General features: G+C 30.8%; 1 protein-coding gene across 2 annotated transcripts; it reads left to right on the forward strand.

Annotated features, from left to right (window-relative positions):
- The first annotated feature begins 23208 nt into the window (after positions 1-23208).
- On the forward strand, positions 23209-41249 carry LOC142318157 (cathepsin L-like peptidase). 2 transcript variants are annotated; one of them, XM_075354701.1, is made up of 7 exons: positions 23209-23291; positions 24788-24906; positions 27296-27448; positions 27994-28176; positions 30253-30438; positions 33496-33658; positions 40753-41249. In XM_075354701.1, the coding sequence occupies exons 2-7, from the start codon at positions 24814-24816 to the stop codon at positions 40845-40847; spliced, it is 873 nt and encodes a 290-aa protein (XP_075210816.1). In that variant the 5' UTR covers positions 23209-23291; positions 24788-24813; the 3' UTR covers positions 40848-41249. The 2 variants fall into 2 exon arrangements, with proteins under 2 accessions (XP_075210816.1, XP_075210815.1); XM_075354700.1 differs by lacking the exon at positions 40753-41249 and adding an exon at positions 34560-34914.
- Positions 41250-70008: the final 28759 nt, after the last annotated feature.

Below are 70008 nucleotides of genomic sequence, written 5' to 3' on the forward strand. Positions count from 1 at the left end.
GGATGTAGTTTATGGTACGGGCAGGTTACGATGTAATTCGAATTCGGCTTTGGTGCGTCCTCTTGTATCACTCGAACATCGTTATGATATTCGACGCAAAAATTCAGATTTCTCCAACCGCATTGTGTATATTGTAGAGAACTGAACAAAGTTTCTTCATAACATCCACGCTGTATACATCATCACCGTACTCCCAATCTATTTTGTGAAAGTTTCTTTCTAACCAAGCGGCCATCCGCCTGTATTTCGATTTCAATTAAGCGCGCGGGTACGGTGAACGAAAATATATGATCATGTAACATCCGCTGACACTGACAACAGCGAGTTCTTTAACTATAAGCTCACCTCGGTAGCCGAGGAAGCCGTGATATTCGATAACTCCTTCCATGACCGTTGCTCAACTGCGAATGCGAGGTCAAAGATAACTTTCTTAGTCTAGTCCCCTTTATTATATCACCGTAGACGTGGTGGGGATAACCCCCTCCACTTTTCTTCTACAAATTCATCATCATAATGTAAATGTAACGTTATGTTAACGTAGTAACATCATCATCATTGTGTACATGTAACGTTAACGTTATGTTAACGTAGTGACATCATCATCATCATTATGACAGCGCCATATTGGAATCCAAGATGGCGGACTGTTCGCCATCAGGAATAAAATATACAGTAAATAAAGGGGCGCGTATAAAATCCATTCAACCATAAGAATTAAAAGATCATCATTATTCATAATTATGAGCTCGCATTACATTAATACCTTCCAGCAATCCGACGGACAGGTCCGAAAAAAATTGAATTGATTCTATTTTTTCCAGATAAATATACGTTAAAATGATCACTTTGCACAGAAAACGATACAACCAAACCAATTACAAACTCTTTTACGATCTTATTTTTTAATTTTCGGTATCATTATAAACGTCTTCTTATCTAAAGTAAGTCGAATAATAATAATGTTCTCTTATAATAAGAACATTGTATCTACTTTTTTATAATCTGTAGTTATGAAATAAGATGTACAGACAATAACAAAACCTAAAAAGTTCAGCCAAATATTATGATTTTAAAATAATATTATTTACCATAAAAAAAATAGATAACCCATTTAGTAAATCGTTAGACGAGATCAAAAGCTCAAATTCTTTAATCTAGCCTTCTCTCCTTTATTAATGCAAACATTTTTTTTTTCAAAAATAAACCCCCACCTCTTAAAATTGAAATGTATGTTTTTTGTTCTTTTGATCTGTATTCCTTCAGTTAAACAATTTTTCAAAAACTTTTTAAAGTTGAATTTTTTTTAAATTATAGATCCCAGGGACTTAAAATCCAGAAAGGTTTGTTGAAAATTTTATTTTTCTTATTTTAGTATATATCGAAGGGGTGTTAGATTTAATTGGTTTACTTGGCATTTCTCCCGCCGCCACCCTATTCGGTCGCCCTAAAGCATAAGACCGAATTTTTGTGACACAAACGGCTACTGATCCACGAAACAGTTTAGCGACCAGTGTCCTAACTATCTCCTAGAGCTAATCTAAAAGCGTGGTACCATACACCACTCGCTTGTGTGTCTCACCGTCCACTTGTCATATATCACTAAAATGGGTAGGCGCACTCCGTCAACTACTAAAACATATATGACTATCAATAATTAATTTATCTTAACAAAAACAGAAATTCGCTGCCACGCCTAGGTCGCTGAATGCCAGTAAGTACCTGTCCACCATATTAAAGCGCTTGGAGTCGTAATTGGCTGGTGGTCACCCACATATATATATCTAGGTTAGCTTCCCACAGCAGTGCGGTAGGAGTCTTTTCTCCTTAGGTAAACTACTGATGTCGGTTGAACAAAGGAACCGCATCAAGGAACTCCCATACGGTCCGACAATGCGGTTCTCGCCACATTGACTCGCCGCTTGTGAGTGGCTAATTTTCCCCTTGATACCAAATCCGAGATGGCTGATATCATATACGCGGTAGTTGGTTAGTGCGCCAATGAGGTTATGTTGCTGCAACACTAGCGCTGTAGTGGGTTAGAGTAGAACTAAAGTAAATACTCATCATTATTTGAACAAAGTGAACATTAGCGCTGGTTGTTGAGATATGAATTAGATTAAGACATTAGCGCAGTAGTTGATTAGAGCCGGTGGTTTAACCCACCAGGTTGGTCTAGTGGTGAACTCATCGCAAATTAGCTGATTTCGAAGTCAAAAGTTCTAAGGTTCAAATCCTGGTAAAGGCAGTTACTTTTATACGGATTTGTATACTAGATCATGGATATCAGTATTCTTTGATGGTTGGGTTTCAATTAACTACACACTTCAAGAATGGTCGATCTGAGACTGTACAAGACTACTCTTCATTTACATTCTTACATACGATCATCCTCTGAAGCAATACCTTACGTTGGTTGCGAAGGCGAAACAGTAAAAGAAAGAAAACTTCGTTAGAGCGCCAATGAGGTTATGTTGCCGCAACAATAGCGCCATGATGAGGGTTATACCATAAACAGATGTTGCCGCCGGGCGATGCTAGAGATAGGGTGTCAGGTAGCTGAGCGTGTACGGGAGAGGCCTCGCGAGATAGGGTACGAGGACGGGTATCTGGCATCATCGCAGGTTGAGTTGCGCAACATTAGCTTGTTACCGATCGTCAGTGGATATCAACTTGTAACCGGCCGCCAATGGGTAACCACCGTTTTTACAAAATCAATACCGTTTATGCGACGGCATCAGTAGCAAGCACTAGTAGGATAACAGTCAGACATAATAACGATGGCGACAGATAAAAATATAAGTCAACCAACTATTTAACATTAAAACACAACAGTCTGTGAATCTGACACTAAAACTTAGTAAAATTGAACTGAACAAGCAATAAACCGTGTTGAACTTTCGAAAAGTTAACTCTAAAAACGGCTCGGCGATCGTAGCAAGCTTATCGATAATCAAAAGAAATTCGACTATTTCATACCGACAAAATACACGACTTTATTTACCGATTCTCAAGTGGAAACAAATTAAAACTAAAACTGGTATACAAAGAATGCTACTTGAAAGACATATTACGGAATTGTATGTAATGTATGTACAGTAATTGTTTGAAGGTTAGTAAATAAACGTTTGTAACTAAAATATGCATCTAACTTATTTATTTAAGCTTACCTATTCCAAAACAATTAGAAATGTCTCAGAGCGTTCAACAGGTGTGCATTGTAGAAAGGGTAGCTGCCATTATGTTATGGTAAGTAAAAATCTGGTAAAATATATATGTGAAGTCTGCAGAGAGAGTAAAACTACTTATATCAAAATCCTTAAATAAGTTTGTGAAATAGAAAATCAAAATAAAATGATAGTAGATGACGACAGATCAATATGTGACAGGCAGTATTAGCTTGATTCTGGCTGGCGAGGTGTACCAAGCTAACACAATACCCCGTGCTAGTTCACAATGTGGTAACCTGCCGAAACACTTGTTTATGATTTGGGTGATATTGCATAACTTGAAAGAAGACCTTTAAGTTTAATTGTTAGAGAATTACTGCAGCACGTTTACCCGAACTTATGGATGTTTAGTTCCTTAGTTGCTGTCACTTGTTTGGTGAACTGACTGGAAGCGTGATAGTAACCATCTTTGAGAAAATACAGCAGTCTGTCCACATATCGAAACCTTATTACTTTTCATACCTTTAACATATCATTTTTATTTAAATTTCAGCCTTCTGTGTTACAACTTAGAACGTTAGATTCATATATTTTTTTGACCTGCTCTAGAACATTTCCCAACTTCAAAATTTTCATTGTTTCCAATGATGTCTTTTTGATGCTCAAAGTCAAAAATAGATACACTTTAAATTTAAAGGATGTATCAACTGTCAATCTGTTGTTCCTCACAATTACTTAAAGGGCTGCTGCCCTCTTTCAAGAACTATTTTCTTGTCTGGCTTCTCAGCACAAACCTCTACCTACCTTTTATGGTAGCTGGTATGTAAAGCTAAGGCTTCTTAAATAAGATATATGTAGGCTTATTTACTCCTAGGAATAAAATTAAATCATACCTGGAGAACTGAAGAGGATCTATTTAACATGTCTTTTGAATTAAGGGTCTGAATGTTTCCATATTTTAAATTTCTGATTAGGAGGGTCTGGACTACATAAAAGTACTTAAATCTCTACTTTATGGAGTTTATTATTTTACTACTCCTGACTAAAATATGACAACATTTAAACTTGCTAATTGAGGGGGATGGAGTGGTGATAGGCAAGGGGTGTTCAATCTTGTTGATACCACGTTACATTTATTTAACATTTATTAAATCCATATCTTATATTTCTAATCATTGAAAAATTGATGTTATTCCAATATTTAAATCATGGCTTCCCTTTACTACTGAGCTTCTATATCTCATTATCATAATTATAGATACAACTATTTTTAAATAATATATGTCATCATCAATCAAACTTGGGAATGCTTATCTATTTCAAGCTTGGAAAAGAATTAAATAGTAGAGAATTAAATTATCCATGACCTAATGTTATAAATAGAGCATATCATCATGTATATTGAAGTAAAGTAATAACTTTAGTAAATAATTTATCACAACCCCACCTGTCTGAATATTTCTTTTGTAATCATACATAACTGAGCAAGATTTGAGATTAGTCTTCAAAGTAAACAATCTTGGTAGTTTGACATATGTGAGACTACAAAGATGAAATATTAACAGAAAGAAGGGGTGGACAACTGGTTGTTGAGAATTTTGAAAATGAATAAGTGGTTCAAGAAAAAACATGTCTATTGATAGTAACTTAAAAAAAAACTTGTATAACTGAAAATCTTTATTTATTGTTGACAATTTTTGCAAAAAAATCCATCAAAAGTTATTTTTATTGTTCAAAATTTTATTTGGGAAAAAATAGTTTTTAAGTATCATAATACATATTAACTGGCAAAAATAAATATTGTTAAAAATACTGCTCTTTGATTTAAAAATTTTATATGGTATTCTTTTAATTTCTGCTCACTGTTATTCACTGAGAATTTTCTCCTTCTAGGTTTTAATAGCAGACATCACTTTTTATGACCTGTTCTTCAACCATTCAATGATATTAATAAAACCTGACAGTTTGATGACAGCACAAGGTGTGTTATTGCAAAGGAGAACCACGATGGTTAATTCATATATATCATCATTTTCTTGAAGATATTAATAAGCTCAGCAATAGCAAATATTGTCTCTTTTATAATTTTCTTTTGCAAATATGGTCTGTATTCTTTTGAAGTAGATGATAAGTTAGAAAATACTTGGATACTTTAATGGATGGATTCTTCTGATGAAACTCAAAAATTTCAGCTAGCTAGAAGATCATTTTCAATAACGAGGTCTAGTTCATAATCTTCAAATATCGTTTTTTAATCTATAATAATCCTCATTTTTTTTTTCTGCAAAGAAACAGTTGTGATGATCACAACAGTTTCCATTATTTAATTACTGTGGAAAGAGATAGACTTCCCTGGAATTGAAAATAAATGTGAAGATTGCATATACATCACAAGATCTGTTCTGAAATACTGAGGCTTGTGGTCTGTAGAATTAGCTCAGGCTAATAGACGAGACAGAACTAACTTTTTTTCTTTTTTTTTGTCTTCAGTCATTTGACTGGTTTGATGCAGCTCTCCAAGATTCCCTATCTAGTGCTAGTCGTTTCATTTCAGTATACCCTCTACATCCTACATCCCCAACAATTTGTTTTACATACTCCAAACGTGGCCTGCCTACACAATTTTTCTCTTCTACCTGTCCTTCCAATATTAAAGCGACTATTCCAGGATGCCTTAGTATGTGGCCTATAAGTCTGTCTCTTCTTTTAACTATATTTTTCCAAATGCTTCTTTCTTCGTCTATTTGCCGCAATACCTCTTCATTTGTCACTTTATCCACCCATCTGATTTTTAACATTCTCCTATAGCACCACATTTCAAAAGCTTCTAATCTTTTCTTCTCAGATACTCCGATTGTCCAAGTTTCACTTCCATATAAAGCGACACTCCAAACATACACTTTCAAAAATCTTTTCCTGACATTTAAATTAATTTTTGATGTAAACAAATTATATTTCTTACTGAAGGCTCGTTTAGCTTGTGCTATTCGGCATTTTATATCGCTCCTGCTTCGTCCATCTTTAGTAATTTTACTTCCCAAATAACAAAATTCTTCTACCTCCATAATCTTTTCTCCTCCTATTTTCACATTCAGCGGTCCATCTTTGTTATTTCTACTACATTTCATTACTTTTGTTTTGTTCTTGTTTATTTTCATGCGATAGTTCTTGCGTAGGACTTCATCTATGCCGTTCATTGTTTCTTCTAAATCCTTTTTACTCTCGGCTAGAATTACTATATCATCAGCAAATCGTAGCATCTTTATCTTTTCACCTTGTACTGTTACAGAACTAACAAGTAGCTGGAATACAGAGCTACATAAACACATTACATAATTTGGAGCTTATAGATTAATGATAAATAAAACAAATGTAACATTAAAAATGAATATGATAATATTTTAATAGATGTATATTAGATTATAAGAACATCCAAAAAAATTACAATGAAATTCTAAACCGTACAGTAAGAGTTGTAAATTGAGTCTTGCAAATATCATTTTTTCCACTTAAAAAACAAAAATTTGAAATAATATAAATCAAACTGTTTTTAACAAAATGATGCTGATACCAAAAAAGTTAAGATATTGCATTTCTATTATCAAAATCTGTTATTAATTTAGAAATTTCTTTAAAAAAATACATGTTAAATAAATGTAATAGACAATAGACATACAATAACATTGTATGTTTAAGTGTTTCATATAATAAGCAAAAATAAATAAAAATTTGTTACAAAACTTACCGGCACAATTTAATTTATTAAACAACAAATAATCATAACAATTGTATTATTTCTGTAAATGTTATATGTATTACATATATAAATGAAATCAGGCCAGTAAGAGTTTTGTAACAATTTTTTTCTTTATTTCTACTGAACAAATACTGCAACTGAGAGAACAACACCAGTGTTACCAGATGTCTGTCAGGGAATTATGGATCAGTATTGCCAAACTTATCAATTTTTCCTTGAAATTATGATACAATTTTTATTTTTTAAAAATAAAAATGCATGTTCGTTACTAAAACTGTAATCAAACAAAAATACTATTGTTATTATTTACTTTCAGTGTATATTTTTATGTTTTCTTTAAGTGTTAATTTTATTTTTATGTTTTATAATTTATTTTTATACAATATACTTTATTTTCGGAACTCAAGTGGGTCACTTGAAATTATTAAATGGGTCACCCGGTGACCCGCGGATCATAGGTTGCCGAGGCCTGTAATAAACCAATATATTTTTTCCAAAAAATAATGTGTCTAGTATGTATCAAAATAATAATTTTTTATTAAAATTATGCAAAATCATTAAAAATTATATATAAATAATTAATACAAACATATAACTGTGTGGATTATACATTAAATAATATCATTTGATACCTTTAACTGATTATTATGTAAAAAAATATATTTCAGCCTGTATCACACTTTCATATTTCTTTATGATAGGTGTATGTTTATGATCACAATTGTTAGTAACATGTCTTAACCTTGACCTTTGGGTTTTCTTAAAAAAAGAAAACAATTATTTTATTGATATTCATAAGATTTACTAATAAAAATATATGTTCAAACAATCTGTAAAAAAGAAGAAAGTGAAGATACTGGATGAAGAACATGAGAATGAATGAAAATGTATGTGAATATCAGAGGATTTATAATGTATGTTACAAGAATGCTAGAAATGTAGAGAAATAAGTTAGTCAAACCAAGAAAAGCAAAAGAAGTTTTGTTTTTATTCACTTATAAAGAAAATGATGTGAAGAGATAAATAGTTTTGGTCTAAAAAAAAGTGGCTTAAATGCAGTTGTATAAGCTACCTTGGATAGAGACAAAGAGAGACTGGTTGCATTTTAAACGCAGATGTGAAAGTATAAATTGAAGATTAAATGAATTTTGATTTGTAGAATAATCAAGTTTGATAAATGATGCAGAAGAAAAACTGGATAAGTAATACACAACATCATTTGAAAAGAAATGCTTATAAGAAAAAAAACACAAGCACTACCTGAAGAACATACCAGGCACTCACTACTAGTACATACATAATATATAACGTAGTTCATTACAATTTCTTACATTATTCTATTGTTTCGATTTCTGTATAAACTGTGTCATAAATGGATTGAATAATAATAGCGATTAATTTGGAAAAATCTACAAGTAATAAACAGCAGACAAGATGAGTATGGAAATAATTATATAAATAATCCAATAGAAAGAGCTTTTTATTCCAAACTCATTCCAAGTCTGGGGATATTCCTATTTCAAATTAACAATTAATTCATTCAATAATATACTTCTAAATACTGACATACAATTTACAGCAAAACTGAAGTTATTTAATGGTGTTTCGAGATCAGGATTAAGTTATATACATCAAGTCTGGGGATGCAAACAATAAGAGAATTTAGAGAAGCTTCTGAGTTTTTTTTTTTATTAAAATAATTTTCAATTTGCTCAGAAATTCTCTGAAATATTTCCCTCAACTGGAAACTGGAATTTTTCCTTTCTTCTTGCATATATTGCTATTACATTGAAAATATTTTTAACAAATTATGATATTAGCTACCACCAGTTATTTGAATTTTTTTTTAAAGTAGTTAATAACAAAAAAAAATATATATAATAGTTCGGTTAAGGTGAATGAATGTTACCGGATAGAAATGGCAAAATTTCCAACAATGAATTTTAGTGTCATCAATACGATAAATAAAACAAAGAAGATTGTTTTCTGTGAGTGTAAATGACTGTTCAAAATAATCACCAGCAGTTATTGTATGAAAGGCCCAGTATTGACTGGATAAGGTAAATAATAATTTTGATGGTTGGTGGATAAACTGGTTATTTAAAACTAAAACAGAAGTATTTACTTAAATAAAAATTAACATCAACATCACTATTGTGTTTATTGGATAATAGTAAAAAAAACAGGAGGATGTTTTTCTATGTGTTGGTGTCTGGTGATAGTTTTCTGCTGGATAGCCTGGAAATATAGATATGAACTAATTAAAGAATTTAATTTATGAAATGAGTCTTGTTTTAATGTTATATGCTAGTTAATTTTGGACTTTTATCAGCAGTAGAGTCTTAAGAAGAATTTTTTTTCAAAACCTTTATTATTGCTTAGTTTATAGATTTAAAATTTTTCCTGCAACTCCTCAGTCACATGACCTTGAGAAGTGTGCTGGTCTGTTAAATGTTATTTAGTAAGAAATAGAACTTAATAAAGCACTTTTATTATTCCGTCCCCCGACTGCCTGTATTGTCCCGGTGTACGAGACGACACTGAGCACACCTATTTCAAATATGCGCGGTGGGCGGCAGATCGAGAGACACTAGAGGCGGCTCTCGGAGCACTGAGTCCCCACAACGTGGTTGCGATGATGCTCCGTGCCCTGAGCAGCTGGGAAAGTGTAGCCCGATTAGTCGGCAACATTCTCAGGGCCAAAAAGGTTGACCTGGATAGTGCTGAAAATTAGGTAGCACCTAATCAGGCTAGTATAGGAGAACTCGACCGGAATTAATGTGTTAAACGGTTCCCGGTCGAGTCCTGGTAGAAGAGGGGGGTAGTTTTAGTCGGTAGTCTGCTGATAGTGATTGGATAATACCATCAGCGGGAGCCCGACACTCCGTGCGTAAATGCATTTCCACCTCCCTCCGCAAAAAAAAAAAAAAAAATATTATTCTTTTGGGCAAGCCCAGTAAAAAGCATGCTGACCGGCCCAAATGCAAGGCGCAGGAGCTATAACTATTGTTCTGACATGCGTTGTATACGGGAACATGAACTATTGAATACTATGGGTGAGATATATGAATGAAAGACAAAATACCAGACATGAAAATTTATGAACTGCTAGATGTTAACGGCCATTGTCTCCCGCCTGCAGCTCTACCTGATTGTCACCCTCAATAACAGGCGTTATCTTATCGCTCGAGCTTGTGACGTACCGACGGACCAAGCGGCATGTATCTAGGAACACAGCCTTCTGCATTGGTCGGAACAGATTTGCTGGTATTCCAGCGGATCTTAATGAATCATGTGCAGATAACGTGGAATCTCTCCCATCGCGCCCAAAACCACCGGGACTACCATTACGCTCTTCTAGTCCCAAATCTCCTTGACTTGATCTGCAAGATCCCTATACTTCACTATTTTTTCCGTGTACTTCCTCACTATGTTGGTGGACAATGGAATTGTGACATCAATCAAGAAGGTGATCTTCTCTTGCTTCTTGGTCAGAACGATGTCTGGTCTATTATGCTCCACTGTCCGGTCCGTTAGAACAGTACGATCGTAGTACAGTCTATACCAATCGTCTTCTAATACAGACTGAGGAGCATACTTAAAATACGAGACTGAAACGGCAAAGAGACCTAGGTCTAAAGCGAGCCTCTGGTGAAGCATCTTCGCCACGTTGTTATGTCGGACTGTATATTCCCTCGGAGCTAAAAACTGACACCCACTAACGATATGTCCGATGGACTCGTTGGTCGATTCACAAAGACGGCACAGGTCAATGGTCACAGAAGGATCCTTAACGACATGCTTTCTATAGCTGAGTGTGCTGACGACCCTATCCTGTATAGCAAATACAAGGCCCTCCGTCTCAGCAAACAACTCGGCATACTCCAGCCAGGCCACAGACCCATCTCGATCAACTGCTTTATCCATAAGCGCCGCATAGTACCTCCCGTGCAACTCCCTCGAACGCCACCTATTCATCACACTGATCTCGGAGAAGGTATCCTCAAGGGGCTGGAATTTCTCATCACTGAGGCGCAGTGGGGTTAGATTATTGTCACTTTTTACTATAATCCCATGGAGCAAGCTGGACCGACTCATCTCTAGGAAGTATTTCCGGAGATTCAGCAGCTGTTTTGCATGAACCTACCGCAAATCCACAACGCCTCTTTCTCCCCTGTTCCTGGACAGGTGCCGCTCGACGGAGCTGCGCGGGTGATGGGAGCATTTTATCAGCATCTTTCTTAATTTTATCTGATTCTTTACTTTTTTCCTTTTCGCTTGTGGCGAATCGGAGGTTTCTAAACGGGGGTGTTTACGTGCACCCTCTGCCACGTATGATTGTTCAAGTATGTTCATTTGTGATTTTCCCTTCTGTAGCAAGGCTAGCCGCCGGGGTACACCCCTACTCAAGGGCTACTAACCTTGGAGGTCCGATCAGGTACTCCGGAGGAACCGGCATATGTCCTGGCAGAGAGCGGATGCGCAATCTCTGCACTGACTCCAGGCTCCTACTCACCGAAGCTTTCAGAGTTCCCATGCACCGATATACATGGGCACCATTGCTACATGCTTGCCATCGCAGGGGGCATGTGGACGACGGAAGAGTCTCCGTTACACCTGCAATAACATTGACCCAAGCCACCACATCGCCAGCTCTAAATATGGTATGTGACCACTTCCTAATCGTTTAATTGTTCATATCCTGCAGGTGGCCGAAAAATCCAATCCGTCTGGTGACCCGTAGATGGAACCAGGTCAAAAGAGTAACATATCCGAGGAATTTACTCGGAACCCTGTTAGCCAGCTATGTGTATTGTACATAAGTACAGCTGTTGCCGCCCTGGACGTGGAACATATATATTGTATTCCAGACGTGGGGATTATCTACCTCAGGGCATTATTTTTTTTTTTTTTTGTTATTATTATTATTAATTTTCTTTTTCAGTCTGGAATATAATAATACATTATAGAGATTATGACTTTATAATTTAAATTATAAATTTAAAAACATAAATTATTAGAGCAAAAATAGATTTGATTAAAATGCATATTAATTATTTAAATGTAAACATATGAAATAATGTTAAAGTAAATACATTAAATATACAAAAACTTCCATAATATTATTAAAAATTAGGAAGCACAATTGAAAATTATTTTCAGCACATATTTTTGCACAAATTGAACGAGATGGAGAAAAATTAGACCTTTTTTAGTAATATTTAAAACGTCATGGATGCAATAATATTGCTTACATAAAAGAAAATTTCTACATTATATTTTAAATATGTTGGTGAGAAGATTTTTGAAATGGTTAGGTAACACTGGTATACAAAATTTGATTTATTTTTGGTCCCAGAAGTGTAAATGGGTGAATCCCACTTACAAGGAAAACAGCAGTAATTGGTTACACCAAGCTGAAGACTTAGCAGCAGAGGAATTACCTTCAAGTCACCACAGATATTCCACTGAAATACTTCATACTTTATTTTATCAAGAAGAAGTTTCATGATCATGTTTTCAGATCCTTAGCGTAAACTAGTGGTACTGACGGAAACCCATTCCAATGTGCAGAAGTATGACTTTCAGACCAACTTTAGGCGGATCAATAAACAAACGCCATTCCTCTGTTTTGTACTTGACCAAATGATTCCATTATAGAAAAAACATTATTAAAAAAACACTTCCATATTCAAATACAAAGAAATTCTTGAAATCATTATGCCTTAATCTAAAAACACATTTTTTTTATTTTGTGGTAGAGGAGGTTCCGTAGTCTTTTAGTCATGAGCTTCCTTTTTTGATAAATTCAGATCTTGTTCAAGGTCATTGAGATCCCCTTGTGTTAGTAAATGTGATTTATTAGATGAACACAAAGGTTCATAGTTTGGATCAACCCTTATCCTCTGCCAAATCTTTGTGTTGTTGATCATCACTAAGTATGATATTTTCTGGTGGTTTAGGAACAGGAAGTTCTTCACTGTTAGCTAGAGGCTTCATGACAGTTACTAAATTAGGGTATGAAATAGTGTGCATTGATTATGAACTAATACTTGTAGTATTAGTCACAAAAAGTAAACAATCGGTGTCATGATCTTTTGGTTCCCGCCAAATCATTGGAATAGCAAAATTCATGTCCCAAGAACCTTTGACCAGCTTTTAAGGAGGCTGGCACAAGTAGCACAACAAATGTGAAGGGCCCAATCAAAGGCATTGGACCCAAATGTCTTGATCCCAATTTTTTAGCCAAAATAAAGCTCATAATGATGAGAGGAGTAAAATGCATACGAAATTTAAATGTTACCGCACTACAAATGTAGCAGAAGCTGTCTGGGGATTTAGACAATTTCTAGGCATTTTGCAAACTTTCACAATAAACAAACACTACAAAAAATATTCACATGTCTTGAATTCAGATGAAATGTAAATTTAGAATACGTCGTAACTGAGAAAATTTTTACTGAACTAACGATATCAGCACATACACACAAAAGATGTATAGATGTCAACAGAGTGAACATTGAACCTAGACTGGCTATTACTTGAACCAGTAACTCTGACATTATAATCAAAACAGATGTCCATTGCTTGTGACAACACTTTGACAAAAAATGATGACTAAGTCTGTAAGAAACCAATCTTCTGACTAGAATCGCATTATCCAGCAGTTATGACTAATCGTATTGTTCTATGCCATTGCAGACCTTCTTTCATAACAAACTAATCATTTTTAAATGCTTAATCAATACAATTTTTTTTATTCACTTATGTATTATAAATGCACAATATCATAACATAACTGCATAACTTCCAAAACATATAAAACACAGAACAGGGTGTAACTTGAAAGCTAAGGGTGATTGAACAGTTTTGAATTCAAAGGGAAAAACATAAAGAAAGCATTTTATACTTGATGTGGAACAAAATTTTGTATACCAGTGTAATTTACCATACGTTTAACTTATTTCATTTAAGTAACACATGAATTATAAATTTCTTAATCATTTAATTATGGAACATAATCTTTTTATATTGATGTTAAAATGTACAGAGATATTTTTCATTTTATACCTAAATGAAAAAAAATCCCTTTCAGCACGCTGGAAAGTGGAGGTACTCATCGATGATAAGTAGGGAGTAAAAAATATTTCCACCTTAAAGTTAAGAAAAACATCAAATTTACTCAATACGACAATGGTTGCATGTGAAAGATGACAAGCCACATTTTCTTACAATTCCAGCAAAACTTTGGTCATTCCTTGCCGTAAGGGTTGGTCATATCAAAAATTGTTTCAGTCGAAAGTTTTACGTAATGTTTAGAGGACTAACGACCACTTTTAACCGATTCAATATTGTTCCTATTAAGGGAGGTATGATTTTTGTTGTCTTCGAAACCCCATTTTTTCCACCCCCTGAGCCAATGGTTGGTGATATCAAAATACTTTACTTACATAAGTTTTAGGCCTTTATCTAAAGAATATTTGAAACTAAACGAATTCGATATTTTGCTTAATAGAAAAGTTATAGCGATATTTTGTTTTTTCGAAGGAGCCCTCCCATTAAAAAATTTGCCCATTAACAAATTCGACCGAGATTTTGGGTCGTTTTATTTTATGTATCAATTTGAAAGTGATTGGCGCAAAATTACAGCAGTTATCGTCTCCACAAAAAAGTGAAATATATATATATATATATATGTGTGTGTGTGTGTGTGCATGTGTGTGTTTTTGTGTGTTTAAACTTTTGAAGGGGTCTGGGATGTGAAACGCGAAGATATGTCGAAATTTTCCGGAAGTTGAATCACGGCATCAATTACAATAGATAGCTTTCTTGTGAAATCTACCTATAAGTTAATTAAATATAAATTTAAAAAAATATTTTTACACTACGTATGTAATGTGTTCAATATATAATTTAACTATAAGCAAGATAAAAATTAAAATAATTATTTATTAAGTCTTAAATCTGTGAAACATTAAATTATAGGTAAAACCTAAATAAATCTTATCAAATACGTTTATGTAGACATATTTATAGTTATTCGGTAAAAATAAATAACAGTATAACATGAATCTTTATGGTTGAAAATAAATAAATAGTTATATAGTTTAACGTTTCACGTCATTTTATATTTATATTATACAAAAAAAAAAATCTCTTGAAAGTTTTAATTTACGGTGTTCGAATGTAAAATTACATATACGTAATATACGTATACGGATGGAACATCAAATAAAGTAATGCTATAAAATTATTGGATGTAACAAGAAGGGGATCTTCGCGTATAATATTTCAACAGGAAGATTGATTTACTTAGTAGAATAATTAATTAACGAAGCAATTCTGATTCAACTATTTTTTGGACTCTCCATTTTTCAGAACTCGAAATATAACTTATAATGAATGATATAAATATATATGAAGTGTAACAAAAAAGAAGAGAATTTTATTTTATCAAAAGGAATACACTTATTCTTCTAAAATTATATCCTTTTGAAAGTAGCCCGGTAGAGACACAGTAAGCCAGCATTTCTTCCGATCCGAAAAATAGTTGTGGAAAGCATTTTTTCTGAAAGCCTTTATTCACTTAGCGATTTATTTCTGTATTTCATCATCGTCGCAAACTGGTGTGATTTAAAATCCAGGATTTGATGGGCATCTTTGTGGTTGTTTTCTTCAAATTGCTTCACGTAAATAGCGTTAAAGTATTAACTAGTACCATTTTTTGACCGTATAATCTTGGGTTAAGAATTCGTAATGGACGATGCCATTGCAATTGAAAGAAAACAGTAAAAAGTACCTTAACAATCGATAAAATTTGCTGTGTTTTTACGGTATTGGTTCTTTAGGAAACTAATACTGGGATGATTATACCTTCCTTTCAATAACATAAACGTACGCCCTCGTTTTTTTACCTGATGCACGTTTATATAATTCTGAGTCATCAGCGATACCAGCTAACAATTTTTCTGCAATCTTGTTTTTGTTGAAAATTCAAAAGATAATAGTGATTCGACAATTACTGATCACAATTTCCTTTATTTGACAATGTTTTCATCAGTTGTTGATGTTACTGGACGTCCAATGCTTTTGTCGTCTTCATCGTCTTCACGCCCTTTTTTAAACTGTTTGTATCACTCATTTGGGCTTGGGGTTGACATAAGATCCTCACAAAAAGTCTTCTGTAACATCTTTACCAGATGATTCTGTATCAGATCTTTACCATTTTTAACGAAAAATGTTATGCAAATTTTTTGTTCCATCATTTTCAAACAAAATAAATACGAAATAAAATATGTTCTAATTACACGACTGCCAAATTTGAACCACCCATCTAATATAACTGAAAATATTAATATGCATTAAAGACATTATTAATAAAACTTAGAAAAAAGACGAACTCTGTTGAAAAGACAAGCGCCCAGAATCAAATAATTCTTGTTATTTTTTGATTATGTCTCGATTGTGTTATCCCTTTTTAACTAATTTTTAACGTAGCATCAGGTATGATCTTTAGAAAAAGAAACATTCACTGAAAAATACTTGTAATTCCGAAGTAATAACAATGAAAGATTTGATGAAGCGTGACTGACGATAACTCTTGGATATAATATTAATTATGATAATAAAAACTTAATAAAATCATACTTATAAAATTATGCTCAAAAGTCCTTGTGATCAGATCTTATATAAATATATATTTTTTTTAAGTTACCATCATTATTTTGATATGAGGTGAAACTTTTTCTAAGTTTTACGACAGTAAAATTAATAACATATTTTGTTTACAATAACAAATTTCGAGGCTCATATTTAATAAAAAGATTGCAGACTGTGTAGAGATTATTTCAAGGAATATAAAATAAAACATCCTTTTTAATGTATATAAACAGTTTACATAGGAAAAAAACCTTATTTACACTAATTTTTTTTTTTTAATACGTTTTCAGAATTATAACTTCTTAAAAGATCCAAAGGTAAACTGGAAAAACGACTTCAGTTTTAAATGATTGTTGATATCCAATCCAAGCTTATTTTTAAGTTGAAGATTGTGCGGTAATGGAAGTAATAATAATATCTTTACAATTTATTTCCAGTAGATTATCCGCTTCTAAGGTGTCTTCTATGGTGTCAATCAAAAACGAAATGAAAAAAAAATTAAAAAAATATATATATATATCAAATATTGCAATTTTTCTCTATCAAAAATACGAATTCTATCTTCAAAACAAGTAAAATAGTAAAAACCGTATATCTAATTGGGTAGAAATCTTGCTCTCTATCAGAGGATCTGAAGCTATAAATGTTAAATTCTGAAATATTCTATTTGATCTTTTTCATTTCTCCGGCTTCCAGTAACAAATATTTTGACTAGATACTCTATTACCGATTGGTACGTCAGAACTTATTAAAAATAACTGAAACTGAGTGATATTCTAATTTTATTTCCAATAAATATTTTTTTCAAGGATCGGTAAATAATTTTAAAATGTTAAAGCGGTCGACCATTGGAATCGGCAAATTAAATTGGCATCAAATTAAATTCTCGTTATAACATGAAAATTCAACAAATTTTACAACTAATAGAGAACGTATCAATCAGTCTGGGCTGTCTTTTAAACAAATGTTCTGACCCCATTCTTCAGTAAATGTTTTTGGAATTAGCTTACTCAGATTCATACGAAAAAAAAACATGAAAAATATCCAAGTAAAATTTTTATTATTTTGTAAGAAACATAATTTTAATTTCAAATTTATGTTCCCGTCATCATTACTGACCAGATTATTTTTCATGATTTACCAATTTAAGTTTTATTTTAGAAAAATATTTTATATATTTAATTACTTTATATAAAGACAATTATATAGGAAATAAAATTTTAAAGGTGATTCATAGAGAATAATTGGTTAAATAATGAAGCACCTTCTACTAGAAAAGAAAATTTAATGATTTTATCCCTGGTAAATTAGGAGTATTTAAGAAATAAATTTTAACGGATAAAAATGATGTCAAATAAAAGTTTTAAAATTTTGAAGGAAGATATTCTTAAAAATTTGATTTGTGGTTCACTTCTATCTATCTTTTCAGGAACAACTTAATTTTTTTAATCATTCATTTCCTAATTATCTTTTAAATTATCAATTTATTTAATTAGTACACCTTAATGCTTGTAATTAGTAAAAGAATTAGCTACGGACATTTTAAAAATCCGTTGTGGTTTCATTGAACTCAGAACTTATTTATCACTCTGAATCATATTGGAAGGACTCTTTAGGTTCTTTATTAAGATTGAATTGTGATAATACCATTCCAATGTGTGATTATTTTTCCCAGATTCAAAATTTTGAAACTGACTTTTGTCCGCCAATTCATTACTAAGCAAAATCTTTTCTCTCGTTTCATTATCATACAGGCAGGTGTACGGTTGTATATCCTCATGGAGTTTTGTGGTGTCAGTCAATAAACATAAGACGAATCAACAAAAACTTTAAAAACCATCCGACATCATAGACATGTTCTAAATTTTATCGCGTCCAATACCATCTACCAACAATGGGTTGGTAGGTCTACCAACGATCGCACCTTTGTCCTTCATTATGGAGAGCAGCATGCTGTGTAATTAGTTAAGGAATTGAAGCATAACTTTGTACCCGTAAACTGTAGGACTTTAAAAATAACTCTGCTAGCTGTTAACTGATTCTCCACCGAAAAAGGAGGTAGAGTTTAGTAAAAAATTCAATCAATGTTTTTAATGAATTGTTGAAATAATCACTAGAATTTGAGTTTGTATATTAATTAAATTTTAAATAAAAATAATCACAAAAATTTCTCAATTAATTTTTACTTTCTTGTACAAAGTAAAGGAAGTATTGAGATCACGAAAATTTTCGGTTTTAAGATTTCAACGGAAATATCCATTTTGACCATCCCTGAATCCATTTTGACTAGTTTCAGAACGTACATATATATAACTCAAAAACGATTAGCCGCCGAATGTTGATATTTTCGATTTAGAACTGTTGTAACATCTAGTTGTGCACCTTCACTTTTGATTGCAATTAACTTGACCAGAAGTGTCTAAAAAAGCCCAAAGTCTAAAAACTTTGGATTTTGGACTTTTTCTTAACTGCAGTAAAAAGCCATCGTTGAGAGTTCAACGATATATCATAAGTGGTACTTAATTATATCATAAGTGTATCATAAGTGGTATTTAATTTCATTGATTCCAGAGTTATAGCCGGATGAAATTTTAATTAATGAAATATTTGGATCTTACAAGGGGAAGGCACCCAAATACATATACATATATCCAAATACATATATTTTGACTTCATATACATATTTTTTTTTTTTTACTTTTTTTTCTAATTTAAATATATTGATTTATTAATAATTATTAATCTCTGATTGTAAAAAACAAAGTACAATAAATAATAATTCAATAATAACAATAAAAAAAAGTATGGCAAAAATCAAAAGTTATTACTGAAATAAAATTTTATTTACTTTTTATTTTAATTCAAAAATTTTTACAGAGGTTAATAATTATTAATAAATCTTATATAGTTGAGTTAAAATAAAAAGTTAAAAAAAATATATGTATATGAAGTCAGATTAGAACCAATGTGTGCATAGTTACACATCCGACATGTTCTCACTTACACCATATAACTATTTGAGCGACATGAAACAAAATTAATATAAAATGATGATACGATCACACAAAAAAATGTGATGCAATGTGGTGTTCACCGCAATGCAACTGTGTAACTGTGTACTTTATTAAAGAATTGGAGGAACGTATCTCACTTTCAAGTGAAGTAAGTTTAAATGAAGTGCAGCAAAAAGTGTGCATATGTAATTTAATAGGCATACAAGGAAGTCATGTGATTTCCACATCAGATTTTTTTTACAACAACTTGCAGACCTCAGATGACTACTTTCCATCAATATTGATAGAAGGATCCAGACGGGAAAATAATAAACAAATTAGAAAACAAGTATGTCGTTGAAAGATTTCCCACTAGTTAATTATTTAACAATGGAAATAAAGAAGAGCTTTTGAAATCAAATATAAACGACAATAAATTTTTTAAAAAGTTATTCTACTTTGAACATGCTTGAGTTATTAATTAGTGGTTGAGAAACTTTAGTCTCTCAACAAATTTTCAAAATGTGATTAAGATCATAGAGCTAGCTAAAGACCAGATAATTATTAAATAAACATGAAAATAAAAAAGTTGAAAGTTTTAGGTAATAAATTAAGAAAGTTTATTGTTTAACAAATATTAAAAGGGTGAAGATGAAATTTGTAATGATGTCAAGAAATAATTATTAAAAATCATTTTAAGAGACCAAATTATTATTATTAACCTCACTAACCATCATCTCAACTTGCTCGCAAAGAAACAGCTGGCCAACTTACCATCTCTAAAGCATCCTTTAGGTATTCAGCAAAAATGACAAAGGAACTAATTTTATGGTACATAAAATATCCTATTAAAAAAGTGGTTCTCAAAAATGGAAACAATGGCAAATGCAACCATTTATAGAGGTAATTGTAAGTGATTAATGAAAATATGTTAGGGCCAAACCCGTGTCTCTTCACATAAAGCAAAATGATGAAAACCAAGAGATAAAGACAGAGATGAGTCTTACCAAATAAATCGGCCTTGAATAGAGATGTTCACAGAAAGGTTAATTCCTCAATTCTCGTAGAAAATATAATGCGGCCCCTTATCGGACGCTTTCCTTGTCTCCAAAGTTCTCTTCAAAATTTGAATCAATAAAATTTTTAATTATTTGAAGTTGACAAGTTTTTCAAGAACCCATTTACAGTTGATTTATGATGGACGTGAATGTTGATATAGGAACAGATTATCATTTTTGAGATTTTGCAGGATAAACTGAGAACTAATGTGGATCAGAAATTTTATTAAATGAAAGGAATTCCAGATTTCTACACTACAGTTATAAACTGTAGAAAAATAGGCAAAGAGGATATCATTAATTCATTTGATGACTTCTGCTGACACTTCGTTACAACCTAGTGCTAACTGCTTATTTATATATTTTGTGCATCTGGAAATTTTCTTTTGCATTTATAAAAGAGATCTCAAGATCACTGCAAATTAAAAAATAGTTTAATATTAAAATTGCTGATAATTCGATAAAAATTACTGATAAACATAATGAACTGTAAAAAAAATCTGAAGTAATTTCACGAAAAATGTTTGTGTACTTATCACTAAATTATGGACCGAATCATAATTGCTCTACATTCAGAACCTTAACTCAAAAGACCTGTTATATAGATCCCCTTCAGTACTCCAGGTGCGATTTAATCTTATTCCTAGAGAATGTGAACTTTTCTTCCGTTCTAAGAAAATTTTAATCAATTAGAGTAAGATATGAAATTAAGATTCTTGTAAACTTAAGTCGGTGAGCCTTTTTTTCTTCTTATTTTATTTTTTTATATATGAAGAAATAATCAAGTATAAAAAAAGTAGCAAGTTTTGAATCCCAGAGATGTATAAGTGGAGATTCTTCTCAATGGCACAAATGAAGAAGCGTTAGCATTCCCTTTAGAATCGTTCACTCTATAAATTATCAAGTTTGTACAATCAACATTTGCCAGCTTGATGTAATGACAATCATTACGGAAACTAGATTGAAGAGGTATTTTACTGGGATTGTAGTATTATATTTAATAGTTGTAAAAGGAAAAAAACAAATAAAAAACTAAAGTTTTATTCTGACCACTACGTAAAAATACATTATATAATTCATGTAAGGAATGATTGTGCTAGACGGATAAGGACCCTCATAAAAACGCCAACTTAATGACAGATCTCCATGTATTAGTTGGCAAAAAAACGGTCAAGTACGTTATTTGCATGAATACTAAGATTTAATTATGTTTTTACACTAATCAACATTTAAATCACATCAATTCAAAGAGGAATTCAGTTCTACATTTAACGTAATATAAAACATTTAAAATGGAAGTCCCCAAATTGGATAAAAAAACGTATTCTTGAGAAGTTGAGGCCCAACAAGCAAATAAATATGCTTGTAACAAATACTCGAATAATGGAGTATAATTTGAAAATTGAATGAAATGATAGCAGAAAATATGCGTAATAATATAATTGGTAATCGTTCACAACGATAACATTTATGAACTAAATCTGTGTGTGATAATAAAATAATTATTGTGCACTTTGAGAAAGAAAAGAAATGAAAATTTTTCTTCAGATCTTGTATGTAGTTTCTTGTATGTATACCTAATAATTGTATCTGTATTTAGCAACAATCGAGCAAAATGGTTCTTTCCTGTATTTTAAATGAATGTCAGATGGCCTTTTTGGTGGAGTTCATCGAAACACAGTAATAGATTACAATCGAATGCAAACAGTCTGTCATAATCACAACCTATAACTCTACCAGGGAAAAAAATACTGCTTTCACTATTATGAGGCATAAAATAACCCATATCATAAACGAGAAGTTAACCCATATCATTGCCAACGTGAACTTTGTTATAATTCTTGATTGATAAAAAAAATGCTTTTAGAAACATTGTTTTGACCAACAATACTCTAGGACTAATCATAAGCATATAGAACCATTCTTTCTAAAAATACATCCAGCAATTATGTCAAGAGATCTTCTCATAATTATTTTAAAAAGTCTTCTTGTAATCGGTGAAGATAAATAATAAAGATAAGAAAAAAATTTAAAAAAGAGGTGTTGACTTCTGTAGATGCAATAGTTAATCAAAGAAGTTTTGACTTTTCTACGAGATGAGAGAAAATTTGTCATATTTGCAAAAAAGAATACTATGCACACAGCACCCAAAGATGTGTTAAATAATGTTGATTTTAACTTTCATGTGGCTACAGGACCCAGTATTAGTATTAAAAATTGCAATCAGATCCTTATACATTATAAAATTGGTTCCACATTATATGCTGATTTACTGGTTTTAGAAATTTTAAAGTGTATTAAACAGAGCAGTGGAGGGTAGAAATCATTTGTAGATGTTCAATAAAACCAATATAAGAACAGTCTAACAAAAATGATTATTTTAACATGTTAGCAGATTACGTGGAAATCATTAAATTGTTCCTCGTACTTCATTTGTAACATAAATTTTCTAATAAATACATTTTATGATAATGTATCATAAATCATAAGCAAGAATATATTTTACAATCTCTTATCTCTACACCATTCCTATTATCAATCCTTCCCCTACACCATTCCACATTACAACAGTATAAATGCTAGACCAAAATATTCATTATCATCACACCTTCTAGCAACAGTTCTGTGAATTCATTCTTCTGAAAAAAACTTAAAGGTAATATATTTAACAAATTTTGACACTAACTTTTTATAATTAACAAAAGTTTGTAAACAGAATACACTAAAAATAACACATGTATTAATGATATTTATTATATTTAATGATAGATTATACAATATATACTCAGCTATTGACATTGGGATCACTTATTTTGACTTTGAATATACATATTTAGGATATGAGAAGATCTGTAGATTAGAACTTTCTTTGATTTGCTGTATCTTTAATATCTCTATGTATATTTCATGAAGTTAATGTCCATTCAGATGTATTTATTATCCATGTGTAGAACATAATGTTAATAAAATTAAAATTTTCCATTTGTATTTGTAAAGCAATTGTTAGCATTCACTTATTCTGTTTTGCAATTATTAATTTAAGGGCTTTAAAAATAATTTTTCATGAGAATAATTTCTTAAAATTCAAACACACACTGTCAACAAGAAAGTACATGTTTGTAGCATGGTTATATTTGGTTCAGATATTTAAATGTGCCATAAAGTACAGTCTTGAGCTCAGGCCATATGAATTCATTGAAAGAGTAGATCCTCAAGAGAATAGAAAAAAATTACCATTGCAGAACTATTCAAAAACATTTGGAATAAAATGTGCAGTTCAATTATTCTGTTGCTCATATTTTTTAATAATTCCCAGTGTGCAATACAGTGAGAAGAATGGGAAAAAGATGTGCAAGACCAAGAACAGCGCAATTTTATGATATCAACTCCACACAGTGCATGTTATCAAATCTCAAACACCTGGATTGGGAGAATAGAAAGAGAGAATGATCATGGAAACCATCAAAACTTCTCACTTTATGTTGGAATTGTGTCTGATTTTATACATACATATATATATATATATATATGTGTGTGTGTGTGTGTGTGTGTGTGTGTGTGTGTGTGTCTTCATATTGAAATCAAATATGTCAATATTAAAGAAAAATTATCTAAACTTAGTCAAGATTTAAATTTTTTTTAACATTACTTTACTATAATAGTAAAATCTAGGAAAAACATAAAAAGTAGTCTAGAAATTGATCTAGTTTTCTTCTTCAGAAATTCCATTTTTGTTGAATTAATATGTAATTATATATCAATTCAATAAAAATTGATTTAATAGTAATGTATTGAAATTATGTTTTGAAGAGTTACGTTATGTCTTTCATTTTCTTAATTTTAATTAATTCCAATTGTCATTTCCTACTAATTTTGCTCAGTATGAGTTAATCCTTTCACATCATTTATTACTTCAGAAAACATCAATACTAAATATTATTCTAAACATAATATTTCAGCAAAGATGAAGTTTTACAAAATCTACTTTGATTGTATAAGATGGAATAATCACAGCAAAATTCTCTTATTCACTGTTTGTCTGTTTTTTGCATCAAATATTATAAGTTAACAAAAAAGATAAATAATTTTAATGTACTAATACTATGATGTTAGCATTAATTAATCTTGATTAATTTTACTGTCTTTTTTCAGCATACAACCTAAGAAAATTTAACAAAATGAAAGGAATACAATACTGTATATTACTGCTGCTTTCTATCATCTGCTGGGCTGCTTGTATTCCAACCACTGATGAGTGGGATAAATTTAAGGTGAAAGAATTATTCATCCATTAAAAATAAACTTCATATTTTGTTTCTTATAACCTTAATATTAGAAATACCATATTTGCCCAAATATAGATAAAGGTTTTTTCCTAAATTTTCTCTCTTAAAATGGGGGGGTGGACATATATGTATGACTGACCTATAAGCGACGTTGATGACTAATATTTGGATATTACCAGGCTATTAAGTTGTTTCATAGTTTATTTTCATTTCTATATTCATGATAATGTACTTATTACAGCTTATATTATTAATAATAATAACTACCATCGGTTTTTTTTATTATTATTACCTATTATTATTATTAATAATTAGGTACTTCTAATAGGAAAGTACCTAATTAATGAAAAAAGTTGATGGATGGACCTTTAGTCAAAGATTGGGTTAAAATGGTCAGGTCCAGAAACTGCATTCTTAGAAGCGAAGCATGTTAATATTAAATGTATTGAGGGATCATTTGACCAAAAATGTAAAATCAGAAGTAAAAAACACTAAAGATGGATTTAGTTATAATGGATTTACAGGTTATAATGGATTTAGATGGATTTAGAGGTTTTGGATGTAGTTGTGAACAAGCCTTTGAAAGATAATCTAAAAAAAATTACAATTCTTGAATGTGAACCAATAATCATCAGTTAACTCCCGATGGAAGAATAAAAAAAAAGCATTTCATGAGCTTATTATGTGAGTGGATTACTGTCATGGAATTTGATAATACCAGATGGCATTAGACAAGAATTTAAAAAATGTAGCATTAGTGAAATTTAACTAGATGGAACTAAAGAATGGCAATAAGCTCTTGATGAGGAGTTTCCAACGAATCCCCCCAGTAAAACATAAGACAATACTTCAAATATGATTTAAATATAGGTAATATAATATACATATATAAATATATGTGGTAATAGTCCAGTTGTATAAATGCATTTTGCAGAGATCATGATCTGTTTAATGTAACATTTCATTCTAGTGCAGAATAGTTCTATTTTGTAGTCTTAAGTCTAATGTAGCTTATGGTGTTTATTGATAGTTCAATTGTATAATTTTGACAAATGTGTCATTTATTCATCGGTCTAATGTGACTTGTATTTTCGATATTCAAAAAATGTCTAATGTGACAAATTAAAATTTAAGGATTCAAGAAGATTATGTTTTAGTTCATTTCATCCGAATACAGTCCATAGTAGCTCTAAAAACTTAACAGTATGTTATGATGATATCATCAGAACATTTCATCGGGACAGGTACGATCAGCTCCTCTTCAATCCAGGTTCGACATGAGTCCCGGTCTGTCCTGACAACTCTGCAAAGAAAATGTAATCCGTTCAAAAATAATAGTCATTATTATAACCACTTTTATTTAAAAATGTCGGGTCTGTTTGACTCGTGCATCAGCGTAAAGCTACAATGTACAACGATAAGAATTTCATTTTCTAAAGTTGAAATCTATTCGCAAATCTTGAAACAGTACATTAAAAAAGTATTAAACGTGAAAATGTTTGTAAGTATTCGAACAGTTTAAATCGAGCAGAACAAGTGTCACCACACATCTCAGGAATGGTCGAACTGAGAATGTACGAGACTACACTTCATTTACACTCACACATATCATCCTCATTCATCCTCTGAAGTATTATCTGAACGGTAGTTACCGGAGGCTAAACAGGAAAGAAAGAAGAACAAGTGTCACCGATTTTAATCTTAAAGGTATATCGGTAGAAAATTCGACTTACGCTATGCAAAATTGCATTTATGATCTTATTCGCAAGGTTTGACATAGAAATGTGAGAAATTACTCAAATTTAATGTGCAAGTTTCAGCTACGTGCACCCTATTATCAGTGATTAACTGAATTATCATAAAAAATGTTTAAAGAGGGTTACGAGTGAGATAGATTAATCATTTTGATCTGGAAGACAAACGTCAGATTATGAAATGGAAACAACCGAGTTCGCCCGCCACGAAAAAATTCGAAACCTGTCAGGTGGTTAAGTGTTGCTAACGGTATTTTGGGCCTACTAAGCCCCAATTTATTACGGTTTTGTAGAAGAAAAACGTACTACCAACAGTTAATACAATTATGAGATGCTAAAAAATAAGGTGAAATCTGCAGTAAGGAGGAAGCTCACAGAAAGATGGAATAACTTAAATGTAAGTGGCGATTTAACTGAGAGTACCAATAGTTTCAGTCATTGAATAAATAATAATTTTTATACATTCACAAGTCTCACTAATTATTACTGAAGACTAAGACTACCGTACACGTATGTTTTTATCTTTTACACTTACTGCTAGTAGAGCGTAATTTAGTTAATATTTATAAAACGTTTAATGTACCACATCAAGCTTTAATATGACGTTAAATATTTTGTAGCGGAAGTTTAACAAGCAGTACGGAAGTGAAACTGAAGAATTAGATAGAATGAAAATATTTCACAAAAATCTAAAATATATAGCAGAACAAAATCTATGTTTCGTTAATGGAGAAATTTCATATTCATCAGGAATAAATATGTATTGTGATTTGGTAAGTGAACTTTAAATTCAATAACATTATTAAAAAATGAATTTTTGGGTATATTTACGTTTTTACATCAGCTTATAAATACTTTTATTTGTAGTAAATTTAGTTATAACATTGTATTTAATTATTGGATTAAATACATAATCCTTTTATTTAAAATCAAACTGGTTTTTAATTTGTTTAAAAAACTATATAATATTTTCTTCAAAATTACAAATTAAAACTTAAATTACTTCCTAAGAAGTTGTGGTAGATCATTTAAAATGTAATTAAACATTCCTTTTTATAAGGAAGTTAATTAATAATTTTATTTTCAAATCTTCAAATATTATATTAAGTTCTCTAAATATTAAACAGCAAGGATCTACTATTTTATATATCTACCATGTTATATAGTAACAAGTATTACAGTCTTTGTTATCTGTAATAGATATAATGCTAATTTAAGATTTTAAATTTAAATCTATTATAATATAAAACTTAATGTTCAAATTAATTGAGAATTATAATATTGATATTTTAAAAATAGCATTATAACGTTTTTGTAGACTAATGAAGAATTAAAAAGCAGATTGAATGGATTCCGTATGATTCCTGAAGTAATCCGTGCAAACTCATCAGAATTACCATTTCTCACTGATGAACCAGATTCAGTAGACTGGAGAAAAAAAGGAGCTGTCACCCCAATAAAAAATCAAGGACTATGTTCGTCATGTTGGGCGTTCAGTGCAGTGAGTTAACGATATAGTTTTTAAGTAGCTTTATCAGGTACATTTATATATTTATTAAATACGAGGGTTACTTTTTTTCAAGGTCCGATCGGTCGTGAAATAAAACCCCGCGCAAAAATCGGATGAACCTTTGCGCATATGTGTTGGGCAGCGTCTCTAGTATGGCCTTCAATCACGCCTCGTCAATTCGTTTAGTTCTTTGATTTCTTCAGGCTGAGGGGTGTAATGCAGCTGAAATTCATCGACGAATAAGTAATGTCTACGGTGAAACTTCAATGAGTGACAGCAAAGTGCGACAATGGTGCAGGACATGCAGATGTTCATGGTGCAGGCGGTAAAGGAAGGAAGCGAGTGTCAACCGATGATCTCGTTGAGCGAGTGGATGAGGCAATTCGAGAAAATCGTCGGTTCACAATTTCTGTATTGAGTGATTTGTTTCCTGAAATTTCTAGGTCAGCTCTCCACACCATTGTGAGTGAGAGACTTCAGTACCGCAAACCGTATGCGAGATGGGTTCCCAAGATGCTGTCCGACCATCACAAAACAATAAGAATGGACGCCTTCATAACGTTTCTCCAGCGCTACCACAATGAAGGAGAAGATTTTTTGAACAAAACTGTCACAAGGGACGAGACATGGGTCCATTTCGAAATTGAAGAAACAAAAGAACAATCCAAACATTGGATGCATTGTCATTCTCCCAGTAAACCAAAGAAGTTCAAGCGAACCTTCTCCAACAGAAAGTGTATTGCTACTGTGTTCTGGGACCGGAATGGAGTTCTCTTGGTGGAATTCATGGAACGTGGCACGACCATCACTGCAGCCTCATACTGCGTGACTGTTCAACGTCTACGAAGGGCAATTCAGAATAAGCGGAGAGGAATGTTGTCATCAGGCATTGTCTTTCTCCACATGACAATGCTCGGCCACACATTGCAGCTGTAACAAAGAAACTCCTGCAGCGTTTTCGTTGGGAAGCGTTTGATCACCCACCACACAGGCCGGACTCGGCTCCATCCGATTTTTACCTCTTTGCTCACATGAAACGCTGGCTAGGAGGACAACATTTTGGCACAGACATCGAGCTGCAGACCAGCGTAGAAACATGGCTGAAAACACAGGCGGCTCCGTTCTATGACGAGGGTATTGGAAAGTTGGTACCACGCTACGACAAATATCTAAATCGGAGTGGCGACTATGTAGAGAAATAGCGTAACTATGTAAGTACTTGTAACAAATAAAAAATGTTTTATTTTCACTGTAGTTTTAATTTCGTGACCGATCGGACCTTGAAAAAAAAATAACTTTCGTATAAGTTATATCGATAAGTTATAGAAAATTGTTCATTTTAATTTTAACTTTACAGATGTTCCTTACAACAATCAAAGTGGTCAGTATTTATCGGATGTCCTTTTTTTCGTTACATGTATAACAGAATATCATATCTAAAAATAATGAATACAATAATTCACAAAACCTGAGACTTCTGCATTTGTATGAATATATAACATTTCGAATCGTGAATCGATTTACTAATACCAGATGATGTGAATATATTGTATGTTATCTAACCTATAAAAGTTTTTCAACTCTACATGCTAATAAAAGATGTCCAATTACTCACTCTTACATAAATAAAGAAAAATAACGTCGTAGACTAGCACAACAAATGTTATTTACGATGTAGAAAACATTAAAATATGTAAAACAGTAAATTTTAAATTTAGGGTGCAAAATATATTTTTGCAAATACAATAAAAAAAAACATCTTACCGTGTAAGATTTGAACAAATAGTTTTTTTCTTATCATGTTCAGGGATAAGAAAAAAGAGACTGAATATATTGAAACATAATTTATCATAGATTTAAATATTCTACATCTGAACAATAAATTTTTCTTAGTTGTTACCGGGATCACACATCACACTATCACGATTTTATAGGTGTTTTTGTCAAAGACCATGGAACAAATGTAGAATTATATTTATTCAATTGGATAAAGATAATTCTACATTTATCCCACTTACTTAAGTTCAAATGTTGTTTACTTTGTGTGAATTTTTTCAAATTTTTCAGACCGGTACACTGGAAGGATATCATTTTATTAAAACTGGTAAACTGGTTTCATTAAGTGAACAGCAGTTAGTTGATTGCGACATTGATGATCTTGGTTGCTTTGGAGGTAATCCTTATACTGCACTAATGTATGTTAGTAAGAATAAAGGAATTAATAACGAAAGTTCATATCCTTATATAAGAGAGGTATATAATGAACCTGTTTATTTTAATTTTACTTATTTCTATAAGTGTCATCTCTTTCATTTGTTTTTAATGATTACATGATTTGTTGTAAAATTAAGTATTTTTATTCTTTTGTATGTGTTGGCCAACACTTATTTGATTGAATAAATGTTGACATATATCCATACGTAATCATATTTAGTATTTTTGACATGTTATATATTTAAAATAGAAAAGAAAAATTAAGGAATATTACAAGGATTCAGGATCAATTTCAATGGATTCACAATCAGAATCGGATTCAACTGAAATAGAAATATTAAATACTGTATTTGTTCGAATATCGGTCGAACGAATATATAGGTCAAACCGCATTTATAAATTTAATTTCAGGGAAAATAGTTAGTAGAGTTTTTCCATGAAATAAAATTTTACTACCGTAAAAAATTAATTTCGAAATTTATTATACTTAATTACATAATACTATACGAAGATTTTATTGTACTATTATACTTGTGTTTTATTATACTGTTTTATAATATAATTCATAATTGCTTAAATGTTATATCTAAATAGTATCATAATAAATAAAAAAATTAAAATGTGTACAAGAATATTACAAGAAATTTTAAAAAAAATTATGATTACAATTTTTAAACTTTTATTTAAATTCTTTTTCTATATTTTTGTAAAGACGAAATTGCATTAAAAATTCAATACTTAACAAAAATTCACTCACAACACATGAATTGACTAATGATATGATTAGTGAGCATCACAGCTATCTAAAATAAAACGTTTTTTTTCATTATGTAATTCTTCCTCCTACAGAATATAATCTTCAGTTCTACTTAATGTATTGCTCATATAATTTTTTAAATCGTTATCTAATTCTATCTGGTGTTATCCAGTTACATTACTTAATATTCCACTCTCAAAATAAGCTCTAGGGAAGTTTTTTTTTATTCTTCCTGTAGTTGGTAGCTGATGAGTGTTGTTTCGCATCCAAAAATTATAATTTTTTTTTATTATTTTTTAAAAAAATTTTCACAAGTATATCCAAAACCTGTAAATGTAAATTCATACCACTAGATATTAAAAGTAAATCTGTATTTAGCATTTTGCATCTGATCTTATATTTTCGGTCAAATGATATCCGAAATGGATCAAATATTAACATGGATCGCGTTTAAACTTAAGTTTCTGGAACAGACTGATTTAAGCCAATCTTTGACCAAACATCCATATATCCAAGCTTTTTCATTAACTCGTAAAATAAAGTTTTTGGTAGTGTTTCTTTTGGCAACATTTTTCTCTTTAGAATAACAGATGACGAAAATTTTGATCCATTTGCATAGCAAATTTCCATACACAGCATAGCATTTACCCGTACTTTCGTTTTTTCATTTCCACTTGTTTTAATTAACATACGTTTTCCACCTCTTGGGTTAACTGTGTGTTAGTAGGCGTATAAAAATCGGGAGTTTATCAGCGTTAATAATTCTATCCAGTGGAAAATTGTGTTTTTCTTAAATTAATAACGCGTTTCTGGAAATAAACATGATTCTCCTAATAAATCCACTAATTATAATTGACCTAATGTTGAACGACGTGTTAACGTTAGCCCATTTCTTTTCTTCATGGGCGTATACCAACCTAAACTTCTTTTAAATTTTCCTATTCCTTTTTCTTTAGCAATTTCAAGGACTTTAATCATGATTGCGTCTCTTATAATTCAAACATCATTGCTTTTATATTCTTTAATGAATTTTTAAACAAAATAATCTATTTCTTGAAAACGGCCTACCGGTGGTTCTCTAAAAGATTTCAGGAAACATAATGTCCCCGGAAATAGTAACGTTAAATATCGTATTTGTTCGAATATCGGTCGACCGAAAATATATAGTCTTTCTCCTTCCTCCAACAACCTACATTTATTCGTTCGACACTACCGGGTTTTGGTAACTTTTCTCCTTCAGTTACTACTTTTAATTTAAATTTCGAGATAAATTTCATGAAAACCGTTTTACCCTTTAACTCATTTCTGGGGTAAAAGTTTTACAATAAATAATTCTCTAAAAACGGGATGATACCTTCAAGCCAAATATCCTTTAACTGAGAGCTGAAAACAAAAACCAAAATGGAAAAATTGAAATAGAAAAATTCAAAACATCCTCTGTTTAATATCTTTATTAAAATAAGGAATGTTTAATTACATGTATTTACTAACAATAAAAATAATAATAATAATACTTGAAGGTAGTTAAACGGTTATAAATTTCCCATCATGAATGTAGAATTGAAACTCCGAAATAACTTAAAAGCCTGATTTAATCAGTATGTAAATCGGCCGCGCATAAAGAAAAAATCCCCAATTTAAGAGAGAAAATGTAGAGGAAAACCTCGAACTGTTGTGAGTAGGAGAATTAAATAAATTATATTTAAAGTGGAAAAAAATGTAAGCATAGTCTGGCTGTCTCGGTCGCCCGAAAAATCTGTAGAACGGAGCGTAAGCCAACGCGGCTACACCGCTTCTCGGACCATCTATGCGAAATTTGTTCTTTAATTAAATAGTTAGTCCTTTACAACACTGCACCCATCATGTTTAAACAGACCAACGCCCGGTGAACGAGCAACGACTAAATCCTAACCATGAATCGCCACCTCCCGATGCAGTGAGCACAGCGATCAGTATCATCTTCGAGATACGTCTTTATTTTACTTATACACACACACACACACACACACACACACACACAGAGAGAGAGAGAGAGAGAGAGAGAGAGATTAAATTTCCTCTCCAGATTACCATTATCAATACCAGCCCACTCATGTTCTTACATGAACCAAAAATCCAGCATACATTTGAGTGATGGTAGAAACTATATTTTGTTTGTGTAAAAATATCAGCTTCCCGAAAAAATAACATAACACCGTTATTACAGATAATTATTTTTCGTAGTATAAGTTGCAGTTATGTAATACATACTGTGTAATAAACTAAAAAGATTAAAATAAAATATTAGTGTAAATATAATGGTATGGTAATTTTTTTTGTTTTCAATTTTTTTTATTCAGAGACGCGATTGTCAATTTAATTCTAAGGAAGAGGTTGTAACATGCAACGGAGTACGCGCTCTACCTATGTTCAATGAAACGGCACTAAAACATGCCGTCGCAACTATTGGGCCAGTATCTGTTGCAATTTCTGTCAGTGATTCCTTCCGTAATTATCGCAGTGGTAAATAAATTCAGTTATAACATCGTAATATGAAAGTATTAATTTTAAAAGAATAGTAATCCATATTTCAAAGTACTGAAATTAGTACTGAAAATTTTTGTTAAAACTGTCATTTACATTACTGTTTTAACAATATACATAAATGAAAAATACAAGAAAGTTCTGTTTTCATGCTGTTTTTTTTAAATATTTTCTGCAAGATGTCCTACATCTTGCTTTAACAGCTTTTAACTTCAATCATGATGTATGATATTGATTAAAAAATTATGTTCAATATTTCACCAATATTCATAACACTATATATTCCAATCTGTGGATTTACTTTATAAACTATGAGAAAACTTTTTAATGGTTTAATTGGTTCTGAATAATATGATATAAATTTCAAAGTACATCTTAACTGCAACGGTTTTAGCCTCTTTTAAACCTATCTAAATCCCATAAAAGCCCAGAAAACAGTACAATGAATTTCAATGATAAAGAGTTTTCTTGAATTTTTTTGTCTTCGAACAACTTACCGATAGCGTTAATTGTTGTTGGCAAGACTGAAATTGTTGGAAGTAATACATATTCCTTCTCTAAAAATTAATCTTATATTTCTTAATCGCTTGATGTGACACAAAATTATTCATTTTGTTAAGAAAATTTTTTGAAACATCTTTAAATGAAATTATTAAATTTCCTAAACATTCTAATCACAGTGATGAAAAATGCTGCCTCAAAAATCTTTTAATGGTGTTGGGTATTCAAGCTATTTTAGAATTAATTGAATGTAGAACTCAACAGTAGTGTGACTTTTTAGTCTTACACAATATTCACTGCTTATTTACATAGATAGTGCAGTAATATTATTGAATAATAATATTAGTATCGTAATATAGTTTTAATTATTGATTTACAGGTGTGTATGATGAACCAAAATGCAGCCATGAGTTGAATCATGGTCTACTTGTTGTAGGTTATAATACAACTACCGATGGAAAAGATTACTGGATTGTTAAAAATTCTTGGGGTACGATTTGGGGAGACCAAGGTTACGTAAAAATAATTCGCAACAAAGACATGTGCGGTATTGCTGATATGGCGATCTATCCGATCTAAGTTGTTCAGAAGAAAGAGAATTCAGCAATCTATAACATTTAAAACATGAACACAAATAAAAATAACATGAACAATTATCGATGAAAAACCAAAATATATATTGAAAGGTGGCTTTTCTTATCAGATTTCTGATAAATAAATGTTTGAAACCTGAATGTTGTATTTTTCACTCATATAATATAATTTTTTTATGTGGCATATTGTTTGATTCAGTTGCGGGTACCGGTGACAATCCGTAGTTTGAATAGAATAAAATTTGCAGTTTTCGTATCGCATAATCCTTTTTTCATAACATGCGTGATCACCTCCTTCCTATATTTATACCTGTACAGAAAATATACTTAAAAAGAACGACTTGATTATGTTCCAGTACGAAATAAATATTTTGCAAAAATTGATAGCTACAACAACTTTTATGTAAATAATAATTCACAGTATATTTAAAATTAAATAACCATTCTGTAAACATGGAAATGATATGACCGCAGGTCTAGACTGCGATTTGCCAACGATATTATGCTACTGACGCCCAAATTGATGCATTCCTATTAGTCGTGAGTATTCATTCTAGTGATTGGTTAATATATTAAAAAGTATAATAATGTACACCTACATTACATTTACAATTTATTTTTTAAATGAAAAGTACATAAAATTTAATTTCGTTAAAAACTTCTTATATTTTTTCTTTTTTATTATTATTGAATTATTATTCATCGTAATAATTTTTTTTACAATGAAAGGTTAATAATTATTAATAATCAATATATTTAAAATAAAAAGAAAAGTTAAAAAAAGGAGATGAAGCCTGATTCGAATCGATGTGTCTTCCCCTAGATCCAAATATTTCATTAATTAAAATTTTATTTGGCTATAACTCTGGAACCAATGAAAATAAGTACTCCTTATGATATATCGTTGAAAATCTCTCAATAAGAACTTATTACTGGAGTTAAGAAAAAGTCCAAAATTCAATTTTTTTTGGATTTTGGGTTTTTTGGACACTTTTGGTTCAGTCGATTGCAATCAAAAGGGGAAGTGCACAACTAGATGTTAAAACACTCCTAAATCCAAAATATCAACATCCTACGGCAATCGATTTTGAGTTATGCGAAATATATACGTACATACTTACATACATATTGGTAGAATTTAGAGCCAGTGTGGGCTGTATTTTTAGATGTTAGATGATGATAAAATAAAACAACGCCTTGTTGTTCTTGATGAATCGTTGTGTTTAATTTCTTTTTACACATAAATTTACTTGAACATTATCAAGAATTACAACTAATATAAATGTATATATATATATATTACAATATATAAACATATATATTACAACTACATATATATATACTTGAACAATATCAAGTAACACTGAGCCTAAGCGTCCATCCGGACTGAAATGAATAATGCTACCGCACTGGGCGGGATTCTAAGTAAGAATAAAATGTACGAAACAAACTTGCTAGTGAGCGCTAGTGCATGCTAGAAGGCAACACCAGACAGCTCGTCACAGAACAGAACACATACGTACGTATAGACGTCACGCCGAAACTAGTTGAAATGGATTCAAGGATGGTCAAAAAGGATATTTCCATTGAAAACTAGAAACCGAAATTTTTTGCGAACACAATACCTCCTTTATTTCGTACAGGAAGTAAAAAATAATCAACGTTCGGTCAAAAAAAGTGATTCAGATAATTCTTATATATTAATATTATGTATTAATATTCGGTAAAGTGAACGGTACTTTCTCAGCAACAAAAATTTGGTACCAAAGAAAATTACTTTTATTTTTTTTTAGCGAGAGTCTTGTGTATGTACTGTGTATATAAATAACGCTGTCTGTAAATAATTTGTAAGGCTGTTGGTAATTTTATACTACAAGTAGGTGGTACATCATTATATGTGAAAAGTCAATCGATTGATTTCTTCATTCAAATATGTTCCTATTATCTGAATTTTACCGTTTAAGTGTACTCAAGGATTATTCTTTAACGACACGGCCCATTTTACGAAATTGACATGTAATTTATTTTAATTGGAAATAGAAACTTCACAATATAAATCTCCCAGTATCAAATAATACTCAAGGTACTTCAGGGTTTTATGAATTCCTAAAAGAAAATTTCACAGTATTATGAAATTACCCCCACGCTGATCTTTCAACTTGGTTTAATAGAACTTCAAATTTTCCACCTTCAATCAGAATTGAAGTGAAGAATTTCTTCCTTCATTTTATCTTCAGTTATATCAGGAATTTTTCATTCAAATAATGAAACCCAACACTATTTTTATCTATTCTTCACGGCAAAGTTTTTGAAAGCTCTTGATATAATATGAAGTTAAGATAGAAGATTCATGGTAAAAATAGTTGACTGGTGACGGATGTGCAATATTTGTCAGTACGGTGGTGATTCACGCGTTTGTCATTCATTCTTGATAAAATTATTTTTCTCATCCCTACTGGCCTAATTGTACAAGAAACAATACAATTTACTACGATTTATACCTATTAACAATGTAGTGACTATTGAGTCGCAACATGTAATTAATTATTTGTCATACTTAGAAGCACTCACTCAGGATTAAAGTACTTCTCTATCTTTCTTTCATTTTAGTTGAATAAGCTACCGCACAAAAGAAAAGTTTTTTTTTTAATATTCAAAAAATCAATAAACAATCTCCATTCTGCTGTTTTTTTGTGTATATACAGGTATATCCATTACAGCATAAATATTGTTGCAGCATGCTAAATCATTTTATTGAGGTAGAAATTATAATCATAATCTTGTAATTTACATTACACCATGTTATAGCAAAGATCATTTGCCGAGAACTGTTAGCTCAGCCTGCCAGATGTTTCACACAGGTTGAACAGCAGCAGATATTAGGGTGGTCCAGCTCTTACCTTGTTCCAGATTTTACACCCAAAATATAGTTCGTAAATTTTTTAACTTGCAGAATCAAACTTCATCGCTGATCTTTTAATATCAAGCCCACAGACAATAACAGAAATTGTTCAGATCATTTAAACATTTCCTTAGCATTCTTCAACAACACATATTTTCACATTAACTGAAAATCATTAAAAAACACAGAATGAAATCACACTAGGTGTATACAATGTGAATGTTTGAGCAATACTGGGGTGGTTTAGAAAGTATCAGTGTATTACTAACCAGAATATGAATCTTGACAGCATATGAATGGATCAATCATTCTGTATCCTTATTGTTGTGTAACATCGAAAATTCAAATTAAATAATTGTTTTTTCATTATACAAACTAATCAATATGGTTTGTGAGATTGAAGGCTGGTGTTGGTCAAGCCAACATATTGAACATCGATTATTATTGTTGTGTTTTTGTCACTTAATTAAAAAAAAATTAATTTCAAAATATGTGTCAGTGTTAGAATTAGCACTTGGTATGCTTATTGCAAATTTGTATGTAATTTTTAAAAAAAAATTTTGTTTCAATCTAATATTTCATCTTTTTTGTAACTCTCTGGTAATTTATACAAAAAATGTGAACAGTTTTATATATATATTAAAGCTTCTGGACATGATTAGTTTGATAAGGAAAAACTAGTAGCAAAATTTTTAAATGTCATAGGCAAAGAAGCACTTGAAGTTCATGCTATATTATATATGTTAATGACAAATATGAAAGAGTTATTGAAAACGTAATGAATAAATTTGAAGATTATTGTAATCCATAAAAGTATGTCCTTCATGAGCGTTTTAAATTCTTCAATCATAGGCAGTTAGAAGGTGAATCATTTGATAATTTTGTACTGATGTCGAAATTTTATTACAAGTATGTGGATTAAAAAATGAAGTTTTTAAGAGACAAAATTATGTTATGTTCAAATTATAGAGAAACACATGATAGGTTTATCAAGATGGGAACTGCTGAGTTAAACAATGGAATTCATTAATTCCAGGTGGCAGAGATTCAATATATCCAAATAAGCAGATGGATAGGCAACTACCATTGTTCATGAAATAGGCAATCGGTTTTTAACCAGATGAAACCAAAGAAATCCTGCTGGTTACAATAAAAATAATCCCATTTTCCTGAGTAAAGTGGGGAAAGGAAGAATAGTTGTATGACAATAGTAAGTTCAGTCCATTTCCTAAGAAAGACAAAATGAATATGTTCTGTTCGAAGTGTGGTATGAAGCATATTACAAATAAAGTCCTGCTCAAGGTAAGGTGTCGCAATAAATGTAAAAAACTAAACCATTTCAGCAAAGTGTGTAGAATAAAAATTCCAAGTCATTACTCATGAACTGGAACATGGAATTTATGATGAAAATAAAAGTATTTTTTTTAATCAATTGCTTAAAGATAACTGTTGGGGATGGATTGCAAAGATTAAGACTGAGAATTTTTGTCTTAATTTTAGCTTAGATGCAGGAGCTGATGTTAATGTGATTCCTGAACTCATTTTCAATAAAATTAGGTTAGAAGCAAAATGATTCATTAAAATTCATACACAGAGGTCATAATTAAAATCATAAAATGGTTCAAGTATTAATAAAATAAGTCGAGTTTATTTAAATTTTTTGATAAGGAATATTAGTGTGTCAATGAGTTTATAATTGTATCAGAAAATTCTAGACCTATCTTAGGTGTTAAAATTTGCAAAAGTTAGGTTTAATATTCATAAGATAGGTCAGCGGTATACAATTAAATATGAATAAAGAATGATGTTAAATTTAATGATGTATTTGAAGGAATTAGTGGTTTTCATGGTCAAATGACTGAGACTTAAAAAAAAGTAAGTTCTGACATTTAAACTACCTTCTAGAGTCCATTAAAGTTTCAGGAGGAATTGAAAATAGAGCTTGATAAACTTAATAATAAAAAAATCATTTCTAAAGTTGAAGGTCCTATGAAATCAGTTCATAAACTTGTAATTATTGAAAAAATAGTTATATTCCAATTTATCTAGATCCGCATGATTTGAATAAATGTATTACAAAACAATATTTTCAACGCCAATAATTCAATATTTGTCAGCTAAGTTGAGTAAAGCAAATTATTTTTCTGTATTGGATTTGAAGCATAGTTTTTCACATGTATGTTCAGACAAAAAAAGTTCAGAATATTGCACTTCTGGTACAATTTTTTGGGATTTAAAAATTTAATAGGTTACCATTTTTTTTAAATATATCAGCTGAGGTATTCTCTCAAGGGAATTACAAAACTTTTGACAATATAGAAAATGTATTTATTTATAGATGATTTACAATGATACTGAAAATTGATGAATGAAACATTGCTTAAAGTACTTGTACATGCTAGGAAATAAAATATTAAGTTCAATTTAAGTAAAATTTATCAATTTTAGTCAACTTCTGTAAAATATTTGTGGCAAATCTTTGAGAATGGATCCATGAAACTTGATTGATTAAGGATTGATGCAATTTTAAGTTATTGCACTCTTAAACATATAAAGGATCTACAATTTTTTTTGGATTAATGAATTGGTTAGCTGTAAATAATTTAGCTAACTTGGCTGAATTATCTCAACCTTATGAGGAAATTACATAAAATAATCCAATGAATTCACGTTGTTAGAAATCATGTTAATGATTTAAGTAATTAAAAGCTGTCTTAGTGACACCACCTGTTTTGGAAAATTTTGAAAAGGATAAAGAAATTGTTTCAACAATTTCTGACAGTTGTAAAGATGCTATTGGTTTTGCACTGTTACAAGAAGGTAGACCTATTTGTTACGCATCTTAAAGCCTGACTGAAACAGAAATTAGATATTCACAAATTGAGAAAGAATTTCTAGCACTTTTGTTTTTATGTAAAAAATTTCACCAATACATACATGGTAGGAAAGTAAAACTTCAAATTGATCATTTACCATTATTGTCAATCATAAATATAGATATTAATAGTATTCCTTATTGTAGATTATAGTGAATTAAGTTAAATTACCAATTTATGATTTTGTTCAATTTTTTTCAGGTAAAAAAGCATTAATTGCAGATGCTATTTGTCTTGCTCGTAGAAGATGCAAGGATAGTAGACTTAAATATAAAGGATGTTGTTCATACAATTAATGTTACTTCTGAGATTCAAGAAAAATTCCAGGTTGAAACAATAATGAAATTCTTATTAAAGTTATTAAATGTGTTTAAGATTAATGGTTTAAAAATAAAAAAATTGTTCCTAGAGAATTGAAATCCTTTTTCAATTTAAGAGATAAGTTAAATGTTAGTAATGATTTATTAATTTATGGAGAAAATGTTGTTCTTAAAAATTTGAAACACTTATTTTACAATATAAAGTTGTTGTTCCTAAAAATTTGACAGTTATTCTTAAAAAAAAGTACAGATACATTGGGGTGAAAAAACTAAGTCTACGGCTAAGAATGTTTTTTTATTGTTCAGGGATGAATGCAAACATTGAAAATGTTATTTTAAAATGAAAAGTTTGTAAAAAATATAAATCAAAAAGTATTAAAGAGCCTATCTATGGTAATAAAAAATGTTCTGAATATCTTTTAAAAAAATTTCTCATGGTATTTTTGATTTTGGTAACTCATGCTTGGTTGGTTGTTATGGATTATTATTATTATTTTATAAGAGGGCTTGATTTGTTAAAGATTAGTTCAAAATATTCTAAGGCTGTTATACAAGTTGTAAAGACTATATTTTCTATTCATGGATACCTGAAGTAGTCATAGCAATATATATAATATGTGTGTAATATGTATATGTATATTATGTATATACGCCATTTAGATGTAAGAAAATTTATTATGTATTCTAAAGGATGGGGTTTTAAAATAATAACTTCTGATCAAAGTAACAGCTTCACTGAAAAAATATTGATATTGCTAAAAAATACAATGTTCATATAATCAACAGTAGTGTAGAATTAGAGAATTAATGTTGTTGGAATATCAGAGTATTCCTTTGTATGTTCTGATTATTCTCCCCGCATCAGCTGCTTGTGATTAGGTTATTAAGAACTAAAATTCCCATTTTTAAAAATAAGTTATTTAAGCTTTGGGTACAAAGGCAATTTAAAAAGCAAAAAAGATTTTCCTTATTTGAAAAAGGAAAAATACAGGTTAGCTAGTATGGTAGATGTAAGAAAGAAAAGATATTAAAGGTAGGCGATAACATAATATACTAGGATGAAAAATCTAAAACATGAGAACCAGCTGTCATTGTTGACAAATACACCAGTCCCAGGTCCTACTGGAAATAAAGATGCAGATAATCAGGTGAAATGTTGAAAAACTTTTCATATTAGAAAATCGTATAATCCTGTTAAAGTTAATTGTGATTATCACTTTAATGAATGATATTATTTATAAAAGTGATCACTACACAAAATTACCTACTAGTTACAACAATTGGTTTGATTATAGTAGTTATAATGATAGTAACAACAATGACAGTTCATGAAAAATGTAATAATAATATTAATATTTTATCTCCTATAAAGTCAATACTCTACAATAATGTTAAAGATAATAAGTATAATACAAGGTCAGGTAGGAAAGTTAGAAAGCCTGTGCCATTTGATTTGTAAATTATAAGAAGTTGTTTTATGGCAGTTTGTAATTTTTATTTATTTTTTTTTTTTTTATCTATGAATTTTGTATTGTATCTTGAATTTGTATAGGGAGATGTTGTGTAATGTTGATGCTCATATTAATTATCGATATGTGTTATCGAAATATTGACTAATTGAAACAGTTTGTCAAGATGAAGACTAGTGGTCAATCTAGCATGAATCAGATTGTAAATTTGTTGTAATCGCTTGTAGGACCACTTTAATAGATGTTCTTGTGGTTTATTAACTAGGATATGTTTTATTACAATTCATGCTATGTGTTATTGCAATACATGATACATTACTTAGTAATGATAAGTTGGTACCCTACCCCCATCTACACTGTAAAATTAAGATATTGTTTTACGTGCATTAGTTCAAAAAAAAAATTAAAAAAATCTTGGAAAAAGCAATACATAAAAATGTTATTAGCACTACAACATTACATTGTAGACTCTAATGATACCACGTACTGATACCATTTTATAATTCAACGGAAAAAGTTATATCAGAAAACATAATAAATCTTCCATGTGCTAATAACTTGTTTACCATTTTTACCAATAGCGAAACGCTTGATGTAAGAAAAATGTGTTGTCATTGAACTTTCATTTGGATAAAATAGGAAAGTCTAATAACACTTCATTCTATCAATACAATTCAAATACTAACAAATATCATCTACTTGAATTCATTATTTATACGTGAAAATATTTTCAAATAGTGTGAAAATGAGTATTTTCTGGACCTTCGATTTTACGTGTTCTTATAATAAAAATTCATAACAAGTGTATGACAAAGGACAGTTGGAAACAAAATAAATTTAAATAATAAAAATCCTATTAAATATTAATTCCTAAATAAGTAGAGGCACTCTACATAATTCATTACTTTTGCAGATAGCAGCAGCATATTCAGTTAATGCTTTACATTTTACGTGTAAGTTAACTAAGTAAAAAATACAATTTTAAGTGAAAGCATACGGCTTTAATTTGGGAAGTTTAACTCTTATTGATGAAAAAAAATGTAACATTGTAAAAGAAGAAAATTAAGAAAACAATGCATTATTTATTGCATAAACATTATGGATTCATCCACTAGAAAGTTAATATAATCATTAAGCAGATTAATAGTAGCTAAAGATCAATATAAGATCATTTGGGTTACAAGCAGTCAGATTAAAAAGAAGAATACATACCAGAAAAATTTAAATGCATATTTTTTATATAATTACAATATAGTAACTTTGTATTTCAAGACAAACAAATTTTTGATAAAAATAACACTGTTTTATTTTAAATAAAATTAAATCACACAATAAGCACGTTCTAAATGAAGCTTTTGAAAAAAAAAAAAACATTTTTCAAAGTCCAAAAATTACCATTTTCATGTTTACATTATTTACCCTATTAAAACATACCTTTATATATATATTTTTTTTGTCTGTAATCGGCAATTAGAGCAATCAATTCTTTCTAAAACATAGATCTCATTAAGTATTTTTTAAGTAAAGGTATTAGAAATAATAGAGTTGTAAGCATTTATATACTAATGTAAATAAATGTTGGTTGACTGTGAGTAGCTGTTAACTTTACATATGGTAGTGTTTTTGAAAAACAAAAACAGCATGAATAAATAAATATACATAGCTAATTAAAAAAAGTAAAACGAATCCAACTGAAAAAGTGATTAAATAAATAGCCTCTTTACTTGATTGATTAGGATAGTTAAAAATTAGCTACTACCATAGCTGTGCTGTAATGTTCATACATCCAACAAGGAGTAAAATGGACTAAGGAATGAGTTGGATAAGAGATGAACTAATGATACTGATAACAAGAACAAGAGCAAACCAGCAAATTCAATAAGGATTTAAAGCTGTTCCAGATATCCGACAAAAATTCGCTCACAATTCCTCTGAAAATGACTGATCAAATATTTTGAGTTGATTATTTCAAATATAAACTGAAATAAGTTGCTTCAATGTACTAAAGAGCCACCCTAGAATAGGCACCCGGATCTTCAGGAAAACCCTCGCCCATTTCTGAAATTCAGGAATGTGAAAGAATTAGATCCTTCAGCAAGGGAAACCTTTGGGTTTACCGGAAAAAAACAACAATACTGTAATATGACTTTTTATTACAAGAATTAGCTGTTCAATTTTTTAATCGCAAATTTTATCTTACATTTTCAAATATATTGATATATAGTTAAATTTACTTAAATTTAAAAGCGAAGTTTATTATTTTTAACATGCTTTTCTTTAGCTCACTTTTGTTCCACGGTTAACGGTTCATGGATGTACTTCTTTTTTTTCTATTTAGCCTCCGGAACCATCGTAAGGTATTAATAATGATGTGTATATAAATGTAAATGAAGTGTAGTCTTGCACAGGCTCTGGTAGACCGTTCCTGAGATGTGTGGTAAATTGAAACCCAACCTCAAAGAAAACCGGTATCCACGATCTAGTATTCAAATCCGTATAAAAGTAAATGCCTTTACTACAGTTTCAACCTTAGAACTATAGACTTCGAAATCAGTTGGTATTCGATGACGAGTTCACCACTAGACCAACCCAGAGGGTATAATCGAAAGTACACATTCAGTGGAGAAGAGCAGTATACATGCGCAAAAGGTGAAGTATACGCCGTAGGATTTTAGGAAAACCCACCACGCGTCTTCCCAAATCAGCTGATTTGGTAGTCGACAGTTCCAGCGTTCAAGTCCTAGAAAAGTCAGTTATTTTTACACGGATTTGAATACTAGATCGTGGATACCGGTGTTCTTTGGTGGTTGGGTTTCAATTAACCACACATCCCAGGAATGGTCAAACTGAGACTGTACAAGAGACACACAAACTGAGACTGCTTCATTTACACTCATACATATCATTATCTGAAGTATTTTCTGAATGGTAATTACCGGAGGCGAAAGAGGAAAAAGAAAAGGTTTTTTAGGATGAACATCAGTGTAGTCGATCAACCCACGTAACTCTTCGAACATTCTTAAACTCCGTTATTATATTTGCTCCCGTAAATATTTAAACATCGTACTAATAAAAAATATAAAAATTAAAAAATGTTAAAACATGCTTTTAAACAACTCTAAAAAAATGGATTACCCATTAAACATAAATAGAACAAAATTTTGTTTTCAACAAAATACAAGTATAAAGTTGTGTATTTTCGCAAGACCACAATGAAAAGCATAGGGCGCGCTTTCATATTCAGTATCTACAAAAATTCTTTAAATATGACAAATGTTTTGAAGCAAAATGGAAGGATAGTTTCAGTATACAATATCTAGAAAATCTTTTTGAATGAATTAAAGTTAAGATGCAAAATAGAGCTGAGTTGCGCCCCATGCTCTTCATTGTGGTCTTACGAAAATAGACAACTTTATATACATTATTTTGTTGAAAACAAAATTATCTTCTATTTATGTTTACTGGGTAATCCATTTTTTAGATTTGTGTAAAAGTATGTTTTTAGTTTTTCTTTATTTTTTTTTATTTTTATTATTTTACATTGTTAAGAAGGTTGTAATAGGAGTACGTGACGTTTATTGTCTGAAAATAAAACAAACAAAAAATCAAATAATATGAATGAATAATTTTTAATCATATAATTAAAATTTGTTCTATTTATTACACTAGTTTTAGCAATACGTAATTCTTGCATTACGGAAATTTCTCTACATATGAAATAATATATTCTAGCTAGGGAAAAATTTTCTTCCCTCACTTGTACCTGTTCTAATTAAACAGTCCAACCAACCACATTTGCTTATTGTCGAGTAAACAACATTTAAGCCAAAATACCAATACAAACATACGCGTAAATCAGCACTCTGAACATAACTTATTTACAGTTTTTTTAGTATTAAGCAACCTACTATTTTTGCTGGAATTTTATGTTGAAAAATGTTGCTAGTTCCTAGTTTTATTCTAGCGAGTGAATCTATTAGAACTAAATTTACTTAATATAACATCTAGATTTACCCTTTATGTTCAGTGGTAAAATTTATGAACTATATAATTAATTTTTTATTATTTTTAAATAAAAGTACTTCTTTAGACTCAATTCCGTGATATATGTAATATAAAATTTTAAAAAGTTAACCTTCTAAGCATATAGCATATTTATATACATTATGATTTTTTCTTTAAAAGTTCACGAAGGAGAGTCCCAGGCTGAACTAAATGAATTTTGATATTATTTTATATAATATAACAATAAATCGCATTTTCAATAAAGAAATATTACCGCAGCAAAGTTCTTCAGATTCAATACATAAAATCCGTACGGTTTAATCTCCATAGGTTTATTGTTACGACTTATAACAATCAATAACATTTTCTTAAACCACTCCGGTTTATTTATCCAGTAACATCCATATAAAGCATCTCTCAATTTTTCCCACTAAAAAAAAAAAATTAATATTACTTCATAATTCAAATAACATTCTATGTAAATAAAAATGCAAATGCTCGTTTGATCAAAATCTTAAATCTCCGAAAGTTCTTCACCGATCGTTTTTAAATTTTGACACAACGTTGCATTCGAATACGCGCATAGTCAATTCTTGTTCGGATGAACATTACTTTAAGTTTTATTTAGTTTATGTTTTCTACCTTTAACGTTAAGTTATAAGTTACAAGTGTTATGTTACAAAAATATTTTAAACCGTCAAGACAACGTACAATTAAACAATCTTTCAGTAATCAACAAGGTGTTATCTTCAGTCATCACCTATGAACACATACAGTCCACCCTCGCTTTAAAATCGACCGCAACGCTGTTAACCAAGGACGTCCCGTCGACGTCGCAACACCGACTGCAGAGGGAAATACATGAAATACATTCTAGACTCGATTACTGGACTGGATTACAATACTGGACTCGTGATCCTCAATTCAGGGAACACGACGATGTTCCGCCTTCCAGGATATTTGGAGACCATTCCCGATATTTCCCTCGTTTCCAAAGATCTGGTCACGCTGGGTTCAGAACTGGAGAGTTCTCGAGGATTTCACCGCTAGCGACCACCAATATATCTCGTTTAGAGTCCTGGATGGTGCTCGGGAGCGCCCGGGGGCTTCCATAGCTGGTGAAAAGATCTCGTCAATAAAATCGACGAGAAGAGATTCAAAGATAAGATCCCTCAGGGTTGAAAACATCATAATCTTCTAAGGGGGGGGGGCGCTGAAGCCGTAGTTGCTTTGACCGTACGCCTAATCGCTTCTGCATGGGACGCCTCCATACCCCACACAGGCCCCAAGCCCCAAGGCCCGAGGCACCGGAAGCGACCCGTGTACTGGTGGACACCGGAGATTGCGGGGTTGCGCCGAGAGTGTCTTCGACTAAGACAAGCAGTGCAACGTACAAGGAATCGGACCGACGAAAACGCCAGGGTCAGTTGAACATAAGACAGCACAGAATCGGCTCCGTCAAGCCATCAACGTGAGCAAGCCGCTGCAGACGAGAACTGACGGGGACCGTGGATGCCGACTCTTTGGAGCTACAAGAGCTACAAGATAGTAACTCGGCGATTGAGGGTCTCGCGGTAGCTCCACTAGACGAGGCTAAAGCGGAGATCGTCGTTAAGACATTGTTCCCGGCCCACTCGGTCCGCCCCCCGCCCCACTTTCCACCTTTCTCGATAGAGGAACTGGAGGGGGTCCTACAGACCGCTGAAGGCCAGAAATCCTCTGGTCCCGACGGCATACCAGGCGATGTGCTCAAGCTGGTCGCTGCTGGCCCCGTCTGCTTCTAGACATGTATAATGCACGTCTGGAGGCTGAAACCTTTAGCGCCAGATGGAAGTCCGCGCGTCTTGCGCTGATTCTCAAACCCAGGGTCGCCGTCCTACTACCACTTATTGTGTATGCTTGACACAGCTGGAAAGGTATTGGAGAAGCTGTTAAAGAAAATACTGGTTGCGGCGATGAATCAGTCAAGTGGTCTGTCACCCAACTAGTACGGTTTCGGGCAGGGTCGGTCGACCCTATATGCAGTCCAAGAGGTTGTTGAAGCAGTGCAGAAAACAGAGGACTACAATCATTTTTCGCGCCGTGTGGTCCTTCTCGTTACGTTCGATGTTAAAAATGCTTTCAATACTGCATGATGGAGCAGTATGATTTGGGCCCTGGAACATTCGTTCCATGTGCCTCGATACCACTTCAGAATTGTGAACGCATACCTGAGAAACCGCGGTTTCATCTACGACACTGCGGCAGGCTGGCGTAGGACTGCGATCACGTCAGGGGCGACGCAGGGATTGATTCTCGGCCCCGACCTTTGGAACGCCGTCTGTGACGATTTTCTAAGGCTAGAGATGCCTGAAGAATCGACCTTGGTTGTATACGCTGACGACGCTGCGCTACTAGTCGCAGAACGCCACCTGGAGCGCCCAACTGAGGCTCAGCCGAGCCATGCACAAAGTGAAGTCAGTGCCTGGCTGGTTGACCATGAGATGATTCTCGCCCTCAGAAAAACGTAGATCGTGGTTAAAATGGAGAAGCGTATTGACAGCCTCCTACCCCTGCGGGTCGGAAACGAGAGTGTCGAGACCAATCCGGCCGCAAAGTACCTCAGTATGATGATTGACCGGAAATTCAGCTTTGCTGAACAGCTTCGGAGAGCCACCGACAAAGCTGCGAGAGCCATAACCGCTCTCAGCCAGCTCATGGCGAATGTCGGCGGACAAGAGACCAACAGATAGCGACTGCTGATGTCCGTGGTGTATTCCGTTCTGTTATACAGGCGGAAGTTTGGGCCCAGGCATTAAGATTCTAAAGAAGTCGAAAGCTGCTCGCGCAGGTGTAGTGCATGGCGACCTTGCGAGTCGCTTCCGCGTATCGGACGGTTTCCGATCCTGACGTACTGGTGGTCGTCGGCGTCATACCATTTGCTCTTTTGGCAAGGGAGCGCCAGGGAGCTTACAGGAGGCGACAGGCAGGCAAAGATCGGGTGACCACCGCCAAGGAGGAACGAACTCCCACGTTTCTCGCATGGCAAGAGACCTGGGACCATGAGGCCAGAGGACGATGGGTTGCAAGGCTTATTCCTCGGGTCAGACCGTTCCACGGTCTGACCCGTGGAACGGTGGAATGGAGAGGTGATCTCAAAGCACTCAGCCCCCACAACGTGGCTGTGATGATGCTTCGTGACCTGGTTTCATCTGCAGCATTCTCAGGACCAAGAAGGGTGACCTGGATAGTCGTGAAAATTAAGTAGCGGTCTTCTTAGGCTAGGATAGGAATTCTCGTCCTGAAGTAATGTATTAAACGGTTCCGGGTCGAGTCGTAGTAAAAACGGGAGTGGTTTCAGTGGGTAGTCTGCTAATGGTGATTGAATAATACCAACAGTGAGAGCCCAACACTCCGTGCATATATGAATTTCTACCTCTCCCAAAAAAAAAAATTATTATTATTGATTATTTATTTATTTATTATATTTAATATATCTAAGAGTAATTAGTTATGTTTATAAGAATTTTTTACATTAGTAATCTCTCAATATGCTTGTCAAATCAAAACAATATTATCAATACATGACCTTCCGACCCTAAATCCACTTTTCTTTTCTGAGTCATCCTACTACCTCTCCAATCTTCCAATCTAGACTTAAGTATCAATCCATACAATCTGTATATGTAATGTATCACACTTACAGTTATCTAATTCTGACAATCTGTTCTGCAGCCCTTCTTGTACAAGGAGCTTATAAAACCAAATCCCTATTCATTTGGGATACCTCCTTCAACCTCCTCACATTCATTCATTAAATATTTTCATGATAGTTTCTAAAATGGTAATTGGAGGATTCTTTATCAATTCTATAGTATGTTTCTCGTTGACCCAATGCCCCATCCCCTACTTCATTGAAAAATTAACACCGACCCTCTGTATCACCATTGCATACTTCATTTTTTCTGTTAGTCTCAGTTTATAATGAGATAATGAGTCTATACCCAATAAATTACTGCAGACATTTGGCATATACTTTGATCAATAGAAAATATATGGGAATAGAAATGATGAAATGCATTACTTCTCAAAATAGACTGACTGTTTTCCAATGTTTACATTGAAATCCTGATGTAAGATTACATTGTTCTACTGTTTCAGACTGTATCAAGTATTAATTATTTCACACCTTCAACAACTAATGCAGGGACAATATTTCATTTCAAAGACCATTCTTAATTCTGATCGCTTTAAAAATTGTGATCTGATCAACTTTTCTAGAATTGTGAATGTGATTCTACTAGGAAAATCTGTTTTTAGCTACAGGTTTTACAGTACTTCCACAATATAATTTGTCTTAGTTTCTTGCCAACTGCTATGCAGGGGTACACAAACTGGACCTCCACAACATCCACAGTTGAATAATGATTTACAAGATAATATTGAAACAAACTGAAATACACATATTTAATTTTTAATGTAAAAGGTGAAATATCATGAATATCCTCAAAACAGACAATAACAGTTATAATAAGTCATGTTGTATTTACTCAGGCAATAAAATGATATTAAGAAGTAAAATTTATTCATTCTAGTTTAAAATCTATTTTTTTGGCTATTAATTAATAAGAGTTTCAACTCATGTGATGTTTGCTTACAATGTTATTTGTCATATCATCATATGAAACACATAATTTTTAAACAATTGAGATGAAATAAAGCACATCTAATTAACCAGCTTTAATAATTAATAGAAAATTGTTTGAAAAATTAAATATTCTTGGACTATTCTACATTCCTAAATCAAATGTTTAAAAAAGAATGAATTTTTAAATCAGTCGACTATATTTTTTTTTTTTTTTTTTTTTGTCTTCAGTCATTTGACTGGTTTGATGCAGCTCTCCAAGATTCCCTATCTAGTGCTAGTCGTTTCATTTCAGTATACCCTCTACATCCTACATCCCCAACAATTTGTTTTACATACTCCAAATGTGGCCTGCCTACACAATTTTTTCCTTCTACCTGTCCTTCCAATATTAAAGTGACTATTCCAGGATGCCTTAGTATGTGGCCTATAAGTCTGTCTCTTCTTTTAACTATATTTTTCCAAATGCTTCTTTCTTCATCTATTTGCCGCAATACCTCTTCATTTGTCACTTTATCCACCCATCTGATTTTTAACATTCTCCTATAGCACCACATTTCAAAAGCTTCTAATCTTTTCTTCTCAGATACTCCGATTGTCCAAGTTTCACTTCCATATAAAGCGACACTCCAAACATACACTTTCAAAAATCTTTTCCTGACATTTAAATTAATTTTTGATGTAAACAAATTATATTTCTTACTGAAGGCTCGTTTAGCTTGTGCTATTCGGCATTTTATATCGCTCCTGCTTCGTCCATCTTTAGTAATTTTACTTCCCAAATAAAAAAATTCTTCTACCTCCATAATCTTTTCTCCTCCTATTTTCACATTCAGCGGTCCATCTTTGTTATTTCTACTACATTTCATTACTTTTGTTTTGTTCTTGTTTATTTTCATGCGATAGTTCTTGCGTAGGACTTCATCTATGCCGTTCATTGTTTCTTCTAAATCCTTTTTACTCTCGGCTAGAATTACTATATCATCAGCAAATCGTAGCATCTTTATCTTTTCACCTTGTACTGTTACTCCGAATCTAAATTGTTCTTTAACATCATTAACTGCTAGTTCCATGTAAAGATTAAAAAGTAACGGAGATAGGGAACATCCTTGTCGGACTCCCTTTCTTATTAGGGCTTCTTTCTTATGTTCTTCAATTGTTATTGTTGCTGTTTGGTTCCTGTACATGTTAGCAATTGTTCTTCTATCTCTGTATTTGAACCCTAATTTTTTTAAAATACTGAACATTTTATTCCAGTCTACGTTATCAAAAGCCTTTTCTAGGTCTATAAACGCCAAGTATGTTGGTTTGTTTTTCTTTAATCTTCCTTCTACTATTAATCTGAGGCCTAAAATTGCTTCCCTTGTCCCTATACTTTTCCTGAAACCAAATTGGTCTTCTCCTAACACTTCTTCCACTCTCCTCTCAATTCTTCTGTATAAAATTCTAGTTAAGATTTTTGATGCATGACTAATTAAACTAATTGTTCTGTATTCTTCACATTTATCTGCCCCTGCTTTCTTTGGTATCATAACTATAACACTTTTTTTGAAGTCTGATGGAAATTCCCCATTTTCATAAATATTACACACCAGTTTGTATAATCTATCAATCGCTTCCTCACCTGCACTGCGCAGTAATTCTACAGGTATTCCGTCTATTCCAGGAGCCTTTCTGCCATTTAAATCTTTTAATGCTCTCTTAAATTCAGATCTCAGTATTGCTTCTCCCATTTCATCCTCTTCAACTTCCTCTTCTTCCTCTATAACACCATTTTCTAATTCATTTCCTCCATATAACTCTTCAATATATTCCACCCATCTATCGACTTTACCTTTCGTATTATATATTGGTGTACCATCTTTGTTTAACACATTATTAGATTTTAATTTATGTACCCCAAAATTTTCCTTAACTTTCCTGTATGCTCCATCTATTTTACCAATGTTCATTTCTCTTTCCACTTCTGAACACTTTTCTTTAATCCACTCTTCTTTCACCAGTTTGCACTTCCTGTTTATAGCATTTCTTAATTTCCGATAGTTCCTTTTACTTTCTTCATCACTAGCATTCTTATATTTTCTACGTTCATCCATCAGCTGCAATATATCGTCTGAAACCCAAGGTTTTCTACCGGTTCTCTTTATTCCGCCTAAGTTTGCTTCTGCTGATTTAAGAATTTCCTTTTTAACATTTTCCCATTCTTCTTCTACATTTTCTACCTTATCTTTTTTACTCAGACCTCTTGCGATGTCCTCCTCAAAAATCTTCTTTACCTCCTCTTCCTCAAGCTTCTCTAAATTCCACCGATTCATCTGACACCTTTTCTTCAGGTTTTTAAACCCCAATCTACATTTCATTATCACCAAATTATGGTCGCTATCAATGTCTGCTCCAGGGTAAGTTTTGCAGTCAACGAGTTGATTTCTAAATCTTTGCTTAACCATGATATAATCTATCTGATACCTTCCAGTATCGCCTGGCTTTTTCCAAGTGTATATTCTTCTATTATGATTTTTAAATTGGGTGTTGGCAATTACTAAATTATACTTCGTGCAAAATTCTATAAGTCGGTCCCCTCTTTCATTCCTTTTGCCCAGCCCGTATTCACCCACTATATTTCCTTCCTTGCCTTTTCCAATGCTTGCATTCCAATCTCCAACTATTATTAAATTTTCATCTCCTTTTACGTGTTTAATTGCTTCATCAATCTCTTCGTATACACACTCTACCTCATCATCATCATGGGTGCTTGTAGGCATATAGACGTTAACAATCGTTGTCGGTTTAGGTTTTGATTTTATCCTTATTACAATGATTCTATCGCTATGCGTTTTGAAATACTCCACTCTCCTCCCTATCTTCTTGTTCATCACGAAACCTACTCCTGCCTGCCCATTATTTGACGCTGAGTTAATTACTCTAAAATCACCTGACCAAAAGTCGCCTTCTTCTTCCCACCGAACCTCACTAATTCCTACTATATCCACATTTGTCCTACCCATTTCCCTTTTTAAATTTTCTAGCCTACCAACCTTTTTCAAGCTTCTAACATTCCACGCTCCGACTCGTAGAATGTTATTTTTTAATTTTCTGGTGACCCCTTCCTTAGTAGTCCCCACCCGGAGATCCGACTATATTATTATTTATAAAATTTGACTATTTATATTGAAACTTGAGTTCATATTGATTATTATTCATTATTCAGTCTACTCTTCAAACTTCTGTCAACATATAATACTATGTTTCACTTAACATACAAACAAATGATCTCATTAACTCATTGTTAAAGTGATCTTGTTAACTCATTTAAAATTAAAATAAACTTAATGCTACAGCATAAACTTAAAATTTCATAATTTACTATTTATACAGTACCGCCTCACTGTGATACTATAGATGGCAGCTGATATTCATTTCAGCTTATTTTATTACATCAAAAGAAAGATGCTTGGATATTCATCTGTTATACCTAACTTGACCACCATAATAAATTCCTTCTTTTTTTTTTTTAAATCTGACCCTGGTTTGAGCACAATAGAATTGTATAGTAGGAGCATTTTTTTTTTCATTTAACATACCTCATTATTGATCCTCTGACCACTTACATCAAATAAGTAAATAAAATAAAATATTAGGATACACATACTGGCTTCAGCTAACTGGAAAACGATATCATTTTTCTAAAAAAAAAAAATTACAACAAACAATAATAACCTGTTTTTGTCTATGACAAACCAAAGAAATAACTCAATAACATAAATGAACTAATTTACTTAATATCAAAGGTAAAAACAGATTCAAAAAATGGTTTCACCTTTTTTTTTTAAACCTCCAAAGTGATGGATCAATGTAGTCCTAAGTGTGATGAACTTGAATCAAATTTAGATTAAAGCATATAAAGAAGTCAAAGGAAAAACTTTGTTGTGGTAATATCTTGGAATTTAGGATTTTAAATTTAGATAAGGTTATGGAGCTATTTCATGTGATGTGAGAAACTTAAAAGATGTATTTTACATAAATTTCATTTTATTATGACTCTTTAATTAATTATAAAACATTTTTTCACTGCAAAATTAACAATTTTTACATACTTTGTACAACAAGCTTCAATGTTAAGTGTATAACATTTTTCTGATTATGGTGAGTAACTCACCAAAAAATTCTCAGATGTTATACATAATTGCTTTAAAAAATTAACAGCTTTAACCAGATTTTAGTGAAATAATATGTATATATATGTTATAAAAATAAATAATTAAATATTTATTATCTCTTAAATGTAAAAGGTACATTACACCAATTTCTAAAAACTAACACATTATAATAAATATTTATAATACAATCCTGTTTTCATCATACAAAAATAAACTAATGAAGGATTATTAAAAACCAATATTTATCATTAAATATATAAAATATATGCTTACAAATACAAATTACATGATATAACTGACTGTAGTAAACTTAAAGAGTCATGTTTTATAGAGGATCGTAATTGCTCATAGAAGATCCTAACAATTTTGCAACAGTTTGCTTACATAAAATTATTTTGAAAGATACAAATTTTAGAAAATTGAGTTCTTTTTCTGCTTGAACACATTGTGAATCACTCAACCAGCTTTATAACTTTTTCAGATTCTGAAGGATTTGTGTCTTATTAACACTTAATGATTTTGAATAACGTATAGATGACGATCTGCTAGATGTCTAGGTTCCTACCATTGTCAATTTTGACAATTAATCAATTTGGCTACTGCAAATTACTTTGTTTTATCATAGGTATATGTGTTATTCTGCAATGTTTTCTTCCTTGATATGACACCGAAAATTATATAACATTATTAATTCTTAATAAAAAATAGAACAAATTTAATTTTAAAGAGGCTTCTTAAAAACTGTTATATTTTACATATTATTAATAAGCAACATCATAATGTTGGTTGTTACAATAGTTGTAGCTGTTATTAGTGTATTAAACAAAATAGGAATATTTGTAATTGCCTATTGCTAGTCATTTTAATGTCTAGCTTTAACATACTAGAAGATATATGAGTGGGGACTAAGCAAAGATCTAACAAAAAATTAGTCATTTTTATGATTGCTTTTATTAGCTCATACTGGAATGACATACATTGCTGTTTAAATTTAAGTAATTTAAAGTCTTAGTTGGAAATATTTTGATTTTATTTTATTTATAAAAAGTGAAATATTGTGATTTAAATCTGATTGTGAATGATATAAAAAATAATATGAAATTAAATTTTGATTTACCTGAACAATAAAATAAATGGACGTACAACAAATAATTGCTCCACAACCTTTAAATATAAATAATGTACTTTGAATTCCTTTTTCAATTATTTTAATTTTTCTGAAAATAAGTCATATGTTAATCATACAATAATTCTAATCTTAATACAACAAATCATATTTTATAATTAAAAAAGCCTGGATTTAAAAATTAGTGAAGATATAGATAACCTGTATGAAATTTATTTAGAGTACTAATAAAAAATAAAATTATTTTCTTTTTTAGAATTTAGTTGTAGATTTCAATATTTCATATTTAAAGAGATTTTTATGCTGATTCTGTTTTTTTTTTGTTTTTTTAACCTCCAAGTTAGGTATTGCTTCAGAGGATGAAATGATTTAAATTTTTGTAGCATGTGAAAATGTAATGCCTGACCAGGATTCGACCCCAGGACCTCTGGATGAAGAGCCGAGATGCTACCACTCATGCCACAGAGGCCGGCTGATTCTATATGTTAAAATTTATCTGATAGGTGCTTTAACCATAGTTTGGATGATCTAACATGAGTCTCAAATCATTATTGGGTAAAGCATAACCATTATAATAATAACAATTGTCCTATGCCAATCTCATTAGGAAAACTGAGGATTGAACTAGTTCCCCACTACCTTCTGAATTGAAGGCAAATGTACTACTGCATATCGGCATGCTAAGGAACTGCAACATGAGTCAGACTCTGAGAGAAAGTAACCGTAACTGGTGTCTCTTTTTTTCCTCATAGAGATATAAACAGATGCATTACAAATCAAACAACACTTCGAAATATAGAAAAAAACGCATATGAAAAAACCTTTGTGACCATAATCCTTTTTTATCATTGTTCATTAATAACTCAAAAGTTTATAATATTGGGTATTAGATATTCATATGGAATAAATATAAGTACATGCAGAACTTGAGATCATGACATAACTTGTATCTTCTAAAGTTACGTTTTTTAAAAATAAAATCCAAAAATATTATTTATCTTACCTGTTAATTAATTGATGATATTTAATAATATATATCAAACATTTTTTAATTAATTTTAATTTTCTTTCTGATAATTCACATTCAATAATTTCATTATATTTATGAGTTGTTAAATTATTATTTTCAATGTCATTATATTTTGATAACTTCATATAAAGTAATTTTACATACTCAAATTCTTTTATCGTTAAGCAAAGTAATTTTATATCACTCACTACTATTTTTATTGACAAACACGGTACAGAAAATAACAGATATGTATAACAACAAAGTAGAGAAAAAAATATAAATTGCAGTGTGAACCATATAAAATAAATATGTAATTTTCTCATATTTAATGGATAATATACAGGAAGATTTAAAGGTAAATTTTCAATTTTTATTGTATTTAAATCATCTGCAGTTATGAGAACTGAAAATGCACCCATTAAAGTTAAAATATTAACTGTTGTATCATATATAATGACAGAATAATACATTTGTTTGTTAATTTTTAAAATTTCTTTGGAAATAGAATTAACTAATTTCATTCTATCATTTGTGATTTCATATGGATATGTATTATCAACACCCTGAAAAACTACATTGCAAGCTGCAAAAAAATCTTCCCAAGTTAAATATACAGTAATATACATTAAAAAAGCTGACGTGTATATAATTATTGATTTTATTGATTTAATCCTGCTTTCAATATCATTCCAATTATTTCTTAAATATAATGAAGTAAATGAGAAAAGAATAATTATTAGTATATTAACTATTATAATTTTTAAATTATATTTCCCAGAATTCAAAGAATTTAAACCTAACAATTGTATTACATTTGTTATTGTAACAGACGGTTCCATTTTTACTTTCTTTTTCTTTATATTATAGATATCTGAAAAATGAAATAAAGATTTTATATCAGTTGTTTTATTATATAATGACATATGTAACACCTTTATTTATCATTTTTCATCTTTTATGATTAAATAGGATCACTTTATTCAGTCCTTATCCAGTTTCTTCAAAGAGACTGTTCAGACCTTACGGTTCTCCTGATACTTTTTCATACGTTCCTATCTCCATGCCCTTTCTGGCGTTGAAAATATTCATATTGTGAGTTTCTTTCTTGTGAGTGTGAAGTGAGTTGTTTTGACCTTGATTTCTTCATTTAATTTTATCTTTATTAAAGTGAATAAAAGTTAGTAGTTACTATTACTAAGCTGTTTTTAAATAACTACTAAGTTTTAAGTGAATAAAAGATGCAACTACTAACTAAGCCTAGAACTTACTAGATAATTCCTAAGACTTAGTGACTATTAATAGTTTTTTTGTTGAATAAAGACTAGTAACTGTCACATGAGCATAGTAATAACTATCCTTTATTAAGTCTGATGAAAAGCAGACCAATTTTATGTTAATCGTAGCCATGGTGATGTTAATGCCCGTTCACGAGAGGAAAAATTATATCCCAAAAAAGCCATAAACATTAGTTTGTGTAAGGAGCTATAAAGGTTTGCAAATGAAAATGTAGATTTTCTAGCACAAAAATGTTTACCAGTTACAACTCGGTTTCATGTAATAGATGATTTTCAGGTGTAACCACACAATAAAGGAATCCTCTTCTTAATCATATAATATTCCTTCAATACAACAATAAAACTGATATTACACTGTTAATATTTCACCTTTCCACTATTTTATTATCCAATAGTTTAATTAAAGTATCGGATAATTACCAAGCAAGTTTTATTATAAATCAGTACTGCTGTTAACTGATGAAAAATTGAAATACTAAGCTGTTTAAGGACCATATTATGAGTATATTTATATTTATGGATTTCTTTAAAAGTTAATATTTTTATGTATTAATTTTATGTTATCTACTTCGTATATATATTTTCATAAAAATAGAAATCTGTTATCTAAACAGGCTCTACACTATGTGGACAACATTTTTGTTTTTCTTTGTTTTTTTTAATAAAAAAAAAAAGAGGTTAATTTACTTCACAGTATTTCATTTATTTATTTAGTGGTCTAAATAGCTAAGAGAGCCTGAGTCAGATGGAAGCAGTTAATTTTATACTTATCCCTAAAACTAGAATGTATTTTGAGAAGAAAAAACCAGCTTCACTGGTCACTTTGTTTGAACTGTAAATTTAAAAAGGCTGAAGGGGCTAAAAAATCTTAACAAAACAATCTTTCTGACTGGTTTGTTAAATATCATTATGTATCCTGTTTATCCACGAAGGTAGAATTTGATTGGAAAAACATTTTAAACATTTTGTTTTGATTGCTGTTTAAAAAATCAACATAGTTTAATTTTTGTGCACTTAAGAAGAACAGACTGGAGATACAGAAAACCTGAACTATGTCATTATTAAATCTGTGTACTTAGGTCCATGGCAACCTTTTTCTGAAATGACCTGAATATCATGTTCAATTAAAACTGTTGGTAGTTTTACTTGTTTAAAGGGTAGAACCCTCTTTGAAAAGAATATTTTATTCCCATATTTCTTGTAGTGAATTCAGAAGGTTGTATGAGATTGTACACTTACTGGACCTGTTAATAGTTCACTCCAAGGCACAAGGACATCATATTAAGCAGATACTAGTGGTTGTAGTGGAGCATTAGAAAATTAATAAGAATAAAATGCTGATGCAGAATGGTTTAAATGGTTTTAATGTTGTATTTCAGAAACATTTTTTGTGCTCACTCTGCTTAAAAATAATGAATATGTAAATCAAGTAATGGAGGAGTTAACCAAATATTTGAAGGAATTTTTTCTTCTATTGATTGAAAAAATATTGAAATTTAAAAAAATATTTAAAGGTTAGGAGGATTTAAACATGATGGTTAGATGGCTTAATGAATGCTATTCTGCGAGTTAAAGGTTAAAGTTTATGGTTATGGCTTTGTATGCATATATAAATATATCCCAGCAATACTGTCTGTGTCAAAGGTATGGGCAGCCACAAACAGAATGGATAAAAGTTTGATGTTACCCATATTCAGCTGTCAAGAAGTATTTTAGGTACAAGAAGAAAAATGAAAGTGTTACATCCTAGTTAAAGATCATTTAATGAACACCAGTATATCTCTTAAAATCAGAACCCATTTGCATTAATCTAAAAGGATAACTTAGTTTAGTTTACACATTCATGTGTTTACACATTAGAATGTGTATTCCACTCATCAGGACAAGTTTTCAATTTATCACCTCTTGAAGTTATGATCTGTGTCTTAAATAACGATGTAAAAGTTATACTAACTAGTTTTTACTGTTGTAATAAACATGTTTATGCATGTCTGATATTTATGTAACTAGTGTTGACAAAACAATAAGTCAAGTAATCATTCATTCCATCAGATCACACTTTCTTCAGTATAGTTCAGCTCTTAATGGTGTAACTTTTTCATCATGGATTTTATTGAAATTTTTATTGCATACTTAAGTCAAAAAATTATAACTGCTCGTAAATGATACCATAGATTTTATTCAGATGAAACCTTTTCGTACTGAAAAACTCAGACATCATACATTGTAACTTGATACATGTTACGACTTGTTTCTCGTGTTCTTTTTATTAATTATAAATACATAAACTGTTTTGTTCTTCTTATTCATTTGTTAAAGTAGATAAATCTGTTTATATTCAGCTAGCCTATTTTACCAGCTGATATTTTATATTTACAATTTTTCTGAATATTAATGTAGTGTTCAGCCTAATTTTTACATTCATTCAGTCATCATACATAATCAACTCATATATATTTTTTTTAATAATATTTATTTATTGTCAATTGAAAATTACATATCAATTTTATTCAACATATTTATCCTTGATGCAGGTAGCAAAAGAAACCTTGAGCACTACCTGCGAGTTCATATCATTATAGTAGGATGATTAATAAAAGAACTAATTAAAAATATAATATTTAACTAAATAAAAATACATGATTTTGGTAGCATGATACATAAAAATAAAAGAATAAAATAAAAAAATAAAAATTTTAATTGAAAAATTAAGTTAAGAAATTACATAGAATCAGAATGTAAAATTATTTAAGTTTACACTGATATCAAATAAAATAAAATACAATAAATTCATAATCTAAAACAAAAATGAGAAAAATATAATTTCATTGTGGAGAAATAAAAAAAAAATACATTAGATAACATATGATAATACAACAAAAAATATTCAAAAGAAAAGACAACTGAATACTTCATCATCGATTTTCCGCAACACCCTTCATTTGTCACTTTATCCACCCACCTGATTTTTAACATTCTTCTACAGCACCACATTTCAAAAGCTTCTAATCTTTTCTTCTCAGGCACTCTGATCATCCAAGTTTCACTTCCATATAAAGCTATGCTCCAAACATATACTTTCAAAAATCTTTTCCTGACGTTTAAATTAATTTTTTATTTATTGTATACAAAGGTGAAGAAGCTTTTTTAACAAATTCATAAGTGATTTTATAACAGTTTATTTTGGTTGTTAAAACTTTCTTTCGGAAATTTAAAATATGAATATTGATTGCACTTATAAAAATTCTCCAGATATTTTTTATTATATTTGTAATAATTTATCACTAAAACCCAAAATTAACCAGTATCAAAACTGCTTATTTTGTCCTTTGGGAGGCAAATTACGTTTACTAATACTGAGATTGCAAAAAAAAATCAGAATTTACCTTTTGCAGTACAAATGATTTTGTAAAAGCAACTATGTTACGGTAGATACTTTTCCTTTACGACACTTATTTTACTTTAAAAAAAGAGCAATATCATTTACCCAAATGTTACCTCAGCTATGAAACCAGTACTTTATGTTAAATTCTTTAAAAAATTCTTAAATTATATACTTTAAGAGATAAAACAACCAAACATATTCCGATAAGTCTGGCGCCATGTTGGAAATAAGAATTTAATTTCCTAATACCGATAATTACCCACAGCATGTTTTTTGTTTTAACTAAATAATTCTGTTTACTGGATGTAAGTTCGTTGTCAAAACGAAGCAGTCTGTATTACAATTCTTAAGGATTCATTAATATATATAAGTTTAATGATTGATAACATCATTATCATCATCAATGTAAAACCTTAAAATCTATGTATGATGCGCAGGTTATTTTTGCAACCATCATTCCAGACAAAAAGTGCTTATGATTCATGAATGTGTATATATATATATATATATATATATATATATATATTATTAGTATATTATTAATAATATATCATTATTATTTTTTTTAAATATTTTATTGTAAAGTAATAAAGTATAAAAGGCTAAGAAAAATTGATGTTTTAGTATAAATAAAAACCATATTTAACGTTAAAAATACCAATCTGAAAACATTACAAAGGAATTTATTTTTTGATATTATAATGTTCTCCACTAATGTTAGTTAATTAATTCCAGAATTTAGAAGAAAAAACTGTTTTGTATTCTCTAAATATTTATACTGAAGTGCTCGAAAAGGGAGAAAGAAATATTTTTTTATGACGGAAATAAAAATTTGAAGGATGGGATTTTAATTAATCTTGAATAAATGACTTTAACTTTACGAAAATTAGAAGAGGATTTTTCATACAACCAGGTGAGCGACTAGTATCTGCATAAGTAAATTTTTTTTAATATATTTTATTATCTTTTTTAATGTCTTATGATGTTAGTATTAATTAGACTTGATGTAATTATTTTTACTTATTAATTATCATAATTATACTTGTTTACTTACACTTTTAAATTATTTTACTTTATTACTTTCACAATTTGGCTAGCTTCTAGATTATATTAAGTTAGGCAATTTGACAATTTTTTTCCCCGTTTTAATGTCAATAATTCGCCCAAAAAAACAATTTGCTGTTGATAAATGTTACAATTTTATATACATCTGTGTAATCATTCAGCTCTTATATTTATGATAATCCCGATCAAATTTAAAAAAGAAAAGATTAGCTACAAATTTCGAAGAGTATTTTGTTTAAATAAATTAATTTGTTTTAATTATATTTATGCGATTACAGAATGTACAATACTTTTAGAATTCTTTTGGTTTTATATAAAATATTTTTAATGACTAATTTTAATAATAAACAAATAAAATATGTTACAAGAAAACTTAATCACGAATTTAAAAGAATCTACTCACTAATCTTAAGATTCCTTACTCGTAGTCTTAAGAGTATACTGCTGTCTTAGTAACTAAAGAAACAGTATGACGAAATAATACACTATTTATAGTGGTAGCAAATTACAAAATTTAAATGGTTTTTTTTGGTGTATTGTAAAAAATATCCAAAAAAAAATAGTGTTTACTTATTCGTGAGAGTTCACGGTTTTAGAACTGAAAGACATCGCGGCACGTTTTTTTCAGTATCACTTATTCAGCTACACCGAAATAAATTTATTTATGAACAAACAAGCAGGTTATTTTAGTATTATCGATTTCTGACAAGAAAAATTTCCGTTTTTTTTTTTTTAGTTAGAAAATATATATTTATTATATTTTTTTCCTTACAGTAAAGTTTATTGTAGACTAAAATATTGACTAACTTCAGAGAATTAATCAACGACGGTAATTAAAATTTAGAAATAAATAAAATTTCAAAACAACCGATGCGGAGAGCGTTGCCTGGCGTTCGTTATATTTAATTAGCAACGCCCCATTTCTAACCCTCTGAATCCGTCTGTAGTAACACTCCTGAAAGCATTATACCTCTTATTTATATTTTATTCTTTATGTATTTATTTGACGAAGTGAAGCATTTTTTATGCTTACAATAACAGTAAGGGTATCCTCCACCCTCCAACATAAAGGTATACGAATAAAGTACAGATCGCTTTGAAATTATATCCTGTTTTTATTAACACAACTTTTTTTCTGTTATTTAATTGTTTAACTGATTATATATTTATATGTGCAAACTTTTAGTAATTTTTATTTTGAAAAATAATAATATTTATAAAAAGGTTATGTCATAATTTAAGCATGACACCAGCTGCCATCTTCTATTTTTTTATATCTTTTGAGTTTGTGTTCAGTTTTCCCCGCAGTATTTAAGTTCGTACCTACTACTTACAACGCGGTAAAAAAAGTAATTTTTGATTGGTAATATGGTCGGGTCCCCTCACTGTGATGTGATAATCTGCATTTGTAAACAGGCTATATTTACAATAAGATTTAGTCTCATAAACGGCGTTAAAAATTGTACACTTCAAAACTGATCACAAGTTGACGCTTGCGACCGGATTGGTATTAGGGCAACTCACTGAAAATGACAGCGTTTGTTTGTTGGTTTCTATCAACGACTACAAAATAGTTTAGATATCGGAAATTAATATCCTAGCCTAAAAAGTTGCGGTTGCCACCAAATCTAGCATCTGACTTTATCTATAAAAATTAAAACATTTATTCTTGCTAGAGACTTGCCAAACTGATTTTCCTTATTATATATCCACGTTTATTGCGCAAAAAGGAAAACATTAACATTGTTTATTGCCCAAAACAGGAAAAAATTAGATTTTCCTTAACATAAATTAGAGAAACAGCAAAATTAAAAATTTAGTTTCTACATGCCTAAAATCTGCTTCTTATGAATTCTCTGATGTAATTTACTGTAAGTGCATCAGTCTTGAGGTTCCAGCAACAGTCAGTCAGCATTCTTAGGTGTTCTATTTTCTCCGGTAGCGTGTTTCCACGGTGGAAATTTCCTGATGAAAGCATTTTCCATGTTTATCACTCACAGTTCCAAGATTGGCTGGGATAAAACTCTAATGAGAATTTAAAAAGTGGATCATTAGTGACATATACACCCAAGCACTTTATAGATTTTAAGAAACTTAGTTATAAGTTCTTTGTGGTTATCTGCTTCTGATTTCCAACGAATTTTTTTACAACCTTTTTTAAGATTAAAAAGATTTTCACATCTTTTAACCTCAACCTCACAGTCATTCAGACTGTCTTCAAATTCAATATTATTCATTAGTTTTTTATTTGTAGTCTAAAAAAAAATACCTTCCTTTATCTTAGCATCATTTATATTAGGGAATTTGTTTTTTAGAGAGTGGAAATCCAGTCCCATCATGATCCATTGCTTTAACAAAAGTTTTCATAACCTTAATAACCTAACCTAGCTTAAACTAGTTAACCTAGCTTAATGTGTAGTAGCGGAAGGAAAACTTTTCCAGGTTTAACTAGTGCTGGGCTCACAACATTCTCTCCGATAATCAGTGTTTCTCTTTTTGGCCACTCTTTTTTAACATATTTTTCCTATCTCTGCTCAAACAAAAAGCAACAAAATTTAGTATACCCATGTTGTAAACCAAGTAGAAACAGTGCTATAATTTTCAGGTATCTACAAATGTTTCTCATACTGAATAATATTGAAAAAAGTTTCATATTTTCATGATTCTTTCTGAAGAGCTGAATGAGCTAAAGGGATTGATTGACTATTATTTCCAACATGAAGAAGGACTGCTTTCAAACTATAGTTTAAGGAGTCTATAAAAAGATGTTATTTATTAGAATGGTGCATATGTACCAAAGGATCATTACAGTAAACTAAGTCCTCATACTAGAAGAAGAAATGTTCAAATTTACACTTCCTGTCATAAAAAGCACTTGTTTTATATTGTGTTGCAAAATATTCCCTCCTTTCAATCATGATGCAATAATTTCTGTTTGATTCATATATAAATTTAGATCACAAGCAAGATCATTTAATTTTGACTGATTAATTAGATGTAGTTCAGTATTTCTATTTTCTGAAAAGTCTGGGTCTCCCTTTGTTCATCATCTGATAAATCTGCACTATCTTCAACATCAACAGCTTCATCTTCGTTTAATTTCCATATTTTTGGGCACACTACATCTTAAAGGATATGAATTATACACAGACCTTTGACAAATATAATACAAACTCCCTATGATTTCATGAAGTATAACAATTGTTAAAGTTTCAATAAGAGAAAGAAACACTTCCAATGAAATTCAGTTCATTTATAAGATAATTTCAGATCATCTCAATTATTTTTCCCATTGTTGAGAATTTCTATTCATAGGTTAGCATGAAGAAATGAAATAAACTTTATAAAATAATAAATAAATTATGACTCTTTCTACATTCTTCAAAATGTGCAACAAGAAAATCTTTACAGGATTAGAATGCACATTCTTTCTTAGTGTTATTACAAATAGCACTCTTATACTTGTCTTAAAGTAATTAGGAAACTCATTTGATATATAGTCAGATAGTTTATCTGTTGTGCTTGCTTATGTTTTTTTGTTCAAACTTGTGTTTGTAAATTTAAAATTGTTTGCATGTATTAAGTTTTAGGATATTTGCTAAACTTAAATGTTATATTTCAGCTATTTACCTATACACATGTCCACTTTCTACCAATGATTTGCCGAAGTTGTAACATTTTATTTTAATATGTGTAAAAATGTGTTACAAATGTTATATATAGTGCTTGTACAATTTTTTTAAAAATCATTGGTAAATGTGTATTGCGTTTGTCCCACACTGAATTAAACTCATATCTACTACATGAATTTAACATACAGTATATATTAAGCACGTATTAAATGCGTATGGGTTTAACGATATGGGTTATACATCATTTGTTTTGCTGAATTTTAATTCATGTACTCCTGAGTTGTTATGTTCATCAGTGTATGCTTTGTTAGTATATTGTGAAATCTTTTATATTTTGTCTCATTTTAAAAACAGCATATAACTTCTTTCCTTGAAATGTTGGTAATAATTTTATATTAATATTTGTGAATGTAAAGTGATATCAGTATTAGAAAATGTTTTTTTATCCCTGAGTATGTTTTTTTTTTTTTATTTTTATATTTTGTTAAATATCTAATGTAACATGTGTAAAAGTAATGTAGATGCTTAACCATTAATATTCACTAGAAATTTTATTGTTTTCTGTTCAGTATTTATTTTCATGGATTAAGCAACATGAAATTCAAATGATTTGAAAAAACCTTTTTTTGTTAATATTTTACCCAATAAACAAAATTAAGAGGAATCATACATATTCCATTCAATACATTTTCCTAGATGTCATACTGTAGAACATTTGCTTGAGATTATATTTGTCAGGTAACATACCTCTTGTTTAAATATAAAATGTTAAAATATAAAATTTGAACCTATTTAATCACAAAATACATTTAATTTTATAGACCAGGGTTATGTATTTTACTTTAATATGAGAGACAAACAAAGGTGGTATGATTGACTCATTTCTTTTGTCATTCTTGCCGTGCTTCCAATTACTTTTTATAAGGTCCATTAGTTGAAAAAGAGAAATAAGATTATCTGAAGTATAAACATGAGTTATGAGATTTTGTATTAGAAAAGATAAATTTTACCTTACAGGTTGTTTATGGAAATTAGACATTTTTCCCCATGGCAAAAATTACTGAGGTTAACCCTTTTCTGGTAACACATTTTCTATATTGTGAGTAACATGCATCTGTGAGATGTCTCCATATCAAAAATTGATTTTAGGAGTGATTTATTGAATAAAACTTTAAATAAACTAAATCTGTTTTATTTGAATCATTACAAAAAATATTTACAATTATGTACAAGGAAAAAATTTACAAATTAAACTACTTTTTTTTGTTTTAAATAAAATCCATAATCCAAAACTACTTTTTCACACTAGGACCAAAAGAATTATGCACATTTTTTTAACAATCTATACAACATGGATTTTCACACTTTATACATTTGTATGCTGTTTGCCTCCTTTTTTGATAAGGAGTATGTATACCTACGTGTTTTTCTCTTGGGAAGCTTATCACAAATTTCCTGACAACCACTGCCTGTTTCTTTAGGCTCCCCAAGAATATTTTTTATAATTTTTTTAAGGTCTTCAGGAAGGTTTGGAATTGTCAAACAACACTGCACCTGCTATTTTATTAAACTATTTGCTAATAAATTTATAAAATCAAATCAACTCACCAAAGGCATCTCATCACAGCTAGCATAGATAATGCCACCAGAATTTACAAGACTAAACCCAATCATGTTGTAAAATATGTCGGGGGCCACCGTATCGATCATCTATTAGGTGAATAATTGGCAATAATTTTGTCTAAATTATCCTCTCCTGATTTTGTTGATTTCTAAAAACTTATTATTTCCAGTTTATTCTTAGATTCATCTGTAAATTTGGAATTGTGCATTAAAGATATCATATTGATTGCTTTACTTTGTTTAGGTGCATATGATAAAAGTGTCACATCTTTACAAAGACCATATAAGCTTGATCCCATTGATCTTTTTTGTTAGATAGTTTTACAAAGTTCCAACATAAGTTAAATTGATGTTTTTAATTCATTAACTATTTCCAATGACAAAAATCAATTGTCGGCAATGAAATTGCGCTTGGAGTGTTCAATAGGTTTCGTTAGCCAAACAACGCTTTGTGATGGTTTACTTAATTTTTGTTCTTCACTTGACAGTGTAAATCTATCACTGTTTTTTCCCAAGTACATATACACATTATACAAATATGAAATATGTGCATCTGTTATGTTCATTATTTTTAGTCTGTATCTTGCTGGTTTATTTAGCATATAAACCCAAAAAGGACACCTCCCTCTAAAACTCACCAACATTTCATATATACAGCCAGCCATGGTTCCCAATTTCAAATGAATTTTGACAATTTTTTATGAACTATGAAAATAACAATGAAATTGCTGCACCAGGATCACATTTCATACATTCCTTTCTAGTTGTGGCATTGTCAAGCCTTAATGCCAGTAATACAATTTGACGTGTTTTCAAAGACATGACACCTCGAAAAATAGGTCGCCCTATTATTTTATTTTATTTTATTATATAAAATAATGACGCAAGATCCTATCTTCCTGATTTAAAAATAGCACAAAGTATCATAAGCCCAATCAGACTTTCAATTTCAATGACATCAGTGTCTTTGTAATTTGGGGAGTTTTGGTTCATCAGTTTTTCTCATTGCTTCCAGTTTTTGGTTAATGCAACTACTATTTGTGTAATCATCTCATTGTCAAACAAAAGCCACCATACATCTTCAACATTAGGATTTTTCCCAAGTGATTTTGCATTTGATCGCAAAGCAGGAAGTTTAATCTTCATAATATTTCTGGCTAGAGTCTTTGTAAACTTTGGCTCAGTTGAACACCAATTAAAACAAATTTTTCCAAAAAAAATGCATTGGTTCACTTCCACAACTTTTTGAATAACCTTCACCTGAGGGCCAGGAACCACATCTTCCATTAACCCTTTTATTTGCCCCATCCTCAATGTCTTGCTTGTCTAATTCGGACTCACTGTTGTGTTCTGAATGTTCTATTTCTCCTCAGCATTGTAGGAATCATCTCTCTTTTTCCTGTTTAGCCTCCGGTAACTACCGTTTAGGTAATACTTCAGAGGATGAATGAGGATGATATGTATGAGTGTAAATGAAGTGTAGGAATTGTAGGAATCATCTGAATCAATTCTTCATCACTCAGATCTACCTTTTCTTCAGGAAGAGCAACCATTGAAATTATTTTTCTTGTTCTAATCAAAAATATACCTGCCATGCTGAAAAAATAAAAAAATTGACATATACCAAATTGAAATTTATATATTTGCACTAAATTATGTTTAAATTATCTATTTTGTAAATTTTTTTCTGCAAGCATATTTTTTTTGATGAACAGAGAAAGACAAAGAGAAAAGTTATGTAATC

The sequence above is a fragment of the Lycorma delicatula genome, chromosome 1 (assembly GCF_047948215.1).
Source record: "Lycorma delicatula isolate Av1 chromosome 1, ASM4794821v1, whole genome shotgun sequence".
Classification (NCBI taxonomy): domain Eukaryota; kingdom Metazoa; phylum Arthropoda; class Insecta; order Hemiptera; family Fulgoridae; genus Lycorma; species Lycorma delicatula.

Coding starts and splice junctions, on each gene's coding strand:
- LOC142318157 (XM_075354700.1), top strand. CDS start 24,814: ATGAAAGGAATACAATACTGTATATTACTGCTGCTTTCTATCATCTGC. Junction 27,449..27,993: donor TAAATATGTATTGTGATTTG/GTAAGTGAACTT, acceptor ACGTTTTTGTAG/ACTAATGAAGAATTAAAAAG. Junction 30,439..33,495: donor CATATCCTTATATAAGAGAG/GTATATAATGAA, acceptor TTTTTTATTCAG/AGACGCGATTGTCAATTTAA.